Here is a 51,224-nt window from a genome sequence, read left to right as displayed (position 1 = left end):
AATGACGACAATATCAAAATACTCTGACCTCTGACGCATTTATGCTCATCACTGTCAAGTAAGCCAGCAGGAAATGATCTTCCTCTTTATGTTAAAGGTTGCTCATCATCATCGAAGCTGCAGAAGAAGAGATAACCTTTCTTTTTGTCCCTCGTGTGTGTCAAGATCCAAAAATACAACATCCTACATTTCCCAGAATGCAACTTGACAGCATCTTTCATTGACCCTCCCTGACTGGTAAACAAACATATCTTTTGAACTCCACACCTTTGGTTTGCAACACAGGCTTTCTGTGATAAGTCTTTCTCCAAGCCCCTGAATAGACAGATAACCCTGATGACATCACCATGACATCTTCAGGGTTACTTTCTCATACTGGAGCCCTCCCTCCAGATCCACAGAAGATGTTATTCAGCTGTTTTAACCACCCGTGACCCTCAAGCTGATCTTGAATTGTAAAATCAGTGCAGTGCTCCTTTAAATTTACCCAGATCCTGTGGAACGTGCAGACTGGTTTTCAATAAGCTTGTAATGTATTTCTAGCATTTGCCCTGACGACAAATAGAAAGATGTAGCCCGTGTTTGCTGACAGAGCTTGAGTGCTTTTTCCTTTGGGGGTGGGTGACATACTATATGTGCTCAGTTGATGGGATAAAACCGTGTCTGGTCACACACTTTGAGGCAGTGGTCAATATCAGTTCTGTGTACAGCAGAGCTGTTACACCGGCCTATTAAAAAAGCGGCAGTAAATGTCACACACCAGAAGCAGGGGCCATAAACAAGCCAGTGGACAGTGGTTATTCAGAGGTCAGGCAGAGTGCTCAGTCGTCTGTGGCGGCTGGCCGGGGGAAACAAAGTGATGAGGATTTAATGATATCCAGCTTTGTGGCTATTGATAGTAGAGTCAATGGGCTGCACTGTGGGTGTTTCTCTGATACACAGCAGATTAGCAGCTCTGTGCCAGATGAAAACGTCAGAGATCAATAGGACACAGGGGAGAATCAATAATCGTCCCACTACTCTGTGGCTTTCATTCGGTGGATTGCTCTGGTCCTTTACGGCCTGCCGTGCTGTCAGTGTGCCATTAACTGCATTCATAAAACATGCATCACAGATCTGTCACGGGCGTCATATGTTAATGCCTGCTGCTAATGAATATGAACGCTCTGTTCATAAGCCAAGTCTCTCTCTCATTACATTGCTTTACACCTCGCTGAGCCCAGAGAGCTCGCCTTGGATGAAATGTAAATCACTGCTTTATTGGGGTAAAATGCATGACTATCATACTAAAACGCCATGCAGATGAGAACAAAATGCACTCACTTTGCAGGAGATCGAATGCTTTGAAGCCAATAGTCTTGTGAAAGTGTGAGAAATGAGTGGGCTAATTGTAGCATCATCACCGAGTTTAAGATGAGGAAATAGCAGAGAATATTCAGTCATGTCCTGAATACTATAATCAGCATTACCTGGCTTGTCACGCTTCATTATAGTCCAGAGATCTTAGATTAATTAGCATTATTGTGCACAGTGAGTGAGAGAATTGGACAGTAATTACATTAACCTTCGGGATCACACCTTGTCTTTTTACAAGACGTGTCTAGGCAATAAGAGATTGCTACTGCATAGATGATTACTCTTATCCTTGACAGTGTCTGCCTTCTAAATTGATCCAATTAGCCATTCAGGGCTAATTTAATTACTTGGGGCTGCTATAGCCTCTCTATCTTTCTGTCCTTGCCACCAGGATAATCAAAACTCTGAGAACTGGAACAGATTATCTTCTAGCACATGCATGAAGAAAGCAAATTTAATCTGATATGGGAAAACATGAGTTAACAGTCCCTCTTACTGCAACTGAATGCAAGCAAAAATACCCCTCTTTGTCCTGATTTCTCATGTATCGATGTGCACTATATAGCGAGCTTATTCTTCAGTACAGACCTGTGAAGGAGAAGCTAGTGAGTCTAGCTTTGTCCCAGTTATCAGTCTCACAAGTCTCTTGGTAAACTTCTCTGGAATATCAATCGCGTGTTTCACTTTAAACACTAATGAAGGTGAGAGCTAGTTCATATCAAAGAATATATCCATATGATTAGTATGCATGGTGCAGGCTGAGAGTTGATATGAAACCGTCTTCATGCACACAGAGCAATCTCATCTGCCTCTTTCTGAGCACGGCGGTGGGACGTCGGGCACGCACCAGTCTCCTCTGCTCCGGGGACAATATGGTTTGAGAAATGAGAAGTGGAAGCCACCGCGTTGCCAGCCACATCCATAATTGGCAAACCGAACAAGATCAGAATGAACTCTGGGCTTGGCTCGTCTTTGTTGTAATTAAGATGAAATTCACCAATCATTTAAGCTCACAAATGGAGGTTTGACAGGAGGCCAAGAGCCCATTGAAATACCATTGGCTTGCAGTTTAGGTATATTTATCTGTCTCTGCAGAGCGAAGGAGCCAGTATCTAGGTTTCTCCAATCAGCATTGGGATCTAGTGAACCTTTGAGTTAAGGTAATATATCAAAGAAAGCAGAAAACATTTCCACATTATAATTGAATTGAAATTAGATGCAGGAAAATATATCACAAATTAACCTTTTTGTGCAGTTGTAAATTAAATTAAGATTTCAGCTCGTCATCCTGACATGTGAAACAGAGGCTAATCTGCAGAACCCAACATAAAGATCCACGGTAAACAAATCTGTTGAATATCCTGGAAAATGTTTTTTGCACTTTTTCTTCCTGTTGTATCTTCTCATCTCTCTGCGGATTCAATTCATGACATGTTAGATTCAGGCCAAGTTTTGGAGCTAATGAGTTGAAACGGATCCAGAGGCTTGATGCTCACAATGGCCAGTGGGAGCCACATTAAAGACTGTGTGTTTGCAGCCCGGCTCATCCTACGGGAGCTTTCTTCAATGGCTGTGTGTGAATCTCACTTGGACATGAGCGGAGCGTATAAACAGGGCTTTAATCGGGGAATTGTTTGGGGAGAGTTCTTTTAATCTGTGATTATAACACCAGATCAATGAGGATTGCTGCTCTGAGCCGTGTCAGTGATAAAAAGGAGGATTTACATCAAATATTCATAGCCAGCTTTCCCAGAGGATTCACCACCACAGACAACCACTGCCTTTTATTCTATACAGAGCAAATGGAAAACAAAACCACCAAGTGGATTCTCTGTAAAGGCCGAGCTGCTCCAAATTGTGTCTTATGTAAGGAGGGACCGTTACAGTAATTATCTACAAAGTGCTGCTGTATGTTTTGAGAAAACATAACTTTTAACAGGAAAGAAATGTGCTTTCTTGCCATCCTCCCCCTGCAACCAGTGAGCCAACAACATGTTTCACACGGTTACACAACGTATTACACAGTCAATGAAAGCAGTCTCCTGAGGAAAACCTGCCTTGTCATCAGATATTGTTTGGTCTTTGCTTCAGGATTCCCTCTAAAGAACTGAGGCCTGATTTAAGAGTGGACACTCTTTTGAGTGCAACAGCATAATGAATAATACATGATCAATGTATTAACAAAGTGAAACAATAAAGAAGTTTTAGGGATTAGACGTCTCTTGATGGTCCTTCAAGTCCTATCAGCAAATTGCAGCAGCAACAACTATTTAATTTTTTGGTTATAGTCACTAATTTATTCATTATTTATTGATTAATGCATTAAACTGCATCAGTTATCTGAATGGTGGCCTATACTCTGACGCTGTATTACTTTAGAGACACAATTTATTCAAAAAAATGTATAACAAAACAGAACTTAGAGAACCAACACAAGCTCATAGCAATGCAAGCCAGTTTAATCTTTTTTAATGTTTGATGGTATTTGCTTGAAAGCGAAAGCAACAAGTACATAATTATCCGTCTAATTAAGCTGCCAAAACACAAGCACAGTGCTGGAGCACCTCTGAAACAGTGAGTGCACCATTCATTAGCATGTGCTATAAGCTTATTAATCATCTAACAGCCAATTAGCACACTGTTACCATTTGCAGTGGGTGTGTAAATAAATTCCTGGGTTAATTTCTTCCTCTGATAATAAAGGGAACATTATGAAAATTAGCTCTGTGACTATGTAAATGATCTATGTCGTTAATTGCATAGCAGCGATAGATGTTTGCCGTGAACCGGGCTGGTGATGCAACAAATATTTCCCAGGCTGTTAAAGAAATTAATCGGGTAGCTGCCGATTCCCTGGAGGAATCCACAAGCCACAATAATGACATTTACCCAGCCCTCTGGCACACTGATAATGACAATGTCGCTGCTTGGCAGCAGGCCAGTGGGAGGTGAGGGCGATGGTGTGGGGCTGGCAATCATCTCTGAGAAAGACAGCATGGACATGGACACACACACACACACACACACACACACACACACACACACACACACACACACACACACACACACACACACACAGGCAGAAAAATTGTGGGCTTTAAGGACTAAATCAACTCTTGTATCACCCACTGGTAATTAATAATAATTGCTTTCTAATAAGGGCCATCCCATTAGCAAATTACCCCTCTACTGAAATGCAACCGCAGCAGAACATGCTGTTATTGGAAATGGAATCTAATGGGATTCACTTGACCAAAATAAAAACACACACACATGCACAATGGCTTCATTGAAAACAAGTGATGACCACTCACTGCTAATGGAATTAGATGCATAATGCATTACGGCTGTCAAAATAATGTCATCGCTTCCACAGACAGCGAGCTGAAGCATTGTGCAGCTCTGACAGGAGAACTGAGGGGGGATTTCTCTGCTGACGTTTTACTGACAAGTCAGAGAAGTGAGACATGTTTAGATGTTAGATAAACAAAAAGTGAGGTGGGCTCTGCTTCCTTTTGCTTGAACTCCACCCCCATGTTCTAGCCTTGTGATAAATTCTTCAGGCTGGTCTTAATCATGCGTGCGACAGAGAAGGAGATGGAGGCCAGGGCAGACAGGCAGGATGAATGGAGCATTTACTTAGGGTGGCTTCCATAAAACAGCCCTCCGTGCAATACTGCCCTCGTACCGCTGACAACGTTTGGCTACTGACTTTGCAGCTCAGACACAAATACACTCTGCAGGGCCAAGCGGATGAAGTGAGGCTTCACTCATTCCAAGAAAATTCAACGTATAAAATCGATCCGACTTTAGAACAAGACTAGTAAACATTCAGATTTGCATCACTTACATCCTGTGTTATCTTGTGCTCTCATGATATGAAGTGATGAGGCATATTAATATGAAAGGACTCGTTTAGCTGTTTGGGCCGCAACTATTTCGTCATATTAAGTGACGGTTCAGAGTTAGTGTTCAGCTACTTAGCTTTGAATTCTCAGTGCAGCCCAATCAATTAACACACGGGTAATACCAGTCCTGATAGAGCCAGCCAAAACCTTCCCAGCCCTGTCATCTGCTGTTGGAACAATTGCTTAATATAACACCAGACTCAAAGGAGCACTTACCAGGGCCCAATCTTCTGGAATCAATAACAACAGGCAGGCTATATTGTTTCAAACAAGGAAACAGTGGGGGATGAGAGAGAGAGAGAGAGAGAGAGAGAGACAGAGAGGAGAGAGATGAGAGGTCGGTCAATACAAGTGCTTGGGTTTAAGAGACGCTGGCTCAGCCATAAAAAAACACGTGCCCTGAAGTGCTGCTGTTTTCTGACATGGATATAAGCACTACATCCTAGGGTGTGTGTTGTAAAGGCCTGAGAAAATAGGACGCGGCCTATCACCAGGCCTCTCCAAAACTATGAGAAAAGTCATGAGGTTTAACCTCTGAGCTGCAGCACAACAGCTAAAGGGCAGCAACCCGCAGGGAGACGCTGTGCGACAGTCTACACTACAGCTTTTGTCACCAGCACTGTGGGACACCGTCAGGGAGTGGCAGCAGCCGTGGCATTTAGGGTCAGGGAAGATTTCGTTTTCTTGATGATAACTCTTCAGGAGCTGTCCATCAAAGTTGATGAAAATTCAAATTGCGCTGCAAGCAGATGATTAGAAAAGCATTTGCCATCCACGTAACATAAATGTCACAGCCTCGCTAGCATAACAATAACAGGCCAGAGCCACCCAGCCGAGCTAATGGAGAGCATTCTTCTAGTAAGTGAGGCTGTCGCCTCTCTGGGGCCGGTCAATGTCAGCGTCGGATGGATCGCATCATTTCCTGTGCCAGCAGGGTGAGCTGGCTGGGGACACCACAAGGTATCGATCTGTCTGCAATCACACCAGCAGGTTGGGGATTCAGAAAAAAACTTCATCCTCAAGTGTTTAGCTTTAAGGACATGATCCAATTTCTTTGCACTGAGCAGGAGTGGACTGGAAGAATGAGGGAGAGAGCTACAGTGTCAGTGATCTTTACTACAGGCTGAAACAGGAGAGCAGACCGATATCGACAGCATGCTGTCTATCATCAGTGCTGGAGGTCTAACTCTGCCCCTGTATGACCCAGTGAGACTTCATCACCACTGAATCCTTTAGCACACATCCCAATAACAAATCCTCACAGTATTCTGCCAGCGGATCAGCTTGGTTCGATCAGTATTTTCAAAAGGAGCATCAGAGAGGGGGCAGGTCACTGAGGAATGGAAGCCAACTGAGGAATGGGACGCCACATTCTTGAAATTCTCTGTCTCCTGTTTTTTAAAGAGACGGAATGCTTTCTGAATGTGCACTCATGCATTTCTATTAACACATGGTCAGTGTAGCTGAATGGCTTTCACGAACTTCTGTGAAAAGTGAAGAAAAAACGACAGGCTTTCTGATGATGGAAATTTGAATAATTGTCTATTTCGGGAGCTTAAGAGTTGGTTTTGACTAACAATGAACGGATGAATGATTACACCTGCATCTTTGGATGAAGACACCGAAGCTCGTCTGACAAAACACTCGGATTGAGTGAGCGAGAGAGCGAGGAGGTGTGAACTAGAACATTCTCGAGCAGTGTGATCATTTCTGCCTCTCATCTCTTCTCTTTGATGTATTCAAATGAAAGTATCGCCAACGCAGACTCATATGAATCTCATAAAAGGTTTAAAATGTCTGAAAACTGCTTGTGATATATTATATTGTTTTACATCACAATATGCTGTCGATAAATAAATTACAACATGTACAACAATAAATCTGCTCACAAAGATTTACACAAAATATCGAACAGGAAAGTGTTAGATGGTGTATCAAGACAAAAACATAAATCCTACCATATTGGGTTTGCCATGAGTGTATATGGCAACACAGGAAAACAAAATAAGCCTATAAATCTATGTAAAGAAACACTTAAATCATGAATCTGAGAGAATGTTTACACTCCTGCCTCAACATATTGTTGTAGACACAGATTTGCGGAGGACCATGCGCCTGCAGACAGACAGACATAGAGAGCTGTCTGCTGCTGTGTAGCTGCTATTAAACAGCACACCATGACTTCCTCCAGCTTACGGCACGCTACCTGCATACATCCCCCCAGTTGCCATGGTAATAGAGACTGGCGTAAGTAGTGACGGGCCAACCACAGACATCAGAGCGGCTCTTAGGCAGAAACATCAGAAGACTGCTGGCGGAGGTGATTTATTAAGCCCGTGTTCAAAGTCCATCCGAACCATAACAAGCCTATAAGCATGCCACGGATCGAATACATTAAACTGGTTGAGAAAGTCTTCTCCCTCTTCATTATTCATATTACATTTCACCATGCATGAAAGGCTGAATGAAAGGACAAACAATAATCCCAATAGAAGATGCTGGAGTGTGTTGGAAATCAAGCTCACAATATTATTTGGAGCATATCATGTTTATGCACAGAGTGAGCCGTAATTTGCTGCTAAATAATTGACTTCTCCTGTGTTAAGATCTCCGGAGACCCTTTCAGTTTATTCATTGAATGGCCTTTGCAGCATGCGCAGCATATTAGCCTTTCAGTGATGTCTTGTCAGGCCTGCCACCCGGCTGGGCGTAGAGACTCCTCCATGCCTTTCCCTGAATAATAACCTTCAACTAACCTTTAAACCACAGTGAATAATTTCAATCCTATTTTCATATCAATGGCTAAGTCAAGCCAGGCAATTATCTTTTATCCGTATACTTTACTGTCAGTGGAGAGAATAATAAAGTTTTCCCTTGTGAGGAGCCGGAGAAGGAAGAAAAGAGAGGGGGCCAAAAAAAGCGGAGCAAGATGCCGGCGATGCTATCTAAAGACATGAATGTGGCGATGAATTATTCAGTAATGACTACAAGATCTGTCATAAAAAAAGCTCTGCTAACATCTGCAGTGTGTTCTGAGGGGGCTGAGCAGAGCAGGGCATTGACGCCAGAACGCCTCTGAAGATAAACATGACAAATTGGCAGATCATCTGTTCAATTAGGATAGCAGAGCAGGTGCGCCGGTAAGGCGCCTGTGCCACAGGATGACACATTACCAAGCCAAACCAGAGGCATGATGGGAAATACCTTGTTTGTGTGACAGTGATTTAGAGCGATGCACCAGAAGGATACCCCAAGAAAAAAAAAGGGGGATATTCCCCTTGGTACTCATTACAATTCGATTGCAGACGGCACCCTGCCCCTCTCCCCTTCTCCCCCCTTCGTTTCATTGCTTCATCCTTCTGCTTTTGGCTCCTCAACTGCCTGACTGGACCTTCCAGGATCATTTCTTATTAATCCATAAAACATACTGCGCTGGTGATTGGATTGAAGGAAGCAGTGGAGCAGCAAAACATGAGATATGGAAAAAATATCACACATTTCGGCGAGCAAGCAGGCAGTCAGGTTTTGGTGGGTGGATGGGGGGAGTAGGAGAATAAGTGGTGAACAGGGAATGGGCTGTGTGTGAGAGAGATGATGTTGAGGTGCGGGGGGGGGGGGTAGAATCATGGGGGCAAAAGAGGGAGGGGGAGGTATAGAGAGAGGAGGGGAGAGAGGAGGGGAAGCAAGCAAGAAACATGTTTTGAAATATTAATCCGTGGTTCTGGCCGTGGGCTGGAGCACAGAGATGAAATAAGCAGGGGAACCTTTGAAGCGAGGGAATGTTCCCTGCACTCGTGAAGCAGACGCTGCACAGACGGCCATGTTGGTGGAGAACAACTGGGGCAGGTGCAATGTTTCCCCCTCACATCTGAGAGCCATCGTCTCCGCTCTACCCCATACGGCTTATTGGTGCGGCGTGTATTTAGAGTGCTCCTTTTTCCCAGCCCTGACACAAATGGAGATGAGTGTGGTACAGTCTCTTAATCCCCAGTGCCTTGTAAAGCCTTTGAAAGGAATACTTACTGCGGCATAAACTATCGTTCACAGTCTTAAAGCAAGCACATGAGGATCTGTGCTCTGAGGTAAAGACAACTTCCTGCACGCAGAATCCGCTGGCTATAGCATCACCAGATTTAGGTGAAGAGGAAAAGTGTATAACAGGATATCACAGGATCTTGTTGAACCTTAATGACCTGCTGATACCCTGCTGAGGGACTAATGGATTCAGCACTCTGTTGCGACTGACCTGTGTGCCTGTTATAACCACAGCCCACTTACTCACAGCTCTGTGAGGCTCAGCGGCCAGCCAGCCAGTAAGCCAGCCAGCCAGCCAGCCGCATCACCTCTCAGCCCTCTCTCAGTGGTATCACCCATGATTTCACTATACGCACAACACCAACACTCCTCACTCTCTACACATAGCCGAAGAAGAGCCACGACCACAATGCACATGGAGCAGCATGAAGACGTCTGCACAAAGTGACAAAAAGTGAAGGCTCATTAAACATGAAAGAAATAACTCATTTAGGTGGATAACTTAATATGCAGTCCTCACATTTACCATAGCAAACACATCCGCTATGAAGACAATACATTAAAACACTTTAAAAAATCACATTGGGAAAAGTCATCATCATTAAAGCGTACTCAGGCTAAGTATCTTAGATGAATTATGCTCCCTGCATCAAAAGACAGCAGGAATAACATTGAGAGAGTGTCCTTTTCTCTTCTATTCTCTGGCAGCACCCTGCTGGGAAACTTGAAATTACCCTCTGTCTGGCTATTCTCCACTAATAATAATGCAAAAGTTTTTTCTCCCTAATTATGCAAAGAACTCTCAATTAGCATAACTCGTCCTCTGTGTCAGTACAAACAGTAGAACACCCCGCGGGCCCATGATGGTTTCATTCTCAGGCTGTTGTGTTTCTCCGCTGACTTCCTCTAGTGAGTTAATGAAGATGTATGTTAATAAAGATAGCTGTGGCAGTGTTGGTGCAGGTGTAGAGGAGCTGCTGTAGGAGGTGATGCTGTATTTAGTATGCTGCCCTCTGCAGGCCCCCCACGGGGGCTGCAGTGCTGTGAAAGGCAGGCCGGAAGCCACAGTTGAGAGAGAGTGACACACTCCCTCTCACACAGCCTGCAGCAAAGATTAAAGATGTATGTTTAGGGCAGATCAAATAGAATGCAGAATCCACAGGCCCACAGAGAGAAAACAACACATTCATTTTTTTATAAATAAAACCGTACATACTGTATGCTGGAGGCTTTGTCTGAGCCTGGAGTCATGGCGACTGATAACGTCAAACCTGCAATCATCAAAAGAAAAAGGCATCAGGAAAACTAGAGCTGGTTGTGATTTGTGCATTTTAAGGACAATGCCGTCCTGAGGGGAAACCCTGAAAGAAACTGCGAACAAATGACGCTCTTCGTGTAAATGTGTGTATAATGGCAATGTGTTGCCACTTGGAGATGGCAATCAGTCCTTACAGCCACAGACAAGTAACACCTGGGACACAAGGTATCTTTTTTTTTTATAAACACAGAAGTGTGAGAGGAAAGTAAAACATTAAAAGCTGAAGAACACAGGTGCAGTGTGTGCTATGTACTACTTAGTGTTGATGAAAGTGCCTGAAGTCCTTGAGGGTTTTTGCAGTAAACACTACAAACAGACAATCCCCGGAGAGGCCTATCACCTCCTCCTCCTCCTCCTCTTCCTCCTCCACCTCCCAAAGGAAAAGCTCTTTGAGAGAGAACACCATTAAGACCACACTGAGGGTGAAGACACAGCATTTCTTTTAAAAAGTCAGACCAGATGCCAGTAACCCTCAAATAGATCCATCCGTTCTGCTGACTTGTGCTCTATCAAGTATCCTCAACACTGGAAAAAGTCACAGCTGAAGGTGTGAAGTGGACACCCAGCCACCACATGACACAGGGATATCCAATCAGTGAACACGTTTTGACACATCAGCAGCACTCCAGAGGGCCTGTGTCGACTCAAGTGTCCACATTCCTGCTCAGTGGCCGCTTGGCCACAGGGAGGAGCAATGTTTCCTGTGAGAAGTGGAGATGAAAGGTTGCATTATGGTGTCAGATTAGACATGGCTTTGCGTCAGTCCCTTTCGGAGTCTCGGTCAGACACATTAGAGGGACATGTTTTCCCATCACCTCATTTGAGGTGCGCTTGTGAGCCTCGTGAAATCCTCTCCCCTCCTTACATCCCACTTCCACCGCCTCAGGCACTCACAGAGCAAGAGAGGCAAGAGTGAGAAAGAGAAAGAGAGTGTGTGTGTGTGATTGTGTGTGTGTGAAAGAGAGCGAGGATTTCACGAATGCCTTCATCATTTAAACGGCTGTGCTGTCGCTGGAGCGCAGCATGAATAATTCAGTGAGACTGCTCCTTCTTCAAACAGACAAATAGAACAGGATTACGCCTCCACAAAGCAAACGGTAAACACCACAATCAAAACAACAGAATTAATTAGGTAATTAGGGAGACAAAATAAATGTGAAATAATGATAAACTCTTCTGAGACCACAGCTGCAACTCTGTTACAGTATGCAAATATGCAGATTCAAGAGTTCAGAATACATTACAGGCTCAGAGGATTGTTTGGAATGAATGGCACTGACAACCATTTTTAAAATGATGAGATTCAACATATAATCCACATCCAAGCACACGGCTGAGGAGGGATTTCAAAAGTGTATTTGCAAGACAGCCGTGCACAAATTTATATGAAGTCAATCAAATCAATAGTGATGAATATTCTTTTCAGCAGAGAGTGCTTTGCTTAATGTTTGCTTAAAAACCCTGTTCCAAGGAACGCTTTGATAGCCGAATGGTTAGAGCCATCCGTCTTAAAACTAAAGTCAATGTGGAAGTTCCTCAAACTTGCATTCTTTCTAACAGCCAGCAGGGGGCAACTCCTCTGGTTGCAAAAAGAACTCCAATTGTAAAGAAGTCTATGAAAAAATGACCCTACTTCTCACTTGATTTGTTACCTCAGTAGACATTGTAAACATGACTGTTTTGGTCACCTAAAAATGTCTTAATCAGCATTCGGTTCAGTTGAAAATGCCAAACTCAAGGCTTTACAACGGAAGTCCACAAACCAATGGGTGACATCACAGTGACTTCATCCACTTCTTACATACAGTTTACGTTCACAGCACATGGCATTTAAGTGCAACGTCCTGCATGTACCCCGTGCCCCATGCGAAGGCCAACAGTGCCAACAAACGACAACAGTTCTGACAGAGTTAACAGTGTTGACCTGGGGAAGAACTGGAGGGTTGGGTGTTACACTTCTGAGACGACGCCATGGGTCTGGACAGTGTTATCAGCACTGACCGCCGTATGAGTGCTGTGCAGAGCGGCAGTGATAAACTAGCCTTTGGGGCGCACACACCCTGGGACTCACATGCACTAACATACAGGCGCGGCCGAACTGGCTATAAGTTTTTTTTTTAAAAAGCACAGAGAAGCTCGGAGAGAGGGAGTGTGAATTCATTCTCTGCTGCACTATATCTTTCCATAGCAAAATGGTTGTTTGCTGCCATGTTAATGCTCTGAATTCCGAATTTAGCACCTTCGGAAAAAAAAAAACGGTGCTAAATGGACTCTTCTTACTTCATACTCTTCCTAATGCTATGAAAGTTGAAAAAGATTATAAATCTTGTCGGGCGAGAGTATTTTTGTATATACACACACTGACACCGTTGAGTAGGAAAAAGAAAACAGATGGCAGCTTACATAATTGAAGAATGAACAGCAATCCAGCCCAAGGATTTGTAGTTAATTTGCAGTCTAGAGTTAAGGCATTTATCGCCTCCTCATTCCAGCTGGAGTATTTCTCTGCTCTATAGCCGATTAAAAGTGTAAGCAAAGAGAATTCTTCTCATCTCTGAGAAATCCAACCGCGAAGAACAAGTGACAAAAGTGTGCAGACTAGCGGGCCTACAGAGAATTTTGTTTGCCTTGTGATCTGGAAAGGTCAGGGCTAAACCTTCTGCTAGCAGCAATTAATGTCTTTGACTCATGGTGCACAGGAAGCACAGTGATCATCAGCCGACATCCTAGGCTTTCATCGCATGACAGAGCCTAGCATGAGGGGCTTAGGTGAATATGAGCTATCCATTTCAAGCAATATTTAAATCACATTTCCAATTTGCAGCCCTTGAACAGCAGTTTAGAGCAGGATGAGGAGGTTGAGGCATAATGACAGCTTCTCCAGGGTTTATTGAAAGTGATGAATGCTCAGAAGAGGGGATTGCTCGATGAGAATTCATGAATTTGAAAGAGATTATTTAGGCAGAGATCAATTTGAAAGTCCTACAGCTCAACATTGATGCAATGTTTCAAGAGCACAAAAAGAAGAAATACTGAGCACTGAGCCCTTTTGCCGCTGGAACAAATTAGCTCTCTAAATCTGATAATGCCTTCATCCAAACGAGTTTCATCAGCAATATCAGGGCAAGGGGGACACTACATGACACACTAGAGTGAAGAGACACTGTGTAGATACTGCACGGCCTTATCGACCCACTGTATATGCGGCAGCAGCATGATGTATGAGTAAGAGGATGAAAAACAAGCCTTTTTTATGTCCACCAAAGCAGCAGGGGTCATAAAAATAAGGCACAATCAGTAGCCATTATAGCTATGGAGCACATATTTACAGGCAAACTGCCTCTAACCTGCGGGGACTAACTATATTAGCCATCGCTGAATACAAACCCCTGAAGACAGCATTAAAGGCTTTATAAGACAGACTGCAATACAGTGTAACTATCAAAGGGTCACAGAAACAGATCCCCTGTGTCGGAGGAAAGAAAAGAAAATACATCACTAATAAATGAACATGAGATACAAAGAAAAAGGAAAATCTGGGACAAAAAGAATGAGGTGCACATATTTCGTGTGAATCCGGGAGTCAAATGGAATAGCGAATGAGGAGCTGCTGCTACTGTCCTGCAGGGGCAAGGCGGCTGCTTTTGTACAGAAGCACATCCCACTTCTCTGCCAGCACTCATTTACTGATCTCATTAATATCCTTACTCTGAGGAGGAGAGAGACAGCAGCCGTGAAACAGCCTCCCCCCCATCTCCTCCTCCCTCCAGCCTCCATGTGGCTGTTCCACTGGGTCCCCCTCCTTCTCCTCTCATCTCCGCCTCTCTGTAGTTCAGTAATTGGGCTCAGCTCATTGTTATTCAAAACCCTGTAGAACCAATTAGCTGCAGACCTCCTGACCCCGGGTTGCTATGTAATGGTGCAAGCTAAAGACTCTAAGTGAGGAAGCCAAGAGCAAAGGTTTTAAATTCCTTTAGTTCCTGATTAATAATCCTGTCAGGGCGATCAGAGACATTAAAGAGAGACTCTGGTTAGGCTCCTGCTTTTATGGCTTCTCCCTCATTTCTAGGCTGTCCATTAAAGCTTAATGATGCCGGGGGTCGCTCTCGCTCCTCTGTCTTGTCAGATAAATGTACAGTTAACAGGATGATGAGGAATCCTGATCCTCCAGCAATCTGGGACAAAGCAGGCCTGTGACCCTGCTGGGAAGAAGTAGGGCAGCGAGGGGAAGATGAGCGGAGAGGACAACAGAGGCAGTGGTGGTGTGGATGGTGGACCGAGATGTCCGGCTGCCCTGGAGGATAGAGATGAAAGAGGAGGGCCGGATAGAACCTGGGGCAGCAGGCAGAGATGAGAGGGATGCAGATAACACCTCATGCAACATGGATGAGGAGGCCGAAGGTAAAGGCAGAGTAGTGGTGGAGGCTGCATGGACGGCCTGGTGCTACAAGTGATTTGTTTAGCAGGGATACAAGAGTGCAGATGCTCCAGTTCAACATCAGATTGCTATTAAGGAAAGAATAACTAATCAGCTATACGCAGCGAGATTGTTTGTTCACACCTGTTTATGTAAGCGGGTGTTTTAGGAGCATATGTCCATAATAAGTTTGCATGCAATTAACATGTCACAGGTTTAGGCAACATTAAAATACTAAACGGCTCTCCAAGGCATAAAGCGGCTATGAGTATTATTCAATGTTAACGATGGATCACATTACTACTTGTATGTTGTTTACTCTTTATGCTAAGCTACGCTAACAGACTGCTGGTGGTAGCTTCCTAATTCACGGACAGAGTGATATTAATATTCTCGAAACTCTTAACAAGAAAATGAAGTGAATACGCACATTTTTTCTAAATGTAAAATGATTTCTTTGAATTACACTGCTGAACTATTCAAGACATATATATTTGTTACCCTTATTGTATCTATTACAAGCTTGTTGACTGTCTTGTTGTCGTTCTAGTTGTTAGCATCAGTTTAGTAGAGCATTATATAATCAAATCCTCTCAAGGCCAAGAACTATCATTTCCAAATCGGCCCATATATGGCCACTGACTTGTCATGTTTGTGAATCGTCTCTGCAGGCGATTACAAAATTTTTTGAACCAAGGGGCCGCCAAGCTCACACCTGTTTTCTGAAACCTGTTTGGAAAAGTTCTGATGTTTGCATTCCTACCGCTGAAGTGCTTATTTGGTTCAGTTCTTCAGGCTTGGCCGAGAGTTGTGGGAGGATTCACATGCAACGCTGTAAACACTGCTTCAAGCCCTCTGACACTGATGCATCGCCTCCGAGGCTTCTATAAATCCTTTTACAACAAACTCCATAAAGCTCTTTGGTGCCTAAATATTTATGGTTCCCTGAGTTTCCCTTGAGGGTTTGTTTTCTGTCAAAGTACCAACAGCATTAAGTCATGTGGAGCGACTCCAGACATCTTATCTGGGAGTCAGGGTAAAGGGCCTGGTAGTCTGGTCATTTCCACCAGAAGAGGAACACACAGGGAGGAAGGGCCACTAATGAGTGCTTCTCCCTCCATCACTTCTCCTCACAGGCCTCCTCTGTTAGTGGACTCAATTGACCCGGCAAACAAACACACTGCTGCGTGACCTCTGCTGACCAGACAGAAAAACCAACAAACTCTTCCGTGTCAAAACTACCAAGCACGCCTCGGTCAGGGACCACAAGGCAGTCAGTGTAGGACAAACACGCTGGACATATCGATGGACAGAAGACAATAACGGACATGACAGGCTGTAACGCGACCTGGCTGGTGGATGACTCATGGATTGGGAGGTCAAATGGTGTTATCATTGCGGTACACACCATCTGTGTGTGGATAAGAGACGGTTAGAGAGTAAATACAGGTGTGCTGACGGTGAATCTCATAGGTGGATGCCTTCCTGAAGCGTGTCATTTTGCCCATCGCAGTGCTGCTGTCAGCTGCTAAACAACGTGGCTCCTTGAAACAAGTGTCTCTAAAAATGCAGCAGCGGGCCTGATGAGTCCTCAAGCATCCTCCCAGTGCTGTGATTACTGACGTTTACCCTCTTTAATATGTGTAATTCCCATTTTCTTTGATTCAGTAAGAGCCCTCAGGGGGACCACAGTAAGTGGCAGTCTGCCAAAGCCCTCCTGTAGAAAAGGCTAAGTCACTTCTCCCTCAGCAGTTGGATACAGCCTGACAGTTACAGGTTGTCTCACTTTACCTTTATTATTGTTTGCATCTCGGAGCACTGATGATAGCTTGATTGTACAATGCCTAATGTTGTGTGCTTCACATGCAGGTGTGACACAATGATGACTACATAGCTATAAAAAGGCACTGAAAAATATGAAGATGATGTTTCACAAACATTGGCTATAAATGTAACACAAATTGCTACTAATCGCACGCCAGAGTCCATATAATGACCACTGCTTAGTACAGCCAGCATGACCGACCACAGACACAGGTATTTTCTTAATCCATTTTCCAATGCACTCATATACAAAGACTTTGAGTCAAAATAAACATGTGCAGATATGTGCAATATACTACAACATCCCTGCACAAATTTAGAGAAGTGTTGACTAATCACATTTCTGATGTTTTCTACTAGAATGGACAGCATTATATTATCAGGTGTTCATGTTATTTTGTCCACAACCTTTCTGTATTTAAACTTTTGATGATGTTTAGCTGTAACCTGACCTGTTTTTCTCACACAGTCACACAGTCTCACAAAGTCTCACACAGTAGCCCGGGCTCAGGTTGGCTGTGAAGATCTAAACAAGCAAAGGCAAACATTCTGTTGTCAAAATAACATTTCCAGCTTCAGTTTAACAACTAACAGAAATTCAGAGTCAATATAATATTGGATTTCTCCCTCTTCCTGGCAGGAGGTACCCTTCATCTCCACCAGCAGAGAGGATGTGAAAGGTAGTGGTTTCATCAATGTCTAGTTAGTGTATTCTTTTCATCTCTGAGCTACGGAGTGTGCTACAGGCCAAACACAGAAGGCCCACTGTTGGAGAACAGCTACATGATGACAGACCCACCAAGAATGTTGCCCTGACCGCCATATGTAATACAGCACCAGAGTTCCCTTATTAAGGAGTGAAATAATTTCCACCAAAGTGGTTGGTGGTGCTGACAGCTCAGATTAATGCTCTCTGTTAAACAGCCAGAATAACAACTGCTCCTGCACGCATCGTGAAAACCAGTACGTTTGACTGAGGGAAGCCTGCCAGCTCTACAAATTCATGCATATTTGGGTCTGTGAACATCTGCCAGCGCAAATAATTTATGCTGTTCTCTCAGTTAAGGGGCAATGAATCCCCTCTGAAAAGTTTTCTCCAACTTCTACAAGCCTGCACTCCCCCTCCCTCCCTCCCCCCCCCCCCCCCCCCCCCCGGTGTGAAGTGGTGCAGACACACGCTCCAACCACAGACCAGGCTGAATGAGGAGGATCCTGAGGCGTGTGGGAAAGTCCCAGGCACCACTTCAGTCGACCAAGAGCCAACTGTTTCCTGTCCCTCTTCAGGCCTTGGGGTTAGAGCGCGCTGTCAAGGCCATATCCATAACATCCTCCATGCTGCAGCATGAATGGAGCCTTGCCTTGGGTGGGATCTCCAACAGCAGCCCCAGACACAGAGCAGATATCTGCATGCACGCCTCACTGTCGGGGCCCTGTAGACATGTTTCTCCACTGGAGCGGTGAATATCTTATGGGCATCATGGAGGCGGTTCAAAAACATTTGAGCTTGCTGACACTACAGCGCTTCAAAAGCTCTGTTGTTGTGTTCCAACACAATGGTATCAGGTGATTAAACATCCGAGGGGAGGAGTATTGATATTCAAAACGTCACCACCAACAGATGGTCTATTAATCATTAATTGATTGTCTGCCATTTCTGTTTGATCTACAACACACACTTCTGGGCTAATTTAGCTCCGCTGGGTTATGTGCTGCACGGTGATGATAGCTAGACTATTTATGAGCGTAGAGGGAACCTATCATTTTCCACTAAAATTATAATAATACACTGCTCTCTGTTCCTGTAGTCAACACACCCCATCGGACACTAAGCCAGCTCATGCTCCATTATATCAGCTTGCAAATTAAATAACAACCGTCAAAATATGTGTGTCATTATACACCTGACAACTAATTATAACTCGTAAAAAGCAGCTGGAAATAAAAAAGAAAGTAGTAATTTAATAAATGAACACTTCGCCCTTTGACTCACATAGTTGAAATGCATGGGAGGAAAGCCGAGCAAAACCTCAGATTGACTGTGCCAAGTGTGTGTAAGTGTGTATCAGGCGAGGCAAAAAGCTGTCAGGAAACTCCCCCTCATTACTCCTCTCGTCTTCACCCTCTCTTCCCAGTCCAAACCGCTCTCTTCTTCTCCTCCAGTGGACTAGCGGGAGGTCAGCAACAGGCCAATCCCCGGCAGCCCCAGAAGGGAGCTGCTGTCAACAAGCAACATGGATAGTTTGAACACCGAGGGCAACGCTGTGGCGCTCTGAGGTCAGGAGGAATCACTCAACCAAGAACTGACCAGCAGCACAGTTGGAGGAGATGTAAGTGTCATGGTTCAGGCCTCCTAATGAGGTATCACCATTACATTCCTACAAATTTGAAGTATGCTACTGCCTCTCCTGTTAAGGATTTCATTTAGAAAAGGCAGGTTTTTACAAAACTGCAGTGTACTTTACTCTATTTCAATAACTTTACCAGTAAAGTACAATCCATAGTGTATCAGAAAGAATGTTGTTACCTTGTTGCCAATGCAACCGCAAGTGCATCATACACGTATTTATTATTAGGTACACCTCGCCAAAAAGAATGCAGTCTATTAAACGGTCCTGCAATAAATCCTACCTGCATAAAGTTATAATATTCTGTGTTTTTGTTGTCAACTTTAAGTGTTAGACTTTAAGTTGCCTTTTTGTGTGTTATGTTGTATTGAGAAGTGTTTCTAGTATTTAGTCTACCTTTTAATATAAATGGGATGATCATTTAACTAAATGTTACCATTATCATGTAGATAGGATGTATACCAGGGCTGTTGTATGAGACCTTAGCACCTTAGTAGCGGAGTGTAGCTTCTACTCCTCTTTGCTCAGCTCGACTGCGGATTTCTCAGCTACGTCTGCCCTCTGCAGGTTAAAACATGACAACTTGGTTAAATCTATCTCAAGCAGACACTAAAAGAAAACTGTATACCAACAGTCAAAGGCCACTTATTTCAGTTTCAAATCAAGCTTTGGATCAAAATTACATTTGTTATGTTGCTGAACTGTAAAACACATGTTTCACCAACAGCAACACCTGTTCGCATTGTCCCCTCCATAGACGATTATCTCCACGCACTCTGGCTTTGTCGAACCGTCCAAAACATCTGGTCGAGGGTCATGATCAAATTATCAGAAAATATCCACCTAAATGTTCCACTGTGTCCCAATGCTGCACTGCATAGAGACATGTTTGTATTAAAAATTCCCACCTCTAACTTTTCCTTTTAATCTCACTAAACAAAGCTAATAAAACAATAGAACAAATCTAAAGATTAGGTATGAATTACTAACCTAATGATGGATTATTCAAATTTGGAGAAATTTACAGCATCAGAAAAATATATCCCCCTTTTTACATTACCTTAAGATATGATTCTTTCTCTTCTTCTTGGCCTTTTTCTCCTCTACCATCAATACAATATAGCACTACTAGGGAACAGGGTTGTCCTTCAATCAGAGGATCGGCGGTTCGATCCCGTGCTCCGCTAGTCGCATGTCGATGTGTCCTTGGGCAAGACACTTAACCCCAAAAGTGCCCCCGTAGCTGTGCCTACGGTGTGTGGATGTGAATGTTAGTTAGTCCTGATGGCAGGTGGATGGTAACCCCTGCCATCAGTGAATGAATGGATGTGAATGGGTGAATGACGATATGTAGTGTACAAGCGCTTTGAGTGGTTGTAAAGACTAGAAAAAGCGCTGTACAAGTACAGTCCATTCACCATATATGTATATAACACAAAGTAAAACGTATTTATCAGATGTGCTAGTTATTACAATGCGAAGCCTGTCGTGTTTGTTGTGTCTCATTATGTTAGGTTTACATTGCATTAAATGACTCCACCTGTATAATACGTTATGTAACATTACATTTCTATGCCACGTGTTGTGAGAGCCTCCTGATAAATGTGTGCGCATGATGCTTACTGAGATGAAAGCCTTTTTTTTTCCAACCATGAGGCTGCAAAATCCTGGAAAGAGGATCAGACTCTCTCAAGAGGTGTCAGGGGTTAAATGACGCCTCTACACTGCATTTATTTTGTGAAGGAGGCTTTCAGAAATGTCTTATCAGAAAATCTGAACTAGCATAGAGACAAATCTACAGCGCAGAGGCGCAATCATACCCAGACACTCAGACGTGGATCAAAGCTGTGGAGAGACGTGGGGGAATAGCAGATGAAAGAGGTACGCATTAAGCTGTTTACTAAGGTGACATGAAAAGGTGTTTTAGCTCAGTATTCAGCCTAATGAGGGAGAGAGACCGAGGGTTATCTTATTAGATATTCAGAGCTGCCAGTTCGCAGCCTTTTACATCCCCTCTCAACATCAAAAGAAAGCTACATTTTCTGGCAAGGTGAAGTCTAATAATAGTGAGGTCCCTGTAGATTAAATTAACATTTCATTATTTCATTGACGGGCTGACTTATACCCGGGCACTAACTAGCTGAGGTGAGGTCTCATCACTCGCACTTAGTGGTGTGTATTGTGACTCAAGAACACTAGTTACCAACCTGGGGGCCAGCGCCCCAACAAAGGGGTCATAAGACAAACTTGAGGGGACTCCAAATGATACACAGAGGAGAAAAGCAGAAAAACGAAATACTTCTGCTGCACATACCGTCCTCTGATCCTCGCGTGCGTAGCCATGTTAGTGTAGTGGCAATGTTGGCCAGTGGGCTAGAAAAATCTCATTCATGTTTTCTGGAGGTCAAATGCTACAGACTTTATTGATCTTCTGACTTTTCCTTTTAAAAAGGTAAAAGTAGTAATAAATGCAAAATAATCTACTACAAGTCACAAAACTATCTGAAGTCTCCTCAATTTCTTAAAATTGATCCCAGTGATTGATAATTAAAAAGAGAGAAATTTTATGAATGAACAAATTTTATACTAAGGAAGTTATACTGATTACCACAAATTATAGTATCACTCAGATTAGAAAACCTAATGAGCAAGCAAATGTATAAAACTACTACAGCTGTCAAATTAATGGTGTAAAAAGTAAAATATTTGCCCCTAAAATGTGGTTGAGCAGAAGTATAAAGAAGCATACAGTGTAAATATACTTGGTTACTTTCCACCTCTGCTCTGTGGTGGTTCCTGTTCCAGCTGAGAGCAGGGCTCACCACACACGATAAACCCAGAGTGTAAATTGAGCAAAGGCCCCAACATGCTCTGAAGCCTCCGCGATTTCTTCGTTTCCCACTGAGTCAAGATCCTGTGTACAAAACCACTACTACGCTGCATTGAATCCAGATGGATCAAACAGTCCTTCCCTTTATTTGGACTGCTCTCTGTTATTGGAAAGAATTTCAGTAAGAATTACCAAATCTGGCCGCCTTTCAGGAAAACAAATGGACACAGATGTAGTTTTCCATTTTACAGGCTGTTTATGTCTTGCAAATTCCTTTTCCAGAAGAGCGGGGTATGTTCTTTCATGTTTCAATGGCTCAGAGTGACCGCAGCCCTTTGTGGCAAATGCACTTTTCCAACACTAATGACATATAGTCACACAAGGCTCTGGCAGCAGTGTGCTACAGAGGCTGCATGCCCACTGTGTAATTAGTCTACCACTAACTCCTAGTCTGGGGAAACATTCACAACCACATTAAACACGGACGGTTTTTCACCTCAGAGGGTCTGCAGCAGATGGATACGCTCTGAAGGAATCATGTAGAGAAAAATGACTTTCATCAGTCAGTTAAACTGATCACATTTATTGTCTAATGGGGGGGGATCTCAGCAGAAGATGAGAGGCTTTGGATGACAATCTTTTTATTGGAGTGTCTCTTATGTGTTCCTGATAATAATAATCAAATGAGCCAATACTGTCAGGTCCCATCGCCTCACAGAAATACCACCATGGTACTCAAATGGGTAACCAAGATACTCACATTGTTGCTTTAGTTGTTTGGTGAAATCCTGCCATCTGGTGGCTGTCACACAATATTACATCAAATCAAACAGTTTTCAGTGGTGGAAAAAGTATTGAGATCTTTCACTTAAAACTGCTATAATTTATATTTTTACCAAATTATATTGTGAAAATGTGACAATGCAAAAGAGGTCACTCGTAGCGATGAAACTCCAGAGAATTATGATGAATCTGACCCTCCCCTCGGCTCTATGGAGGTTTAACTGAGTTCAGGGCCGCAACTTTACTGTTTTGGTTCACTCACTCTCACCGCTCTCTGTGTTTTCGGCCACAGCAGCAAAGCTATTTAACCCGACTACAGCAACGTTACCTGCTCAACACCAAACAGACACACGGTTACGTTAGTGACTAGTTAGTGAACATAGTTAAGCATTAGCTGCTCATGAGACAGATATTTCTCTTAGGAGTTGGCGGAGAACAAAAACAGAGCTAAAAGAGAGTGAATATTGGACTTCTGTTCAACAGTTGGCCGGAACCTCGACTCCAAATGAAGGATAGTTCCTCCTTAACTGCTGGGTGTAAATAGGCACCTGTTTGATATCAAGCTCTTAATATGAACTTAAAAGCTGATGTCAGTGTTGTGTTCACAGCTCGTTTCTGCTGGTGGCCAAAACAACAACAACAACAACAACAAAACATCTGGTATTCCAGGTTTAAAGAAAAGGTTTTGACATTTTGGAAAATATGCTTATTTGAGTTATTTAAGAGTTATGTAACAGACAATTTCCTGGTCAGACCAGTTGCCTGGCAACCAGCAGAATCTCCAAAAATATATCGGCAGCTAATTTGGCACATATTTTACTGCCGGTAGAACACCATTTGTCATTTATACACGTTCGTACTGATTAACCTAACAACATATAAAATGTTAATTGCAGAGCTTTGGAGGTGCTGCTAGATGGATTACCTGCAGACAGACTTAAGGTACCTGCTTAGCCATTTCCAGTCTTAATGCTTTCAAAATGCTGTTTCTCTCTGAAATGTAACACTAGTGAGTAGAAGTATTAAGTAGGCCTAGTCTAAAATGGAGAAACTTATGTAAAATACCTTAAAATTGAAGAGTATTTGAATGAATGCACTTTCCACCACTGATTTTTATATTAGAGCAAAAGCTTATTTGCCTTAATATATAAAACAGAGCCACATAAATGCTAAAATATGCTGTTAAATCCTACAATCGTCCCCAAAGAGCAATGAACTCAGGGCATTTCTGATCCCTGATCCAAGCGGTTCCTGCAGTCCTGTCTGAAGTGTGTCGTTTGGTTGGCGGACCAGCACAGACAAATGTGGAGGGAAACCTGCTGAAACCATCACTCAAGACGTGAACCGGCCTCATTAGCCGTGGCTGTATCATGCATAGGTCTCTCTCATCTATGGGGTAATGAAAGCACGAGGGCTCTGTGTCACCAGGGTCACATGAAGGCCCTCGCACCAGAGGAAGGCCTCTTGGTGAACCCTGCATGCAACGCCATGTGTAAAGTGTTAATCGCAGCAGTAATGGAGCCAAGAAAGGAGCAGGCACTGAGGTGTCTCCCTGAACGGAACTGCAGAGGAGTCCTGTGTGCGCGTCAATCTTTCTGATGGGCAGTTAAAAGCCATCAGGGCGCTGTGATCTGAGAACACACTCCAGTGAAAACATATGGTCCCGGTTAAGGCTAGGGGAAATTGGATTAAAGAAATTCTTCTTGAAACGGTCTGAATTGCTCTTGCCATAACAACTGCGAGGCAGCTAATACAGACAAAACCACAAATCAGTCTGAAACTAATATTATGCTTCTCTTTTCATGTCAAGCAAGTCACAACAGTGGAAGAGTGGAAGGGGGGGGGGGGATTCTGCTGAACACATTTAAGTCCAGAGAGGTGAGGAAGGGGCTGTGGCCTGGTTTCAATAGCCTATTACATTTCTTTCCTCGCCAAAATACTCTTGACTGCACCACATGCTTTCCATCACCGGGATGTTATTCCATCACGAGCAGCAGGAGAAGCTGGTTTGATGACTCCAAGACATCAGAGCAGGGAAATAATCTCAGACAATATAAGAGGAAAAAGCTCACAGGTAGTTTTGGAAGTTTGAGCACATTCCTCACTTTGCTTGAAATGATGTTAACAAGGTTGGAATAATAAAAGCTTTCAGGCAGAACTGCAGCACAGGCCTGAGAACGTTTCTGTTCAGTGATTCAATTAAGACCACCTGTCCAATTCATAGGAAGTCATCAGTTTTGTCACAAATAGGATGGTATCTTTGCTGAAGTCACAAAGCCACATTTTGAAATAAAGCAGGCTGCAGTCAGTGTATGGATGCTACTCAAACACCCCATGTGGACTAAATAAACCAGTTAGAGCAGGGACATGAATATACTAATGAAGTACCTGTTAATCCCAGCAGAGCCATGATAGATCAGATGAACAGGCCGACAGCAGGACAGTAAGAAAGATCTTCACGTAAAAACAACTTTGAAAACGGTGATTTCAAAATATAAGTCAATGCTCAATGTCTCACAGGTGTTTCCACTTAAGTTGCCTGATCAGACTGTTGTGGTTTTACAGTGGAGGTGCCCACACCTGGCCTGAAATAAAAAGTGCAGCAATAACATCAGGGACCAGTTTCACAAAGATAGACTAGATCCAACTAAAAGTCAGACTTCAGACAGACGCCTAAATTCATCTGTTGCACAAATCTATCCCAGCCCAACAGCAGAAAGAGACCACAATGTGGTATTTGACACACCTGGGTTCACCTCCTCAAAGTGCTTTCACCTGAGTAGACCTCCTCACTGTCTGTCTCCTGCTAGTTTAATGACCTCATGTAACTCACAACATGACGCTCAATTTCAATTCAAAATGTTTATATGTTAAATGTTAATACTGGCTGAAATCAGTGGCCAATGGCAGTCTAATACTTGCAGACCACCTCCAGTGAGTCAGAGTACGTTAACCGTGGCGAAGTCACGGCCGTGCCCTTCTGGCGTCTTGAGCCAGGGAGGAGAGGCCGACTTTATAGATGCGTTTCCAAACAACTGACAAATCCTCGTCATTCTGCCTTTAAAGCAGAATCTTCAGCAGACAGACTGCTCAGGTGTTTAAAAAACGAATGATCCACTTCTTCGAGTTTGACCTGTTGACCCGACTTTGAGAAACTGTTTGTAAGGGATTCTAACCATCTATTCACATACATCTAACAATTACTGTTGTACATCTGTCCAATTATGTTTGAACCATGTATTTGCCATTTATTACATTTTGATATTTATCCAAATTTCAAAAGGTTTAAACACTGAATGACTGCTTCATTATTAAGGTAGGTATTTCATTGAGTTTTAAATATCGAATGAGCATTTATTGAAATATAATTTTAACATTTGACAGACATTTTTACTCTTTTGGCCTTTTTCAGTTATGCTTGTTTTTTTTATATTCAATTAGAATTAATGCAAAAGTAAGCAGAACGCATTTAGTTAATGTTTCACATTGATATCAGTTCCTCTTGGAGTGATATGAAATAACCAATACACATATGCAGTACTGTGTGTACAGTTGCAAACTGACAATTTTAGTTTACGCATAGTCAAAGTAATAAACTAAATGTAATCCATGTTATCCAATAAGTATTTTCATAGACAAGAGATTAGAGCATTTAAGACGAGACAATATGCTCACATTAGGAGGATGTACTGCCGTCAGCAACAACAGTACCGATAACAAGAAGAAGAAATGTAATTCTCCCCGGAGATGAAGAGACGGACAATAACTTCCACCTTGATCTTACATTTGGTTCCAATCAGAGATACAGCAACAACTTGAGAATGAGGTTTTTATTAGAAAATGATGACAGCCTACAAGACAAATTTAGCCAGCATCCGCACCAAGACAGGAAACAAAAAAAAGAATCATGATGAAATTCCTTTTCAAAAGATCTTGGTAAACCACCGGACAAAAGAAGTATCATAGAAACTAAAAAGTGGTACTCAAAAACATACCAATACAGGAAGAGCGTACTCAGCAGCTTTCCACATGAAAGAAAATGAATTTGTCCAGGGATTAGTGTGACACCTTTGTCTTCCTTAATAAATCAACGGATCTCGCACAATCAGTTCTCCGAAGGCTTTTCTGTGAAATCACATCCTTTCGACAGGTCACGAACGTAGTCTCCAAACTTCAACACACAAAGGCTTCAGATCCGGAAATAAGAAAACCTTAAACTGCCTTGCGGTGGTACTCTGGAGGGGCAACTTCATAGTCACTTGCATTGAAGAGCGATGCAGAGTTCTTTACAAGATACCTGGAAGGGAAGTTACATTGTATTCATTACTGCTGCAGGTGAATCGCTACGAGCCTCATTAATGACAGCTTTGTGAATACTCACTTGAGGAAGTCTTGTAGATAACTGAGCAGCAGTGCAAGGCTCTTCTCGTCCAGAGGAGTGTACGCCAGCATAGCTCCAATTCTCACTTTGAAAACCAAACAAAGGCAGCATTTTACACACAACGTGGCCGCAAACCTCGTCTTCATTAAGGATAGAAAACATTTCAATGACTCCACTCATCCTCAAGGAGGCAATTCAAGTGATTAAAACACAGAACACGGGTCATAGTGGTGGATGCGGATGAATACCGACGAGCACGAAAAGGTAGTTGAAAGAAACGGGCTGCACTCTTATTTCTAACATCTAGGAACTATATGTTGTTTTCTCACTGTACCAGAGAATAGAACAGCAGGTCAGGACACACTGATGATGGCTTGAATTGAACACCGATGCCCCGATTCTCTGTTTCAAATGTTGATTTTTTTTTTATTAAAGGGATTTTAAAGTCAGAACTGTGAAAAGTCAGATATTATATTTGCCATGTGTCTCAGAAGTCTGTTAGCAAACTTGGTGTTTTATGCTAACGCTATAGCAGCTACATTCAGTTCAGAAGCTCAGACACAAACGTATTCAATCTTTTTGTACATGTGAGGAGCAACACATGCATTCTTTCTTCTTACCATAGCCCGACCTACGGTACAATACCGTAGTATTTTGAAAAATGCTTCTGTTTATTTATTATTTGTGCTTTTTTTAGCTTCCTTTAATGCACACCATTTCCCATAAGTCTGAGAAGGGATAAACATTGTGGCTCAACAAAGGTGAGTCCATTGGTGATTAAATACCGTATTTATCTAATTCTACTTTTACTGGGATTACTTCTATAGGCGGACTGCTACAGATGTTTTAAGTAGCAATGCATTAATGCTGCTCTTCTCAAAAAAATAACACAAATACTACAGCCGGGTAATGTGTTTACCAAAGAGTCTAAGTAGGTGAGGGGCGCCGTAGATCTGAGACATGGACGTATCTGGGTGGTTGGCCAGGATGTCTGCGTACTGCGGCCTCTCAAATTTGTAGAGAAGTTGCGTCCCCAGCATGACACTGAAATATTCCCGGATACCAGCAACCACCTCGTTCACAGCAAACTCCCTGAGGGGTGAAGGAAAAACAAGTTGGATCTCTTTGACACAGAGAGCAAACCTGCAGCAATTCATGTCACAGAAAGAAAATGACAAGTAATGTGTATTTTTACTTGCTGTCAGAGTTTCCTCTTGATTTCTTATAGTTTGCATAATCTTCAAGCACTGCATCAACGCTCTTTTTGGCAGGTAGGTGGAAAAGCTGAAGGCATAAAAGAAAAAGACAAAAAGAAACACGGATACATAACTTTGGAAACGTCATCAGGGTTCCTTTGGAAGAGCGACACCCAGTTCATACACACCAGTTCATATTTCTGTTTTATGTTCCCGTTGTTGTGTATCTGGACATGCTGCATATCTTTTTTTTAGTTTTCAGGGAAATCAGCTCGTTAGGATCATGAGTTAAAACATATTGAGTTAAGACTGAGGTTTTTTTAATAGCTCATAAATAAGCTCATGTCATGTATAGAAACAATGTGATGTTTTTCATATCCTGGAATAGATGAAGTTCTTGTGATGACATATCAGCTGTGTCTTGAGAGCGAGATATCGTAAATCATATAAAAAGCTGTACAAAAAAAAGGGACAAATTCAATAATTCCAACAATATTGCACCAATTAAAAAACGTATGCAAAAATTGCTCGACCCATCTCTACCGACTTGCCTTCCCTGTATAGCAGCTTTCATGTATGTGTCTGTATGCGTCTTCCTTTCTGCATCTGTATGCTGTTAAGCTGCTTGTAACTTTGTTTTTAAAGGCGTTTTATAAATAAAAAGGGAAGCCAGCACGTAGCGGCTCGGTAACCAACAGACCCGGCTGAGGATCAAGACACTGGAAAGTTATTTGGGTCTTGAGGAGCTGCAGCATTTATTCAAAGACAAACTGAACCGTACACTGTTAGTTTACCACCACTAGACAACTGGATTGTTCACATCCTCTCTGCTCTGAACGCCAACAACGAGCCTCGTGCGCATTACCTCGTACCGGTTTCAGACAAAATGAAATCCCGGTTAAATAGCCATTTTTTTTTGCTGAATTTGCACTTCCCAGTGTAGCTACAGTGACAGCTAGCTAGCAGACAGAGGATCCTCTGTTCTCAGGAAATAAAATCTTTGTTGGTTCCGCTATCCGGATCTGCGTGACGTTAATGCTAATGAGATCAATTGGTAAAAATCTACTACATCTCATGTCTTAGCATTTTTAAGACTTTTGACAGATTGACTTAGTTTAATACCAGATAAGTTTTTTTTTTTTTTAAAGAATAAACAATTCAATGCCTTTTAAGGATCTGCAGGAACCCCCGAGTTATATTATAAATGCATGCGATAATATTAATGAAGACGAATGCTGTGTGTATTTTAAAGGTTCTAACCTGTTTCTGCCGTGTGATCAGGTCCCAGTCATCCACAAGCCATGGTTTCAGCTCCTCTGGGATCTTTACTTTAACCTCCACTCGATTTATGAAGGTCTCCTCCTGAGCGGACAGGAACAAATTTAAGAAAGAAGCTTTTTGGCACAACGTTGACGCAGTTAAAGTCATTCCATCCTCCGAAACATACCTACAGAGAAGTAGACTTCTGACTCAGTTACTTTCACTTCAGCTCAGTATAAATATAGAAGCATCGTTGCTATTTATGAACTTACACTTTCAACAGTTGGGTCAACGCGTGCCCTCTTCTTTCGGGGAGGGTGGGTTGGGTCTCCTCCTGAACTCGTCCCTTCTCCTGCACCAGGAGCTGCAAGATCAGAAGAACACTCAACCGTTATTTCCTTCATAAGAAAAAGTAAACGCCAAAGTGATTGTGACATCCTGCTACGACTCTAGTTATGCTTGTATTCGCTTGATAGCTCACAGCTTCTGTTGGAAAGCTAACGGAAACACACCTGTGCAAAACAAACTGCTGACTGATTTTGGAGGGCATGCATTCAAAAAGGTGTCCACGACATAAATACACAACAGGACATTCATGCTTACGCTTTTGTTTGTTCTTTTTGGTTTTCCTACAAAAGACAAAAAAAGACACGCGTTAAAATAATAATAATAAAGAATCATTAACATGTATCAGACCACTTAAACAGGAGACATCACAGCAGCTGACATGTGGAATAACAAATGGCGTAAACTCACACATCATTTTTCTGCGGTGGAGCAGGTATCTTCTTATTTGGCGCAGCACCCCTCATTCTCCCTTCTACATAATGGTCTCTACAGCAAGAGAAACATGACTTCAGAATACATCATTCATATTAAAGTCAGACTACAGTTTGTTTATTTAGGCAGAATATTTAACAAACCCCATCTGTAGTGTTTTGTTTTGGCAGTGCTTCTCATTCATTTAGACTGGTCTGTGAGCCCCAGTGTGTTGTAACACATTAGGTCTTATATAGAACTCCATTTTATACTCAAATTAGGCAATGCGTGTATTTTGCCTTAATTTGCTCTCTCTCTCTCTCTGTGGACCCGGTTTCCATAAAACCACTCTTTCTAGCGGTATCTGTAAACACTAAAGTTAGTAAAAAGGGAGAATAGACTTACTGATTGGCCCTCTGAAGCTCTTTCTGTTTCTGCAGATTACTGTCCACATACTTCAGCACTCTGCTTTCAGGAACCCATTCGTCCCAGCTGCAATATAAAAACACCAAGAAAGAAATGAAGCACATGGGGAATCTTTACTGCACTATTCTGAAAGATTAGTTTTATCTGAACCAGAACTTACTTCTTGTTCCAACCACTGTAATGAATAAAGTATTTGATTTGTTTTTCCTTGATGTTTATCTTAACACACTGCAAAGAAAGACATAAATCATGGTCACAAAAAAAACAAAGGGTTCATATCAGAGACACAGGAGGATCAAATGATCAGAGTAACAGACTAACTAAGGCAGCCTACCTTAGCTTCGTAGAGCAATGGCCCATGAAAACACAGCACTCTTTCACCTGAACAGAGTGTTGGTCAATTAAAATCAGCATGAGAGCAGTCCAAGTAAAACACGGTGAAAATGTAAAGCTGGCTAAACTACTCCTACACACAAACACAAGAACAATAATTACACCGTAAACTTAAATTCTTGCACATCAGCAACCAACACCGGTCTCTGTCGAATAGCCGAGAACAATAATGACATTAAAGTTTAGAAATATGTTTCAGCCACACACTCAGATCACATTAAATCTACTGGAGTCAGACAAGAGTCAAGAGTTTGATTTACCAGCTGACCTCACATGATGTATGAAGGGCTGAGCATAACACTTAAGATTATTTTCATTATCGATTTGTCTGTTGAATATTCTACAAAAATCTGATTTAGTCGTTAAAACCAAGATATATTCAGTTCATAATTATGTAAAATAGAAGAAAAAAAGATGAAAATAACGTAATTTGGTAAATAACTTAGATACTGATAATTAAAATAAATTTTCTGTCAAATAATTAATCGACTTATCATTTCTACCCTCATTAGAGAGCTTGCAGCACTTTGCAAAAAGTTAATTTACATAACTTTTAATTGAGACTACATATGAATATCATAAAATATAATTATAGTATCTTAGATACTGCACACCACTTTAAATAAGCAACTATGTTCTGATTTATAATGTCAGACGCGAAATTCACTCAGCTCTAAAAACAAACTTTTTATACAATTTAATGAAAACAATGAGTAACCAATAAATATGTGATATATATGTTACAATTAATTACTTAATCAATGAACCCACTATTGATTTTTTTAAACATGTGAAAAGTTGATTTGACACACTAACAAAAACCACTAAAGTACTTTGAAGACATGATGTACTTTGCATATTAAAGAGAGCTGCAGAAGAAAACAACAGTTAGCCGCTAGCCAGCTAGCTTCAGCTAACAGTCCACCGTGAGAGGTGGGCGGTTAAATCAATGGGGAGCTAACGCTGCATGAATGAAGACAGCGCTTTACGTTAGCTGCTAGCTATACTGCAGCAAATCAAACCGCGACGCTACCGTTATACAAACGTACTGCTGAAACGACACCATGTTGTAAAGTAAATAATTACCGCGGTAAAATAAATAAACCATCAAGACCTGGTATGTGCAACAACAATGAAGGCAACGCTAGCATTTCGGCGGCGGCAGTGCTAAAGCTAGCTAACATTTCGGACCTTTCCGAAGGCTCCAGCACCGACAGGCACTGTGAATCCACCAGAAATGAAAACAGACAACTTGTTACCTTCTTGAAATTTAGGTTTCGGGTCCTGTTTCGGCGCCATTCACGGACTAAACTATCAAAATATGGGGAAAATTGCTAGCTCCCATTCCAGTCTGAAACGGCGCCGCTCTCTAAATCCGTCATAACCAACGCAATGACGCATTAATACCGCGACGAGAGATGCGCCTGAAAGCAAAGAGCATTTACGTTCCTTTGCCTGAACGTCGCTGTACATCCATGCTCGAAATGAAACGCCAAATATACATATGTATGTGAAGTGAAAATAACTGTCTCTTGAATACGTTTTGTCGTATGCAGTGACCGTTGTCCGTCGGTATTTTAGTGATATGTTTTAACAGTTAGATGGATGAAAGACTTGTGAATGCAAATTAAATAGAAAAACGGAGGTCATGAGTCACGATTCAGCCACTGTAACCCTCAAGGAAAAGTTTTCTAGCAAGCAAAAAATGAATAACGTGTTCTGATTTTTGTATTTTTCAGCATTCAGAGATTAGATTGTGGGGACTATATGGTCAGTTTTTAAATGTATAAACAGTATTTACAGAATATACTTCACTGCAAACCCAGAATAGTGTTTCAAGGTTATACAAAAGATGATGAAAGCTTCCTTTGGTTCCATTAACACCCCTCTGTCTGTATAGACCCTGGTGGCTGCCTTCCTGTTAGGTGTGCCAGTGTTTGGCTCACTGACACACCTAAATGGAGCAGAGCTGTAACATTACATACAACCTCATCACTCCCATCAAGTACAGACCGGTGGAAAAAGGAGAAACAGAAGAGTGTCTGAACAAGGAGATTCCCTCTTGATTTTGCCCAGAATGCTGTTGATTGTAGGTAAAAATAAGACTTTTAAGAATCAATAATTGGGGACACTCACCACATCAACGTCCCTGTCACTACTTAAGGACACACAAATCAATCAATCTGAAGACTGAGTCCAACACCTGTTGAGCCACCACCTCAAAATGGCTCTGAAAAGCAATGTCTGAGATGTTGGCATATTGGCAGTCAATACATTCAATTTTCAATATTTAAGCAGTTTGAAGTGGGCTGACAAATTTGGGATTTAAATTAAACAATAGGTATACAACATTTTTTATTTTGTGATTTCTGATTCAGATACCCCAAATTTAAAATTTGTATACAGTAACGCAACGTTTTCTACTGGATGGATACAGACATTCATGGCTCACAGGGGATCCTGCGGACTATTTCCCTGTAGCACTACCATGAGGTTGATGTTTGGGTTTTTTCTTTTTAAGTAAAATGTTTCAACAACTATCGGATGGTTTGGTAGGAAATTTAGTTCTGACTTTCATTATCAGTGCCCTCTGGTGGAAAAACTGTAATATGACACCATTTCTAAACATATATTGGTGTTTCTCTACAGCAAATTCTGGTTACTCAATGTCCTTCACATCGGCTGACTGTCTGCAAAACGTCAATATATCTGCCTCTACTACAAGCATGTGCTGTATTAAACTGTGATTAAGCTAAGGATTGTTTCCCATGCAGCTGAATCAGCACTGCCTTCAGAGCAGCTACAGATGTGCACTTTCTATCCGTTGAATTAAGTATCAAACAGCACAGTAGACCTTGTAGCGATTCAAAATGATCAAAGCCTCTATTGAGTTATTGACATCATCTGATAGTAAAACAAACAGAAAATGTTACAATGCATGTCAAGCAACTATGACATCTTTAAATAGCATTAATTATATAATTACAAAAGAAATATCACATACAATGACAGCAATGCATATCCACAAATCAAACAAATGCTTAAAATATATATGATAATAAATAATCCTAGTTGTAAGCACAAGTCAAGAAAAATAAAGGGGAGGGGATGCATCCATAATAACTTCAATGGTTTTAACTTCAGGGCCAAAATGCATGTTGTGATACACTCAAAAAATACGCTATCACAGTTCTCTCACAGGCTGCAGCAGAAAGGCTCTGCATCCTGTGGCCTCAGTAAGGAACCGCATAGCACACACACAACACGTGAGCTTTTCAGGCAATTTGCAGGGACACAGAAAGCTGAAAACAACTCTTGAAGTGTTTCCTGCAACTGTGGACTCTTCACTGCTCCACACAGCCTTTATGTAAAGATCAAGTGCTAAAATAACATTAATGCATCATGAAACTAGCTGTGTTGAAAGATGTCAACCGGCCACTACGCTTTAGTCTTTCAGGCATAATTTTAAGTGTGATATTCAAAATAAAACAGGTGCACTTTAGAAGAAACTTACAGAAAAAGAAGGCTGCTTGCTGGACTAGTGCCATTCATTTAGACGTTGTCTTACAATACTGACTTACTCCCAATTCATATGCAATTTTGGTACAGTCTAAACTATACACTATGGTTCATATTTGATTGACTGAAACAGGCAAAAAGAGCGCAGAGTTCTGACAACAGAAGGATCTAGCGTTTTCAATTCTAGTGGCAACAGTTCATAGAGGCATAAGGAATGCTTCTTTAAAAACAGCATACATACAACATAACTTACATCATAAATAATTCCTTGAAAATGAAATGACCACAGCATCGATGTCTGACTGAAAAATCTACAGTGATGGCAAAAATGGCGAGATCTTTCTGCTGTCAAGACAGCTTTGACAGAAATGATGCCATTTAGGAAATAAAAAAAGTGTTACACATGTTCCTGTTTTGCTGTGACTTGCCCTTTGTACATCTATAACAATGCCCATTTTTTTTTTATACTTTAAATATCATGTTACATAAGGTGTCACCTCATTGGGTTCTGTGCACATAATATACTGAAATAATGCAATTGACATGGAATATCGAAACAAAACTGTAAAAACCAGGTACAAAAAGGTACAATATAATCAAAGGACCACATGAAGAAATGTGAAAAAGTCTTCAGTATTCACAGAAAAATATCAACTGAAGTAACTCACCGGACAAGAAGCGTCCTAAGTTTATTTACATATGATAAGTAAAATTGAAAATAGATTTTCCTCTCTGTACATAGCACTGTATTCTTTCATCTTACCCTTCCTTATTTACAAAGAACTCCTGTCCTCGAGGTCTCCCATGTCTTTCAGTCTTGTGTGGGTCTAGTCAAGAGAGATAACGTCAGATATGGAGCCATAAATGGCTGCCGCCGCTGCAGCTTCCACCGAGGACCTCGACAACCCTGAGATGCTGTGGCTGTCCCTGTCTCTGTCTTTGTCGCGGTCCCGCAGACTGCTGGAAGACACCAAACTACTGGTGCTGCCGCTGTTGCTGCCCCCGTTGGTGGCTGCCAGCGTGCTGCTCCCCGGGGTGCCCGGCTGCTCCCGTAGCATCGGAGAGGAGCCGTAGGGCAGGAAGCGGTTCAGGAGCAAGTCGTGGTCCTCTGAGGCTGATGCTGATGCAGCTGCCGCGGCAGCCATCACCATGTTGTAATGCTAACAAGACAGAAAAGAGTGACCATCAACACAACAACCAAACATAAACGTACTTTGGTACGATGCTGCCGAAGTTCATGCGTTTGAGTAAATATACCTGATTGTCGCCTTGGAGGAAGGAGAAGAAATTTAGATCTGTAAGAAAAGGAAAAGGTTCATTTACCTATTCTGCAAATACACTCCCAGTATTTATAGTTGATTTAACAATATACAAACGTCTGTCTTCAAAGATTGTTTTCTTGGATTATGTCAAGTCTATTAAAACAATCTGTACATTGAGAGAATGATTGGTTGCTGTAATCATTCTTCCTGTCCATACTAGCAGTGAAAGGATCCTTCCCTTGTAGTTTGGTCCCCTTACCAACACGACCAGCAGCTGGAGCTGCAGCAGTGACTTTGACACACAGCTCATGGAGGAAATGAAGGTAGGGTTCATTGAAAAGCCCTACCCTACCCTATACTACTACTATTAACGAATAATAATAATAATAATAGGCGTTAAAGGGTGTTGAGGAGGAGGGGGCAGTGACTTTGAATACTCCAGCTGAAAGAGATCGGGGACATTATCAGCAGTCCATGTCAAAACTTAGCTTAAGCTAATATGAGGCTTCAGCAGATTAAGTTAGACAAAGCAAATGGGTGTCTTCATCCTGGCAGTCATGTGATCACATTTCCTGCTGAGGGTTTGTCCCAGCAACAGGATTACACACGACTATCAGGACACATCACCACATCTCAGCATCTAAACACTGTTTGAGGAATAACAAAGAAGGGAGTTTTGTGCAACAAAGACTATAACACTGAAAGATACCAAACTAATTCAGCTGCTTTAACATCATGTTAGCTTCACCTTAACTTTAAAAGACGATGTTTCACAACCAGCATGGACAGAACAAATGAATACTGTGATCAATAAAGTTTTTTGACGTACATATGGGCATGTGATTATTGTATTAAGATAGACTTGACAACAATCTAGACCTATCCTTTAAGGCAAGTGACAGGTGTACCTGGCAGGTCACTAGTTGTGTGATAATAGTGGCGATAGTCCTGGATAAGAGGCGGAGGGGGAGGAATGTAGCTGGTATCCACGCTGGGCATGCTGGGTGCTCTGCTCACAGGTGGCGATTGGCTGTGGAGGTTCAGCACTCTGAGAAGAAACACCGCCACATCAGGTTAGAGACAAAGTACAGCACACAACTGAGCACAAAGATCCCAAAAATGTGCTCATGGTGATCTAACTTCCTGTTCATGGGTTGGAGACTTACCCCTTGCTTGGAGGTGGAGAGACAGGTGACAGCGAGGGACAGGGCCTTTTAAGAGGCGGCTCATCATCTAGCTCGTCCTCCGAGGAGCTATCCAGTGTCAGGTCAATCACGTCAACGTTCTTGTTATTGTCATGAGACGATCCCCGTTTGTGCTCGTGCGTGTCTGTCCGAGACGAATCTACGCAGGAAGAGTTAACTCACACTGTGCTCACAGCTCTCAATGACTGAGTGCATCTGAAATACACCGGCTACATACCGCTGTCTACACCGTTGTACGAAGCAGACACGTCCTGCACCTCTCTCTTCGACCTCATGGGGGACCAGTTTCCGTCCTCGTTGAACTGGATTTCATCACAGTCAGAACAGCTATTCAAGATTTCCATGAACAACCTGTGAACACGGCAGAACATTTCTACAACTTTGCAACCAGAATTACAAAGGCTTTAGTACTTCATCATCTTAAGTTTTGGGAAATACAGCATTAGTGGCACGTTATAAAGCTGCAATTCAGATGCTTTGGTGTCGGCTTCGGATACAAATGAGATGATGAAATATGGTACAGGAAAGTTGATAAAAGCAATAGATCCACATCTTAAAAAGCGTCAGCCTGCTGAACTCCGGCGTAGAGAATGCCGTACAAATGACAAAGTGCAGATGTTCCTCTGTTTGATTGCCAAAGAAGAGATTCAGCAGGGTGAAGATGAAGCGGGGGGTCCCTACTACACCGAGGGGCTACGAACCGCAGTGGAAAAAGAAACAGAGACAAGGAACGAGTAGTAAAGGGAGTTGAGTTGAACAGAACCGTGCATTGGAAACGAGGCGTTAGACAGTAATCTAGCAGGAATGTGTGACGTGTTGTGCTCACCCGTCGATAATGAGGTGCTCGTAGGGCGCCTTCTTGTCACAGACTGGACACACCCAGGTCGGCTTCTTCTCATTCATTTGGATGTAAAGCGTAGCATCGAAGCACTGAAGGTGAGAACATGTCAAAGCTCTGCAAGGGATTGTCAGCCTCATCTTCCCCAGCTTTAACACAAAACAAAAAAACACACACAATGAACGCCACTTAGTTGTATAATAAGAGGATATTGTAGGACAAAGCAACAGTGTTCCAATTAGAATAAGTATATGGTAAAGCACATTTAGTCTCTCTGTCAGCTGAATAAAATACAGTTGTTGTCAAAACATTTTTTGTAGATGTATTGAATGACTAGTTGACTAACTGGTTCTCCTGGTATTCTGCAGGCTACTGGTTATACTTCTCACAATAACTAGAATAACTCAGCAGTAAAGTGAAGTATTTACAGGACACAGGAGAGAGACTCGTAGGCTGGTGGTGGCGATCTCACTCTCTGGATCAGCTGTTAATTTCTCTTTGACTGTGAGAAGAAAAAGAAATGCACAATACAACAATCATGACTTTGTTTAATCCAAGTGCGTTAATGCTAATTTGTTTATCAGGATCTCAAACTACAGCAGAAATAATCCTTGATCAATCCACAGAGAACACAACGATTTAAAGAGAAACATCACGTGTGGGTGTACTCCACATACCACTGTATGACCAATACAAAAATATGACGGGAGGAAAGTTTTCTAGGTGTGTGAAAAAACAACTGTTGAAAGGAGCAAAGGACCATTTTCAGGAATCGTTAGGGAACGGAATAACTTTGCAGAACTTTGTTCCTTCTTTGGGTCCTAAATTGAATCCCTGGGACTTCCAGATTGTAGTGACTACGTGGTCAAACAGGCCACAAAAATGCACAGGATTGTCTATATGAAAGGAATTAAATTATATGATTGTCTTTTACTTACAGATGCAGTGGCAACACCTGTTCTATGTTTTTACTACAAAATCAAGAGGCAACTTACTCAGAGCTCTCGAGTGGTCAGGGTTCCTAATTCCTTTGGCCCGTAGTCTTTGCAACAACACTGCCGACGACTGCTGTCTTACCAGATAAACAGCCATGGAAAAACTCTGACAAAACAAAAGATAAAACGAGCGAAACAAGTTACACCGAGGTGACTACGGTCCTCCTTAATGGGCTTTGACACTTGACTCCTAAAGCTTTACTTGGATCTTCTTACCCTCCCAATTTCTGAAGTCCATGACACCACAATTGTGTTGGGGACTGTGGTGGACAGTCGGACAAGAGAGGTTATGTTGATGGGGCGACTGGGCCTTTTTGGTTCAACTCCATTTTTGGTTGGAGGAAGATATCCCTGCAGACAAAACATCAAACGTCAGTGACCTTGATTCTCAGTAACTGGTGGTGTCTTACACAGAACATTTGACATCTGAGAACAAACTGTCTGGACTCACCGGGAGATTACAGGGTTTGCCGTTCACCTTCACACAGAGATTAGGGGGGAAATGATCCTCCTGGGGACAGCTCGTCTCTGATAAACAAAATCTATAAAAGGCAGAAAACAGATTAAAGAAGCGTGAAGCACAAATGTTGAGGGACAAATGTCAAAAGAAATGTTCCCACTATTCACTTTACACAGATATACTTCTTGGTTAAAAGAGAACAGACATACCTTAACTGAACTTGAACAGCAAAGTCACATTTGGTCCCAGATATATCCCTAAAGAATTAAAAGAGAAGTCAGATCCACCGGGTCAAAAGTTTAACACGTAATCTAATAACAACTTAGTTTACTCTGATTGCTTGCGGTGTCCGCGAACACCTGCTTTCTAATCCATGTAAACAGTACATTGAAAAATGTGTTTTCACAGTAGTATGTCTTCTTTTCTCACATCTCTTACAAGAGAACTTCCTCACTTACATGGAGCTGCTGATCTGTTGAACTTGCTGTGGTGTTAATGCAAAGGCATAACATGCTTCCTGGAACCGCTGACTGTTGTCTGAGGCTACGAAAAAGAAACCAGGAGCAGAACACGGCAGTCAGAGGAAAGAAAACCTACAGAAATCACTCGGCTAACTAATGTCGACTCCTGACATGGAAGCGGCGGACTCACCCAGGCTGGTTGGCTTAATGAGCTCATCCAGTACGTCGTAGAATGGCAATCTCTGGAGCTTGACATCGGGATGTACGGGGTGAAGGGCGGAGGGGAGGTGAGGCAAACCCAGCTCATGCTTCGGCCCAAGTAAAGAAACAGGCAGCAGGGGCGATGCGGAACCGTGGCTGTCGAATCCCAGCTGGGCAAGGCCAGCAGGCAGGCTGGAGGCAGAGTGGACACCGGGCAGAGCCAGGTCGACCGGCGAAACCATTTTGGTTGGGAAGCGCCGTCTGTAGAGCTCTTTGATCTTCATCTGCACTGCAGGACTGCAACCGGCCTTGAGTAGGTGGAGAGCTTTGGTCAAAAGTTCGTGTTTGCGCCCGTGCTTGTTCCGTCCTGCGTATCCCAACAACACTTGGAGCTCTGAAACTCGAAGGCTCATTACCATTTGCTGGTGAAAAATGAAGAGTGGGGAAAATGGTCAATTATTAAACCCTGGGAAACAGATTTTCCCAAGAGGTAAAGAAAAAAGTTTTCTTTTCTCATTAGACTTATTTAAAACATGAATTTTCTTTATCTCAATAAAAGACACACATTAAGAGCATCGTCACACGGTATATTTAACAGACAGACACTCTGACATTGTTTCGGCAGAGATGGCCCTCTGGCTTGAAGCAGTGGCCGCACATAACTTATACTTCTTTTCCTTTCAGCAGGTGTGTGGAAACAACAGCATGAGTATCATCATCAACAATCTAATGACACAGGACTTTCATTCTCAACAAAACGCATCCTTCAGTACAGTGTAATGCAATCAGATAAAGCAACGCCACAAACCTTAACATCATCATAGCATTGGATCAACACCTGTGTGCCACAGAACATATGAAACCAAAACATTTTCATATCCACAAAGATCGTGACTCCATTGTATCATGCTACTGTTTGTTGTAAATGTACTCATGTCCCACCAGAGTAATGTCTTGTGGATAACTGTGTTTAAAAGGTGCGATGTGGCACCACACACGAATGAAGAGAAGAAAACAGAATACAGCTCATATGAGGCAAAGAAGTGTCAACTGTGCCGAGATTTGTTTAGAAAGGGAGCATACCATAACGAAAGCGTGTAACAATTAGCGTTTTATGTCAATTAATAACGAATTACCAACATTAAGAGAGTAACGTCAGAAGGTGGAGGGAGACAGTGTAGCTTTAGCATTTAGCCAACAGCGCCAGTGTGAAGCCGGTGTAACGTAATCGGACTGAAAGAAAACTTAATGTTACAGTATTCACGTTATCTCATTTATTTGAACAGTAATCGACAATATACGTTACATTGCCGCTATCCCGACTGTGGATAGTAGCTATATTCCGTGGTCCACCGTCCCATCTCATCAGAAACAATGGTAATGGAAGCTAAATTGCGCTCGTCTTCCAGGGAATAGACAGAGCCAAATTTTAAAAACAAACATTGAGGTCCACCTGAGGAACTACTGATAATGTCAAGTGGCTGACACTACAGTGCCGTTGGGTTGAAAACGTTGACATGAACGTGGTTTTCGTATCTTTCTAAAAGCGATATCTGGCCTTATCTGCAGGTGAGCCACACAGCAGAGGCAGCCTAACGGAACGTCGGCAACAATAACAAAGCTAATGCTAGCGAGCTAGCCAGCCAGCTAACAGTTTGCCGGTCCCCAGTGCTCTGTTGTTTTGGTATTATATGCTTTGATCACAACATTCATTGGGTCTCTACTGTCCAGTAACAATGGTGCTATGGTTTGAGATGAAATTCTCACAATATGAAACGTCTATTTGTCAAGCTAATGAAGGGGCTCGCTTTACCTTCAGTTCCGCACTCTCCGCCATCTTGTTACATTTGGTGCGCATGCGCAACAGCCATCCTCAAGGGACAGCGCAAATTCAAATTTGTGTCACTTCTTCACCACAAACAGAAGGGGGCGCTGCCGCAACACATACAACTGTATCCATGGAACATTAATTGTTATGCCTTCCACTCTAATACCATTTCATTTGTTTGAGGAATTTTGTTCTGCTCGTATGAAAGAGCTTACACAAAGATACAACTGACTGCGGTTTGAGATAGTACATTGTGTTTCTTCTTTTTCAGTTGTATTTCATCTAACGATTAATCGATTATTTCATTAGTCATTAACATGAAATAAATGACCAACTATTTTGGTAGTCACTTACGTAATCAAGCGCAAATGGTTTTGCAAATGGCTTTGCTGGTCACCTAAATGTGAGGATGTGCTACTTTTCTCTATTTTATATCACTGAATATTAAATAGGCTATTCGTGTTTTGGACAAAAATTACAATTTGAAGATGTCACAACAGGATCTGAGAAGTTGTGTCGACTATTTCCTTCTATTCCTGACATTCTATATTCTTAACAATCTGTAGTCTAATCAATTAATGGATCAAATAAATAGCTATTAGACAGTGAAAATAATCATCATGGCATTTTTTCGGAGGCCAATGGTACAGAAAATAAAACTTAAATTATAGTGTTTTCTCATGGATAGCTTCTTGTTTGTGGCGCTAAACAAACAAATAGCCTCAATAATTCAACACACAGAGGTGAAGGTTTCACATAAATTCAAAGCCTGAGCAAGTTCGATGCTCTCCTGAGAGAAATGGGACTCAAGAAAGGGAATTATGCACTCAGGGCAAGAATCCACATTTCTTTCAATAAATTAATTTATTTATTAGCGATGAAAACAAATATTAGGCTACATGAACAAATAGGTTACTCTTAATAGTATATGTCGCTACTTTCAATGTCGCGGGTCACCTAATTCAGCCTACTAACTCCAGTGTTTTGAGAGACAAATAGGCATGGTTTGACCGCTACAAATAATTATATTGTAGGCCTATTTCAATGCACACGGTTTTTATGGTAATTCATTTGTTTAAAGTGCATTGCATCCAAAGGAAGCTATTGGTCTGCAAAGAAGAACACAGCAAAAGAAGTAGGCTAATTCACAATACAGGATAAGGATCAATGAATTGGCTAATCAAAGCTGCGATTATTGACAAAAAAAACAACGAAATAACAACCTATAACTATTACAAGATACATACATTGTCATTGCACTTTGCCACAAATAATAAATAGCATCAATGGTATAATTTCAGGAAAACCAATTACACTGTATGCAAGATGGTGACATAAATAGTGAGGGTGGAGATACACATGTTATAATATCACAAGTCTTCTTTTAACTTGATTCCTCGGAAGTTTTCCATGGTTTGACAGGAACTGTATATGTGTCCTTTGTTTCCTTCTCATATAAATGTGCTATAATCTGATTCAGGGCGGTAGCAGAGGAGATTTGAAGGAGCAGGATCCGCTGCAGTGGCGAGGAGTCAACATCTTACACGAAAAATGATGTAAAGCGTCGTGAGCTTCTATGAAGAAGGAGATAAAACAATCAATAGTGTACGTGCACGTGATGGTAAATCGGTCTATATGGAAAAGCATATTAAGCTACAACACACAATTGATGTATTTGAATTAGGCATGTTGAGTCAGTTACATAATAATAGGATCAATTGATTGAAGTTCATGCTCCAAAAATGTTTGGATCGTCGAGTCTGACAGAAAGGTAATCTGCCAAACTGGCTGCTATTCCACCGATTTTACAATTACTTTTTAACTTCTGCTGAACAACACGAATTCTCTTTCTTGGTTCAACTCGCTGCATAAAGCGTCCAGAGCCTGGGTAATGGTGGTAGATGCACACTGGGCTGCAGGTAATCAAATTAAATCTTGGAAAGAAATGTTATCTTTATTTGAAATTGCCATTACGTTATAGGTTCATGTCTGTATTTAATATGGTAATGTATGTCTTTATTTAATATGTGGAACACATTGATCACAGGTCAAATGTGGAAAAATGAGAAATGTTTTCCACATAATTGCAAGTGATTCGCGTGAATTTAACGGACTTTGCGTATCAAAACAGTAAATGATAGCCTACAGACAACCCACGCAAATCCTTGCTATAGTATACACAGAGCATTTCAAGCATGTAGTCTGTCATCAATCACGTCGGTAAACATGCCACAGTAAATCTGTGAATCCACGCTGCTGTATCCGCTCCCTCTGCTTTATTTCTCTCACCTCTGACGATGTGAAGCTGCTGAACCATCTCCTCTCTGTAGGAAAGTTCCCTTTTCATTTGATCCTGAAAATTATCTGTGAAACAAATGGCCGATTTGAATCAGTAATCCAATACCACAACCATTTCACACACAAGGCGTTAATTTAGCTACTGTACATACTTTATACTAATATACTAATTTATACAAATGTTGTTCTGACATTTGTCATAAATAGTCTGTTCATATGAAAATAAAAACGCACCTTAAAAATAATAGAAATAATCACAGGGAGTATGAGGTTAGTTGGATGAAGTCCTCCCGATAGATTCTTGCTTATAACAGATTAATAACATTGATAACACTTAAAGAGGTCCATTCCGAAGATTCACCAGCCTCTAGGGGGCGCTGTTCTCAAGATAAAGCAAGAAACCAGGTACCGACCTCATCGAGAGGGCTATAATTAAAGCAAACGTCATGTGTGGACATACTTGCATTTATGTTTTATAATGAAGATAAGAAATTAGAATTTTTAAAGATAATTCAGTTTAGAATAATTTAAATTAAAAAAATATTCAAACTCATTGCTCGGTGTCAGAAAAGTTTGTAACAAATGCAACAATGAGAGTTTAAATAAAGTGTAAATGAAAAACAGTTTGTAAAATAAGTTCTACTCTAATCCTCTATTTTTTAAAGTAAAAATCGAAATATGTCCAAGACCGGTTGAGACACGTGTGCTGATGTTGTAATCGACATGCTTTTGTTAGTATTTTAATTGTATCTTGTTTGCAGACTATGACTTGATCCTATAACAACCCACCTTGTTGACAATTAAGAGTATAAAAGAGAATAAATGTAGAACGGAGGTATTTGCACTCTGTCTAACTCAACAGATTAAAACAGTTGTGTTGTCTTGTCACTAGATTATGATTTGTGTTTTAATCAAACTCCAATTGCTGGATCCAAATACTGCAATGAATGCATAAAGATAATGAAAGTAAGACTATTTGAATATGCATGTTAAATCCACCATACAGCTTTAAATTAGGCATCAGGAACTGATATCCTATTTGCTAGAAATTATGAAATGATATCCAAAAATCCAGTAGTAGTAGTAGTAGTAGTAGTAGTAGTAGTAGTAGTAGTAGAGGTAGTTTGTAGAGAACCAAATGTACTTTGATTTTCTGAATTCATTTCTAAGACAGTCTCCTTACTTTGACATATGTGATGTTGCACAAAGGTGAGACAAAATAAGTATAATTTCAAACAATACACGACATGTCATATTTGAGATATTTTTGCTGGTAAAATGATGAGTATCCCGTATCATGTTTAGGTGTATATGTTTAAACCCAAAGATGATGCAGACTGATCTGCATTACACGGGCTGGTCGAGTAACGTAAACACTTTGACAAATACTTTGTAAGACCTTTGTACAACATAACAGAGTACTCTGTTGTTCACTTAGATCCGAGATTTTGCACAAATAAATGAAATTGTACAAACTAGTACTATCTTTGGGAAGTATACGGCTGACTTTTGTCCCACTGTTCTGATAGACCAGTTCTGTGCAGCACATCCATTCTCCATTTTAATGAGATTCTCAAATAGCTTTCTAGAAAAACAGAATGTGAAAAGAGTTGAGTGGGTGAGACGTTTTCAAGCATTTTGGAGAGAAGGTGTTTAGGAGTTACTGTCAATAAAAAAAAATACTGGAGCAGTCAGAATGTGAGTGTTTCATCCTGCAATTCACCTGAGATTCATATGAAGCCCTCTTGCTGCTTCTCCTGGATGTGGATACAATTCTCTTTTAAGAATTAAGATCTCTGTTGAGTTTGTATGCATACAAATGCAGATATTCTGAAAGTATGCATTGCACACAGAATTTTTTGTCACACTTTTCATTGTGTTGCCATTCTAAGCAGCTTAATATCAAGCTACTTTTTTTCTCAACTTGTTTTTTCACCTTCCTTTTTTAATTTTCTGTATGTCGATATCTATTTAAAACAAGTTTTATAACCATGTTTCTGTTGTTGAAATTGAGTCCCAAAATATCTGCACTTTCTTCAGCTATTTTCTAAATGGATGTTTTTGGACCGAAGGTTAATAATTGCTGCATGAAATAATCCTCTCAAATCATTGTTAAAAGGGGTTTTGAAAGCATCTCTTTCCAGGGTAGTGTGTCCCTTAACCACTTAGCATTTTTGGAAGAACGGTGCCCTTTAAAATATTGTTTTGCTCTGCAGAGAGGAGCAGATGCATGCTACTGTTGAGGTGGATTTGGTCGTGGCATGATGGCAGGGGTTCATGTTTTGACCTGACTCACAAACATGACAGGCGAGCAACACTTAACATTGACCAGAAGGACTTTTGAGTCTCTGTCTGTTAAATCACTGCTGTGGTGATAAAAGCCCAAATAGTGGGAAAGCACGGTTGCAGAATTTAGCTTACCTTTCAAGTTTTGAAATTCACGTTCCAGCTTTTTCCTCAGCTCAACTTGCTCTAACAGCTGCTTCTGTAGTTCCTCTAAAAAGCAGACAGAAATAGAGGACGTTGGAGGAGGAGAATAGGGTACAGCAGGATTCCTTCTAGGACAGTTTTCTATTTTTAATGACAGTGATGAGGACACCATCATCATTTACATCGACTATTCAGAGCAGGTCTTCCTGGGCCTGCAGTAAAAAAAATAAAATGTAAAAAAACATCGCCTTTTATGTTTTTGGGGACGAATGCCAAATAATCTGCCTCAAGGCAAAGCAGAGAAAGAAAATATACGTTTTTTTAGATAATAATAATAATAGCAAAATCAATATTCATAATTATATTAATAATATTATTTTTATTTTGAAAGAAGCTTGTTATCTGTCAATCATTATATCTAACGGTAAGACATCGTCTTACCTTTTGCCAGACTTTCTATGGCTCTTTGTGATGGCAGAGCTCTGGCTGGCGCGTCCTCGCCTGAATACACAGAAAATAAATGATATTCCTCTATCTGGAAAAAGTAGACCCAGAGCCGATTTCTTGAAACTTACTCATAACAGAGAAAATCCAACTCGCTGACCTCGATGTAACTTACCCTCATCCGGCTCTTGCTGGTTCTCATCACTGCTTTGTTCATTAAAAGATTTCGTTTCGATCTCCTCCACTGTGGAAGACGGCTCTTCTTTACTTGCACTCTCATCTTAAGAAAAAATAAATCGATGTAATTTGTAACCTCTTTCTTTCTTTCTTCTTTTTTTTATTTTTTATTATTGTTTTTACAGCAAAATGTTTTTACAAAAACAGAAAAAAAGTCTAACCATTTGTTGTAAGTACTCCAGTCTTGTAATTCGCAGGTCTGAATTGATAGGGACTGCTCCTTTGTTGCAGCTCACCCCTCTCCGGTGTGTACACCTAAAGAAGACAGAATCACCACTTCTTTGAACTCTTAAAATTGCAAGAGGTTTGGCAAAAATAATTAGAATTAATCCAAAAAATAATAATTAAAAATATACTCTAAATTGCAGTGTGTACATTTTTATTTAAAGGATTGATTTATGTTTCTCTTTTTTTCTAAATGCTGAGGACATGCTGTTTGTTGCTGCTGTTACACTGTTTTAACATAAATTTCACATTTCGTCACAAGAGCACAAATATATCTGTTTAAAAAAAACACACAAGCCAAGGAAAGAAACCCATTTGCAGACAACTTTAGAGAGATAATACAGCTTATTATGGCCATGTTTCAGTTATAAGTCACTCACTTCAGTAAAAGACGCAGCTATGTGGGTCTCTGATGACTGTTTGTTTTGCAGTTCTCTGTCAGAGGACTGGGCCACGTGGAGGCTCATTTTCTGGGAATCAACCAGACTGCTCTCCTGCAGGCTCTTGGATTCTGAGCTGTTTGATGAAACGCTGTGGGCCAAGCTTGGGGGAGTCCGAGGACACACCGAGGACAGAGTCCGGGAGTCCTCCTCCTCCTCTGGTGTTTTATTTGTCTCCACGTCCACGTCCGGCTCGCCCTCGCTGTCCACGCAGGGGGACATGGACCGGTAGCTCGAGCTCTCACTCAAAAAATCCGGCGATAAATAGCCGGTGCGACACCCGTTGTAAGCGCCCCTGTTGCCGTACAGCTTGGCGATGCAGTCGGCGTCTTTAATAACGGGTCTGAACGCGGAGACGTAGCTGATTTTCCGGGGCGCCAGGGTCATCCCCTCCAGCGGCCTCGCCTCGTCCCCCGACTTGTCGTCTTCGTTACGCGTCGACTGAGTGCTGGGGCACCGGTCGTTGTCAACCATGCTGTCTTTTGACGTGTTGGTGCTCCGGTCGCTGTGCTCGGATATGTCCATGTCAGTCTGTCTCGGAGGACACAGCAGCTCCGGTGGAGGTTTGTGCTGAGTCTGGGAGTACGGAGGCATAGGCAGCGCGCCCGCCGCGGGCCAGAACATGGGGAAGGGGTGATAGGCGCTGTCCTTGGTACCGGGCCACAGGACACCCGGGAGGCCCGCTTTGCTTTGCTCTCCCAGCACGCTGTCGTCTTTCTTCTGGCACAGGCCGAACGCTGGAAACCCGTACGGATGAGGGAAGAGCGGCGGTGGGATCTTTTGCAGCATCCCGAAGCCTTTACTGGGCACGGGGATGACTGGGTAGCTGCGGGTGCTCGTCATGCCGCCCCGGTTGTCCTCGCAGCTGAGGATCTTTGCAGGTATATCAGGTGAGTCTCGGGGACGGTTGTGTCCATGTGATTTAAATGAAGAACCGGACTCGGACCCGCTGCCTGGCAGCGTCCTCTTGCGACTGCCCCCATTGAACATGGCCTTCACGTCTTCCCATGCGTGTAGTATATCTGTCTGCCCCCCTTTATCTGATAGTTTGAGATGCCTCCTCCAAGAATTAAAATTAGCTGCGTCTGGCTGAGTGTACTTGGACTCTGGCGTGCGATGCGAATGGAATATGAATTTATTTGGAGAAAAATACATGTTGCAATAGGAGCACTTGATGCACTTGGCCCTGGAGCTGTTGTATCTGGCCGGGATGAAGTTGCCCCGACTCCCCCAGGCGCATTCGTGGGAAACATCAAAGGCAAAATTTTCTGGAAGTTTAGGCGGCGCATGAGCTCCTAGGAATGACTTGCATAGTCTCTCGGCCTCGCGCTTAGTGATCATCCCGCAGCGCCTGGAGGAGATTGGCATTGCACCGGCTCTCCGCAGGATCTCCAGCTGGACAGGAGTGCACTGGACGCAGGTGATTCCCAGCGCCACACGCCGGTTGTGTATCTCGTTATAGCTGTAAGTCTTCAACAGCGTGTTAGATATCTGTGCAAGGCAAAGTCTCTCCTGGCCATCTATCACCAAAGACACTATCGGTATTCCGTACAGCACCGTCGCCCCGACCTGGTTGGGCTTCAGGTTCTTGGTGCTCGTGTAGGAAAGTTCTTGCTTGGAGCTTGGCGAAGAGCTGGAGTCTCGTCCCGCAGGTGTAGAGTCCATCCTTGGAGGCCTGGAAGCTGCAGAGACGACGTTCGTCATTAATATGTGCGATTTGGCCATATCATAATAGCCTCAAGTTAAGCTTTATAAAACCCATTAATTGAGCTTTTTAGATCATTATTTGATGAGCTGCTAAACATGGCAACAGAAAGGACAGACCTTTATCTTGAGAGAATTGCACGAACTCGAATTGTTTTTTAATTTCTGGACCAAAATAAGAATACAAAAAGCTCGTTATTAAGCAATATGTCTGTGACTTGTTGATGGGCAAAGTATATGTTCCCTGCACTTAAAACTCCACTTACTTTAATTATTTATATTTGCCTGCAACTTCCGCCTTTTTTACGGTCAACAGCAGGTTTAAATTCTGAATAATTGCAATTTTTATAAGCTAATAGATGCATTAAAGTCATGACACAAACACAGGCTGTGCTACCTTCGAAATCTGTTTCCAAAACTCACCTTTAATTTTCCCCTCCGTCGTGAATTAGAAAGCTGTGATCAGGTGAGAGTCGGATGCGATGAGAAGTGTGTGTTGGAGGACGTAAAAGATGTTTGCTTGAGGAGTGGGACGCAGTTGTCCGTGCAACACCGCCTCCCTCCTGCTCACTGTCCTCCCCTCACTCTGCTCCGATGTGGGTGTGTGCGGATGGTTTGTGTTGCGCGAGCAGCAGCAGCAGCAGCAGCAGTGTCCACATGGCATACAGACTGTAGTACAGCCCCCTCCCTCCACGACACACACAGCAATCAAGTGACGGCGAAACTTATGGCGAGGCACTCCCACTCACACAGACTATAGTCTGCGTTAACTATGGATTCATGACCAATGAAGACGGTTTGGTTTGCGTGTTTGGTCTTGTAGCAGCCTGCAGGTCTACACATAGGTTTATGAATGTCTAAAATGATCCCCCCAAAAAACAACAAAAAAAACAGTAGGTTAACTAAACATGTTGCTTAATGCAGCCTATATGTTCAAAAATATTCCAAATTAAAAATAAAACATGAATCTATTACTCAGCAGAGCACTGTTGGCCACATTGCATTTAATACATTATTTTGCACTTTCCTGTTGGAAAAAAACAAACACGCGCAATGTAATTGACATTATGCATGGAGGAAAAACAGCACGGACCCACCGACACATTGTTGTGCGCATGGAGTCAGGGCCCGCTGATGAATACGGCGCGCAGGCCTTCAACACGTGCTGGGTTCCCACGGATTCATCGTTTACGAGCAACACTTCGCCTACATGCGTTTTGACAATAACCAGCTGCTCTAAAGGTCACTCTCTGCGATCTGCGCTTTGTTTTGTTTTCTGCGAGTCGAAAGAAAAAAAAAAAAAAGATCAGACAGAGAACAATGCGGACAGCCTCACAGTATAAGCGACGGGCATTTCACTTTTTAAAGTCAATAAAGCTTTGGGTGAATCATTGTAATTTGGCAGCACGCGCGTTGCCAAGCGCTGATGTAATATTGATGAAGGAA

General features: G+C 42.1%; 3 protein-coding genes across 4 annotated transcripts; all 3 read right to left on the bottom strand.

Moving 5' to 3' along the window:
* Positions 1-26,631: 26,631 nt before the first annotated feature.
* morf4l1 (mortality factor 4 like 1) lies at positions 26,632-33,936 on the bottom strand. The gene is made up of 12 exons (XM_076089184.1): positions 32,491-33,936; positions 31,173-31,219; positions 30,999-31,066; positions 30,818-30,904; positions 30,410-30,487; positions 30,257-30,282; positions 29,926-30,017; positions 29,654-29,755; positions 28,393-28,481; positions 28,117-28,289; positions 27,198-27,282; positions 26,632-27,113 (listed from the first exon to the last, which is right to left on the bottom strand). The coding sequence occupies exons 1-12, from the start codon at positions 32,528-32,530 to the stop codon at positions 27,029-27,031; spliced, it is 972 nt and encodes a 323-aa protein (XP_075945299.1). The 5' UTR covers positions 32,531-33,936; the 3' UTR covers positions 26,632-27,028.
* Positions 33,937-34,086: 150 nt separating this feature from the next.
* On the bottom strand, positions 34,087-42,030 carry pias1b (protein inhibitor of activated STAT, 1b). 2 transcript variants are annotated; one of them, XM_076089183.1, is made up of 14 exons: positions 41,986-42,030; positions 40,162-40,594; positions 39,969-40,053; positions 39,720-39,767; positions 39,502-39,592; positions 39,267-39,401; positions 39,051-39,156; positions 38,484-38,557; positions 38,044-38,204; positions 37,435-37,568; positions 37,179-37,356; positions 36,921-37,060; positions 36,008-36,045; positions 34,087-35,910 (listed from the first exon to the last, which is right to left on the bottom strand). In XM_076089183.1, exons 1-14 carry the CDS (start codon positions 42,028-42,030, stop codon positions 35,578-35,580), a joined length of 2,001 nt encoding a protein of 666 aa, XP_075945298.1. In that variant the 3' UTR covers positions 34,087-35,577. The 2 variants fall into 2 exon arrangements, with proteins under 2 accessions (XP_075945298.1, XP_075945297.1); XM_076089182.1 differs by lacking the exon at positions 41,986-42,030 and adding an exon at positions 41,479-41,863.
* A 1,446-nt stretch (positions 42,031-43,476) lies between these two features.
* Positions 43,477-49,739, bottom strand: skor1b (SKI family transcriptional corepressor 1b). The gene is made up of 7 exons (XM_076089920.1): positions 48,015-49,739; positions 47,571-47,664; positions 47,348-47,452; positions 47,170-47,229; positions 46,720-46,794; positions 44,290-44,364; positions 43,477-43,574 (listed from the first exon to the last, which is right to left on the bottom strand). The coding sequence occupies exons 1-7, from the start codon at positions 49,737-49,739 to the stop codon at positions 43,477-43,479; spliced, it is 2,232 nt and encodes a 743-aa protein (XP_075946035.1).
* Positions 49,740-51,224: the final 1,485 nt, after the last annotated feature.

Source organism: Anarhichas minor, unplaced genomic scaffold (genome assembly GCF_050575085.1).
Source record: "Anarhichas minor isolate MPS153535 unplaced genomic scaffold, ASM5057508v1 ptg000011l, whole genome shotgun sequence".
Lineage (NCBI taxonomy): Eukaryota > Metazoa > Chordata > Actinopteri > Perciformes > Anarhichadidae > Anarhichas > Anarhichas minor.
The sequence above is the reverse complement of the archived record's forward strand: the minus strand, read 5'-3'. Positions and strand labels throughout refer to the sequence as shown.

Bases quoted from the DNA above. Each gene is read 5' to 3' on its own strand.
- pias1b (XM_076089182.1), bottom strand. From the start codon at position 41,538: ATGAGATGGGACGGTGGACCACGGAATATAGCTACTATCCACAGTCGG. The intron at 40,595-41,478 runs GTAACGTATATT...ATTTTTCACCAG, and splicing joins ACAGTCGGGATAGCGGCAAT to CAAATGGTAATGAGCCTTCG. The intron at 39,768-39,968 runs GTAAGTGAGGAA...TTAATTCTTTAG, and splicing joins CAACAGATCAGCAGCTCCAT to GGATATATCTGGGACCAAAT.
- morf4l1 (XM_076089184.1), bottom strand. From the start codon at position 32,530: ATGGCGCCGAAACAGGACCCGAAACCTAAATTTCAAGAAG. The intron at 30,283-30,409 runs GTGAGTTTACGC...TGTCTTTTGTAG, and splicing joins CCACCGCAGAAAAATGATGT to GAAAACCAAAAAGAACAAAC. The intron at 27,283-28,116 runs GTAAACACATTA...TGGTTTTCAAAG, and splicing joins TCACCTACTTAGACTCTTTG to TGAGAATTGGAGCTATGCTG.
- skor1b (XM_076089920.1), bottom strand. From the start codon at position 49,739: ATGGACTCTACACCTGCGGGACGAGACTCCAGCTCTTCGCCAAGCTCC. The intron at 47,665-48,014 runs GTGAGTGACTTA...TGTCTTCTTTAG, and splicing joins TAGCTGCGTCTTTTACTGAA to GTGTACACACCGGAGAGGGG. The intron at 43,575-44,289 runs GTGAGAGAAATA...CCTTCTTCATAG, and splicing joins GCAGCTTCACATCGTCAGAG to AAGCTCACGACGCTTTACAT.